Source organism: Mandrillus leucophaeus, unplaced genomic scaffold (assembly GCF_000951045.1).
Source record: "Mandrillus leucophaeus isolate KB7577 unplaced genomic scaffold, Mleu.le_1.0 Scaffold19, whole genome shotgun sequence".
NCBI classification, from domain to species: domain Eukaryota; kingdom Metazoa; phylum Chordata; class Mammalia; order Primates; family Cercopithecidae; genus Mandrillus; species Mandrillus leucophaeus.
In genome coordinates, this window is record NW_012101920.1 from 6929202 (window position 1) to 6982124 (window position 52923).

The 52923-nt window shown below is 45.1% G+C and overlaps 3 protein-coding genes across 5 annotated transcripts in view; 2 read left to right on the forward strand and 1 right to left on the reverse strand.

Annotated features, from left to right (window-relative positions):
* The window catches only part of SPO11 (SPO11 meiotic protein covalently bound to DSB), a 14612-nt gene extending 10134 nt beyond the window's left edge, over positions 1-4478 (forward strand). For both annotated transcript variants that reach the window (XM_011978148.1, XM_011978149.1), the window contains 3 exons: positions 557-633; positions 3220-3331; positions 3831-4478. In XM_011978148.1, coding sequence (XP_011833538.1) covers positions 557-633; positions 3220-3331; positions 3831-3950 — 309 coding nt within the window. In that variant the 3' untranslated portion in view covers positions 3951-4478. The remainder of the gene's footprint in view (positions 1-556; positions 634-3219; positions 3332-3830) is intronic.
* A 5445-nt stretch (positions 4479-9923) lies between these two features.
* RAE1 (ribonucleic acid export 1) lies at positions 9924-37000 on the forward strand. Of its 2 annotated transcripts, none has more exons than XM_011978153.1 (12): positions 9924-10375; positions 13004-13100; positions 13681-13785; positions 15602-15694; positions 23796-23882; positions 25254-25340; positions 25455-25526; positions 27234-27341; positions 32024-32130; positions 32216-32291; positions 33177-33371; positions 36554-37000. In XM_011978153.1, exons 2-12 carry the CDS (start codon positions 13011-13013, stop codon positions 36638-36640), a joined length of 1107 nt encoding a protein of 368 aa, XP_011833543.1. In that variant the 5' UTR covers positions 9924-10375; positions 13004-13010; the 3' UTR covers positions 36641-37000. The 2 variants fall into 2 exon arrangements, with proteins under 2 accessions (XP_011833543.1, XP_011833542.1); XM_011978152.1 differs by lacking the exon at positions 9924-10375 and adding an exon at positions 10410-10523.
* On the reverse strand, positions 17573-18948 carry MTRNR2L3 (MT-RNR2-like 3). Its single transcript, XM_011978151.1, has one exon. It carries the CDS (start codon positions 18169-18171, stop codon positions 18097-18099), a length of 75 nt encoding a protein of 24 aa, XP_011833541.1. The 5' UTR covers positions 18172-18948; the 3' UTR covers positions 17573-18096.
* Positions 37001-52923: the final 15923 nt, after the last annotated feature.

The window sequence follows — 52923 nt, forward strand, 5'->3', positions numbered from 1 at the left end:
CTCTAGGGGTGGGATCCTCCAAGGGATTCTGATGCATGGCAAAATTTATAGCAGATGAAAAGGATGGTGGAGCAGGGTGTAAGATGGGGAATTATGAACAAAAAGAAATGTAGGTCAGAGAGCTTCATTTATAGTTTGCTTTAGAAAATTAATTCAGAAACACTACATAGAAGTTGTTGTTGTTGTTGTTGTTATTCTTTTGTTGCTGTTTTGAGACAAGGTCTCACTTTGTCACCGAGGCTGGAGTGTGGTGGTACAGTGACAGCTCACTGCAAACTTGGACTTTTGAACTCAAGCCATCCTCCTGCCTTGGTCTCCCAAAGTGCTGGGATTACAGGCATGAGCCACCGCACTTAACCCAGAAAGTTTTAACACCTTCACTAAAAGCCCAGCTTAGCATAGCTCCTGATGGTTTTCTTACTTCTGTGGGCTCTGGGCATGTGAAGCCAGCTTTAGTACTTGTCCTTCTTAATAAGTGAAAAATTTGACTGAAAAACAAGAATGCTAATTTTCTGCAATTTAGCCTCACCTAATATACTTTTGTTCTTTATTTTAGTCTATGTCTTTTGAAGCTCATCATCTCACAGTTCCAGCTATTAGATGGCTTGGCCTTCTCCCTTCTGATCTGAAAAGGTTAGATAGTATAGCAGAGCTAGGATATTTAAAATGACAATTCATTGTCATATGTAACAATAAGCCTAAAAAGTCACTACAAGGAAAAGCTCTTAATGTTTTTCCTTTATATTGTCCACAATGACTTATGATTATATAATTATGAATTAAATTCATTAATGTTTCTGTTTCAACTAAAATACTTAACGCATGAATTTGCTTAATGTGTTACACTTTCAGCTAGCTAAAAACTGTTTTTGTTTTACTCTTATGGTGAAGACATTTTATACACTGTTTGTACTTAAAAGTACAATACATTGTAGGCCGGGCACATGGTGGCTAATGCCTGTAATCCCAGCACTTTGAGAGGCCAAGGTGGGTGGATTGCTTGAGGCCAGGAGTTTGAGACCAGCCAGGGCAACATGACAAACCCTGTCTCTACTAAAAATACAAACATTAGCCAGGTGTGGTGGTGCATGCCTGTAATCCCAGCTACCGGGAAGGCTGAGGCACAAGAATTGCTTGAACCTGGGAGACAGCAGTTGCAGTGAGCCACAATCGCACCACTGCACTCCAGCCTGGGTGATAGAGTGAGACTCTGTCTCCAAAAAAAAAAAAAAAAAAAAAAGGAACAACCAAAAAAAGGTACAATACAGTAAATCCAATTAAATTGTAACCATTGACAACATCATTTGCCATATGAGTCAATTTTGTCGTAGATTTAAATTTTTAACTTCAAAAGAAAAATATCATTTTAAGATTGTTAAAATTTGGGAACCTCAAGTTTGGCAAGTTTACTATATATGTTCATTATAGAAAAAAATATTAAGTAACAAGTTAAATATCACCTACATATCAGCAGCCTTACCTTTGTAAATTTTTTTTCTGTGCATATCCGTAACTTTTTCACAAAACTGAGATCATACTCTGTTATTTTGTAATCTGCTTTTTTTAAAAAACACAATGTGATCACTTTTCCATGTCAATAAAGTACATTTCTTATTTTAGCGTCTTTTGTTGCTAAGTTTTAATTCTAGATGTGCTAGTGTTTATTCAGCCATCCCCTCATAGCCATTTAGGTGGTTTCCAAATCTCTGTTCTGATAGGTAGTGCTTTGATGGAATCTCTTGTAACTAAATCTCTACGCACATCCTTAATTAGTCCCTCAGGCTGAATTCCCAGAAGAACTGGTGGGTCAAAGAGGATCCCCGTAATCAGGGTTTGACTGCTGTCTGGATAGATTAAGTATCTTGCTTTCTCTGAAGAGTAAGAGTCCACCTGTCCCTCAGCTTACTGCATTAACCTTTTTTTTCACCTCTGCTAATGTGATATTTTAAAATGTTTTCTTATTGTTGTAATTGGTCAGTAAGAATGAATTTAAATATGTTTATTGGATTTCTTTAAGTGGTGAGCAATCCTTGATAACAGGTGCTTGTTTCCTAAATATGGAATGTGAACAGGTTTTGGGTGATCAGCCACTTTCTACAAAATGAGGGTCCAAGAGGAAACATTTCATTTTTTATTTTTGAATATTTACACTCCAGTGAATTAACGTGTTCAATTTAGTGCATGTGTGTCATGGTCAAAATCCCTTGGGGGTGATCTGTTTGTATAAAAACAATTTTAACACAAATTCAAGACATATGATCTGATAATTATTAAGGTGAATGGCTTCAAGAAACTCTAGCTGCATCTCATAAATTCTATCAGTGCACTAAAAAGTCATTCCAAATGAATATACGATCAAAGGAAAAACACTATGGTAGCTACAGAAGCGGGCTGCAAGGGAAATCCTCTAGGCCTCCCTTTCAATCAAATTGTCACCCCTATCCAAGAGCTGCCCCTGGCAAATGGTCATAATTATGGACACATTGAAAAAGACTCTCCTGGGAAATTTAGGATTTGTGACTTCAAAAGGTAGACCACACCATAAATCCAGGACCTCTCATGTTCTATTTTTAAAACACATACCATAATAAAGTTATATTCCATGTTTTTCAAATTTAAAACTAGATAGGTAAGAATGTGTTTGTGTGTGTGTGTGTAAAAAGAGAAAAAAGAGAGAGTGTGTGTGTGTGTGTGTGTGTAAAGTGATAAAAGTGAGAGACTAATTTCCATGGCCCAGAATCTTCAATGAATTATGAAGAATTAAATACTCAATGGAACCTAAAGTCCCTCAGTGAATCTCAGCCATTGGCCATGCATATTGGAGCTCACTGCCAGAAGAGTGTGAGGCTCTGAGAGGCCTAACTGTACATTATTAAGCTGCCCTGGTATCTATATACATGATGGTAGTGCTATTGGCATTTGTTTAATAACCAATATCAGTCTTCCTGTCATCCTGTCATCATCCCACGAGTGTGACATGAAGGAAAACAAAAACTTTAGAATCTTACTGTGGAAACACAAACTTCCACTATGAACTTGAAAACTTGCTGGTCTTGAGACATGACAGATCCCCTCAATCCTGGATGTAAGAGGTAGATCTGTACTAATTTTCTTATTTCTGAGTTTCTTGAAGTAGTACAATAAATACAGGCAAAAATACATGATAATCAAGTTACAGAAACACTTTTTTACTGATTTTTTTCACCTACTTTTTTCCAGGTTAAATGTACCTAAAGATAGTTTGATTCCACTGACAAACAGGGACCAAATGAAACTTGACAGTATCCTGAGGAGACCTTATGTTACCTGCCAACCATTTTGGAGAAAAGAAGTATGTTTCTTTTTACAATTCAAGTGTTGCATGTTTAATTGTTTTTACTTTAGTAGTGGCTATTCACATCGTATTTTGAAAATAATCCCTCTTGAAATTTTATATGACACGACTAACATAAGTGTTGCTTGGCGGTAAATAGTTGTTGAAATTGAGTCATATGAATGCTAATAGATGAGATCAGTGAATGCAGCTGGCCTGTTTTTATCCTTATCATGGTTATATACACATTCTTGATGGCTGTATCATAGTTTGTGGGATTAAAAAAAGGAAGAAGAAATCATAAAGATTCAGACTATCCCTAATTACTGAAGACAGCATACAGAGTATTCTCACTCCAGATATTTTTAACTGTAGCAGCTCTAGAATATTCTGGCTGACCCTTAAAGCTATTGTCCCTGGTTTTGGAGAATAACGCAATTCTAGATTACTAGTTTGTTGAATTGACAGAAATGCAGCTAAGAACTCTGGTATGAGTATATTTTACTTTTATTGACAGATGGAAATAATGGCAGACTCTAAAATGAAGGCAGAAATTCAAGCTTTGACTTTCCTATCATCAGATTATCTTTCCAGAGTGTACTTACCCAACAAATTAAAATTTGGAGGATGGATATAAAAATAAATCAGAAGAACTTCTGATTGCCAGAGGCTTTTCATTAGTTTTGTTTTGATTGGCAAATACTATTGTGGAAAGAACATATATTATATTCTTAATTCTTGAAGGTGAAATAAAATAACTTTCCTTTAATTATTTATTTTTGTCAAAACAAATGCTGTACTCCAATTTTCTTTAGAAGGCCTTATTCTATCCTCTGCAGAGACAGATTTCTATCCTATCTTCTAAAGTAAATTATAAAAGAATATGTTATTTTGACCTTTATGTTTGAAAAAATAATATTTTATACATGTCATCAAAGTCTACAAAATACTTTATTTACCTTCTACGATATAACTAATGTTAAGGCATAAAGTATCTTACTGGTAACAGAAATCATAATGATCTGAATTTGAGATGTTGCAAATGAACTGTGGTGTCCAGTAGTTTCTTCTTTCATTTTCCTTTGCCTTTATACTTAGGGGTCTTACTCCATTAATTCATTTGTTAAGTTAGTAAAATTCGGCATGAATAAATATTTGGATTGATATAGTCTTCAGTGTTTTGCTTTATTTTGTATTGAGCCTACTTTTTATTGATAATATTATTTATTTGAAAAGTTAGTCCAAGGTCTTGAATGCTTCTCTAGTCTAGGTCTGTAGAACAAAAAACTTCTTCAGTTTTAAGATCTACAGAAGTCTCAGATTTTAATAAGGTACTTCTCCAACAGTAAATATGTGACCTTTTCCCTCCATAAACCTATCTTAATTTTGCCAGAGATGAGTTTTATGATTTTATTCTGTGCTTTCAGTAAACCTTTAATTGCACTGAAAGTTTCTTGTGCTTGCAAGCAAGAACAAGAATTTATAGAAGCACAGAAATATTAAGTTAGTTATTTTGTAAAGAGAAATGGTAACAATAGTAATAATATATACCATTTCTGAGAACTTATATGTGCCAATCACTGCTGATTCAGTGTCTCATTCAATTCTCCCAAGGACTTCGTAATTACTCTGTCACTACACCATGGTTTACAGATGAGAACACTGAGGATGCTATTTGTCCAAAGCCACAATAATACCAGGGGACAATACTACTACTTATCTCAAGAAAATGTGGGTCTCAATGCCAAATGTAAATGTGGGATCCCTTTTTATTAAGAATTTCAAGATGATAGCAGCAGAGAATTAAACCAAGCACAGGCCCTTCTTAGCCTGAGGTCCTGGGTGACTTCACAGGTTGTACACCTGTGAGGCTGGGCCTGCCCAAGAGGTTGTATGTAGTAAGGACTAAATAAGGTAATATAATGATAAAGGAAAATACATACGTAGCACTTGCTATGCGCTAGGTATTTTTGTAGGTGCTTTGCAAACAATAATTCACTGCATCTTCACAGAAACCTTATAAGCTAGGTACTTTAAAAAAAAATCCACATTTTACAGGTGAGAAAACAAAGGTACAGAAAGGTTAAATAACTTTCCCAAGGTCACAAAACTAATAAGCAGTGGAGCTGGGACTTAAACCCAGAAAGTCTGGGTACCATGGTGCTAGTACAGGTAAAGTACTTCATGTGTGGTCTGTGTGCACATTGCGGGAAAAGGTCTGCAAGTCTTATTGTTGGCTAGGGTCAAATCAAGATCCCCCAATACCATATGTACAATTAACAAATATGTTATATTCCCTGGTCACATAGGAACCAAATATTTCATTTTGAGAACATTCTGGTATGCTGTTAATTTTACTTACTCGTGAGACTGTCAAAAATTGTAAAAACATTTTTATAAATAAGAAAAAATTTCCTCTGAATTTATACCATACTTACTCCTTTAACATGTAACAGTGTCACTGAACTTTGGTATGCGTTGTAAAGGGAGAAATTACTAATTTAAAAATATGTTTAACCCACAACACATCTGGCTTAGGATATACTATCAAAATGGGAAGGAGTCACAAATCTACGATAGTCATTCAAATTTAAAAATAAATTTGAAAAAGACAGATCCCTCCAGTTTGGATAATTAAGTCATCTTAAGTTTATTATTGCAAATTTACTTAAAATAATTTTCAATTATTTGGGAAACAAAAATGGAAGGAGAGCACTATATATAGTTTGACGTTACTACCTATCTTTATTAGATGAAAATGAAAAATTAATGCTAGTAGATATTTGGGAACCATCTAGAATTGTAATTCTAGAGATTTCTTTCTAAAAAGGATTACCATAATACTTAGCATTTAAAATGGTAACTGATAACAGTCATCCCATCTACCATCATCTACTGTATCTAATTTGGATATTTCCATAATTTTAATCAAGAAAGAACATTAGATTGGAATCTTTGTAATTAAAGTTTTGAAAAACAAATGCAACAAGGTCAAGCACGGTGGCTCACACCTGTAATCCCAAAGCTTTGGGAGGCCCAGGCAGGAGGAGGATTGCTTGAACCCAGGAGTTCAAGACCAGCCTGGGCAAAATAATGGGACTCCCATCTCAATTTTTAAAAACTACTTGGGCATGGTGGCACACATCCATAGTCTCATCTACTTGGGAGGTTGAGGTGGAAGGATCACTTGAGACCAAGAGTTCAAAGCTGCAGCGAGCTATGATCGCACCACTGCACTCTGGCCTGGGTGACAGAGTGAGACCTTGTTTCAAACAACAATAACAACAAAAACCAGTACAATAAAAAGGTGCCCAGAAACTCTTAGTTTTCTCTGAAGGGCTCATAATGACCCTAACAAAGTAAAAGCTGCTTGTAATACCCCCCGTTTTCTGAGAAATTAGATTATAATCATTGGTGATACTAAGTGATTTCAGAAGTTATGAGTTCATAGGGAAGAAAAACCATAGTGCACTTTACAAAAATAAGGAAAATCCTCCAGGGTTTCCATCTACAAATTCCTTACTGAGTGTCTCAGTTGAGCCGCTAGTTTGATGTAGATAATCTGTTCAGTGCTGCTGAAAAGAACAGACTTTCTAAGCTGTATATACATGTACATTAAAAGATTTTCAATGGAATGTTTTTGTAGTGAAATACTGAGAAACGTGTACTTCTGTTTGCTAAATGAACTTCTGTTCACTGTTACACAGATAGGTATCCCAAGTAAACAATCCTGTAGAAACAAGCCAAGGTCGCCCTCTGCTGGCAAATGCTCGCTGTGCTCTCAACTCCTTCCACTATTTTGGGTGGAAATTTCTTTGAAATGTTTTCAAGTCATTGTCTTAAGGAATGGGGTGAAAGAGTCTTGAGTCACAACAAAAGAGTTTGGGGAAAACCAAGAGGGTTTCTGTGTGACACACTCAACAGGAATCTGCTTTGTTAATCCACTTTGGATGCCCCAGTTCCCGGTTAAGCCACACTTAATGTGTGCTTCTTTGCAACCAAGCTGTTCACAAAACTGTAAGCCAACATAGTACATCTCTTATTAAAAATTCAAAATGAAAAGTAACTCATGCTAAGAATATAGGCATGTTCAGTTTCCATTCACCTAGCAATTAAATAGAAACTGTACTTATTCATAAATATTCCCTGTGTAAAAATGACAGAAAAGTTTACCAGTTTGAACGATAGTCACTACCAAAATTTAATTATTTTTCTATTGTTTAATTATTTTCACCTATATTGTATGGATCAATAATCATACAATCATACCCATGGACAAAATTTTATTGATCTCACAGGGCATGGTGGCTCACGCCTGTAATCCCAGCACTTTGGGAGGCCAAGGTGGGCAGATCACAAGGTCAGGAGTTCAAGACCAGCCTGACCAACATAGTGAAACCCCATCTCTACTAAAGATACAAAAATTAGCCAGGCGTGGTGGTGTGCACCTGTAATCCCAGCTACTGGGGAGGCTGAGTCAGGAGAATTGCTTAAGTCCTGGGGGCGGAGGTTGCAGTGAGCCGAGATTGTGCCACTGCACTCCAGCCTGGGCGACAGGGCGAGATTCCATCTAAAAAAAAAAAAATAAATTACTGCTCGCCCTTTTTGTTTCCAGGAGGGAAAACATAAATCAGCATAATCTGCCACCTGTGGAAGTGTAGAGTTCGGTTTTGGGGCAGGCTGCTTGCATTCCAATTCTGCCTCTACTCATTGCCTCTATGGCTGGGACAATTTACAACCTGATCTCAGTTTCATCAGCCATAAAATGGGAGTAACAACAATAATAATGACTTGGTAGGGTCATGGCGAGGATTAAATGAGATTATTCATGTAACAAGAGTCTTGGAATATTAGCTATAATATTTGGGCGAGCATACTGCTCCTTAGTGGTTCCACTGATGGTATATGCAAAAGCAGTTTGTCAACTATATAACCCTAGACAGCGGGAAGAGTTTATAGAGTATGCTGAATAACCAGGATTACAGAGGAGTCTGTATCATAATAGAGACTTCTGGAAGATACCTTGGGCATTGAACTATAAAATGCAACTAGTATTAATAATGAACACGTGTAAGATACTCTGCTTGGTGCTGCAAAGCATATACCATGCAAATACCATGGAAGTAGATACAAGTTTTAAATCTGGGAATCTAGACAAGACAAATACACTATTTAATGAGGCAGAATATGCCTTGAAATCCTGACAGAACTTTGAGAGGGCTTTTGAGAGTTTAAAGGAAAGATAGTAAGAGGAGTTCCATTGAAAAAAGGATAAGAAAAGGTAGTTGAAGAAGAAGCATTTCTCAGAGATGAGTCCAAAGCTTTGCTGGTAGGAGGGTCAGGCACAGGACAGATCTCATTGGACCTACTGTGTATCAGCTGTGTGAGCTCTGGTAAGTCACATCACCTCTGTCAACTTCACTTTCCATATCTATAAAATGCAGGTAATTGCAATACCTATCTTTTAGGGCTGTTCTGGAAACTACAGAAGATGGAGCATCTAAAGCACTTAGCATAGGCTGATGCTCAAAAGAGCTATTATTACCATCATCGTCTAGACTAGAGGTTCTCAATCTTGACTGCATCTTAGAATCACCAGGGGAGCTTTTAAAAAATATTAATTTCCTCTGTTCTAGCCCAGACCTACTAAATCAGAATCTCTAAGGGTGCAGTCTAAGCATCACAGTTTTTAAAAAGCTGCCCAGGATTCTAAATGATCTACAGCCTTGGTACAGAACTGTGGTTTGTGGCCCAGCAACCTCAGCTGGGGACTTGGTAGAAATGTGGATTCTCAGGCCCATCCTAGACCTACTGAATCTGCATTTTATAAGAAGATACCCCAGATCCTAAAGCTTCCTAAGGAGGCCAAGGCACGCAGACCACACTAAGTAGTGAAGGAGAGGATCCATGGTACCTACGTAACCTCACGAAATCCCTTCCTTGTGGTCTTTTCTTTCACTTTCTTCTTCAGACATTCCTAAAAGTGGGCGTTGGGAGGAACCAACCAGCTCAAACATTTGGAGTGGGCATGTGCGTGAGTAGTAAGAATCCCTTAACATTTCTACGGAATGTTCTATTAGTAAGAGTAGTTCACTTGTGATTTCACTTGACCCTAATTAGGAACAGCCCTGGCATCATTTTCCCCACCATGCAGCAGGAAACTGAGGCCCAAAGAGCCCCGAGGTGGGCTCAGGGTACCCCAGTGGGCAAACAGAGAGGCCAGGGCAGGAAACTCCCAGCCAATCTTGCCTCGTTCGGAGGCAGCATTAGAGCAGCTTCTCAGAGGATGGCCTTGGACTTGAATTGGCAGCAATCAGAATATTTTAGATGTTTATACATGATAAATGCAATAATTAATTCACAAGAGAAAACAGCTGGCTCCCTTGCGCTAGCCCTAGTTACAGACTGATTGACTGATTTGAGACGGAGTTTCACTCTTGTTGCCCAGGCTGGAGTGCAATGGCATGGTCTTGGCTCACTGCAACCTCCGCCTCCTGGGTTCAAGCGATTCTCCTGCCTCAGCCTCCCAAGTAGCTGGGATTACAGGCACCCGCCACCATGCCCGGCTAATTTTTGTATTTTTAGTACTGACGGGGGCGAGGGGCGGTTCACGATATTGGCCAGGCTGGTCTCGAACTCCTGACCCCAGGTGATCAGTCCGCCTCGGCCTCTCAAAGTGCTGGGATTACAGGCGTGAGCCACCGCGCCCGACCAGTTGCGGATTTATAAAAGCAGTCGCTTAGCAACTTGCAGCGGCTACACCAACCTTGGACCAATTCGCAAACTGCTGGTGCAAAGCGTTTTTGCGCATGTGCTGTAGCCTTGCGGAAAGGAGCCTTTTTCATCGACGATTTCCGGGCGACGCAGGAAGTGGCTCCAGGGCGCACGCGCGTTGTTTCCGCGGTAGTCAGGGCAGTTTCTACCGCCGGCTTAAGGAGGTTTCGGGCTCCTGGGATTTCTGTCCACGCTCCTCGCCCTCGTCCTCCGCGCCGGAGCAGGTTCGCAAACTCCTCAGACCCTCCTGCTCCCGGCCGCCGCTTTCCGCCGCGGCGAGATCCCCAGGTAGGCCCCGTGCCGCGCGCATCCCGTTGTGACCCGCCACCATGGCGCCCGCAGAGGCCGAGTTGCCTCCGGGGAGCGCGCTTCTGCGGGATGCTGGGGCGCGAGCGGGACTGTTGACTAAGCTTCGTTGCTGGATCCTGGAAGCGAAGTCAGAGCTGAAAGTGGCCTTAGGGGTCACCTAGGGTCTAATCCATCGTTTTTCTTGTAGGGGAGCTGAGGCCCTGGGAAGGGTCACATTGCGTTAATGCAGTGTCTGTCGCCTCCGCCCCTCCCCCTTACACGTCTGGCCTCTCGTCGGATACAAGTCAGCTCCTCGGAGAAGCTTTCCCTGGCCGATTTGCCGAAGGGCATCCCCTTTTAGCCTCTTCCACGTCAACCTGCTTCATTTCTTTTGTAGCAGTTACCACTCTGAAACTAAGTCTGTTTCTGTCTTACCCCTCCAACTGTTTATTGTATACGTATATAGGTGCAACTACACAGGCAGTACGTCTCCCCGCAAGTATTATTAAACACCAGCCGCCCTGGGCCAGGCACTTACTGTGGGACCGAGCATGCATTAAGGGAAGAATCCAGGCAAGTGGCTGCCCCCTTGGAGCCTGCATTCTGGTGGGGAAGAGATTGAGTATAAACAAGAAATTCCAGGTTATGACTGGTGCTGTGAAGAAAGCAAGGGGATGTGATGGAAGTTTAGATATGTTAAAGTTAGCAGAGAAGCCTCTGAGGAGGTAATTAAAGAATACGTGTGACAGCTTTTTTGAAGTATAACTTACATACCTTTCAGCCATTTAAAGTGTACATTGTGAGTTTGGAAATTTTATGCAGTTGCATAAACATCACAACTTCAAATTTGGGACATTTTCATGACCCCAAAAAGTTCGGAGGAGGCAACTTTTGCACTGGGATGTGAAGATTAAAACGAAGGTAGCTGTGGGGAAGGGGAAACAAACCATCCCAGGCTGAAGAAACAGGACTAGGTTTGCTCCAAGGCAGGGATGAACTTGCTGTGTTCAGGAGAGAAAGGAAGCCAGCAGAGCTAGGAGGGCTGGGGTGCAGCAAGGCAGTAGAGAGCGGGAAGAAATGATTAGGTGGGTCCCACAGACGCCTGTGCCTTCTGAACTTTGGAAGTTTCCCAGTGCTCAGCATAAGGTGTGGTCCACACTGACCAACACGAACGACTCTCACCTACCATGTTCTTTTCCCTAAGTTCATCCCTAATGGCAGAGATGTTCTCTCCCAGCTTGAAGGTTGAGGTAGAGGAATAGAGTGAAAGTAACATTTATTAAGAACCTATTGCGTTTTAGGCACTGTGTGTGTGGCTTCAGTTAGTTCTCATAACTCTGAAGTAGGTATCAGTGTCTCTGTTTTACAGATGAGAAAATCAAGGTTAAGCGACCTGTCCAAAGCCATGTAGCCAGCACCTGGACTGATTGCAGAAGCCTTGTTTTCCCTTTGTCCGTTCATACAGTTAACTGGTGTTTCAAGTACCTCTACGTTTGAATGCAGAAATGTGGTCGGCAAGCACCACATCCCCTCACGTTCACTAAAACATACATGTGCTTGTAGCTGTTGCTCTCACCTTTTGTTCTGCACTTATTTTTCATGAAGCTGAGGAAACTCAAATGCCTTCCCCAAATTCCTTGCAGTTTCTCCAGTCTGTGTTGTCTTGTTAGCAAGGATGTCACTCAGCCATTTGTCTCCCTTTGGAGAAGTGACTTGTATGGAGGACGTCTCAGTGTAACGGGTAGCAGGATTGAAATGTGGCTTCAGTGTATGTAACTCCTCAGGGAGTTGGAAGAAAGAAAGGAAAAGTCGTTTATTGTACCCACTATGAACTAGACACTGCATTTTCTACATAATCTGATTTGATCCCCAGACCAGCCCTGGAGAAGGTGTTAATGTTCTCTACGTTTGCAGGGCAGGAAGATGAAGACTGGTGAGATCAGAGTCCCAACTCCTGAGTGGCAGAGGCCCTGGCCAAACCCTGGTGGGCCTGTTAGATTATGATACCCAGGAAAAAACCCAGGGTGGGAGAGGTTCTTGCTGGGTAAATGTCCAAAACACGATGCCAGACCTTTTTAAAACTTTTACCAAGAAATTGCTGATTTGCTGCCGGGACTGGTTGTTCTAGGTAGTTTCATGCAGATACTGACGTAAACCAGAATTCAAAAATTAGTAAGAAAGTGAATGCCCACTAGGTGGAAACCTGAAAGCACGAGGACCTGCCATCTTGTTTACTGTTGTATTCCTGATGCGCAGCTCAGTGTCTCTATGTAAAAAATGAGTGAATGTATTTTCTAGCTGGTGACTACAAAATAATCTGCAATGTATCCATATTGGTTTATTAATGGTAACAAATGAACCGTACTAATATGAGGTAATAGGGGAAACTGGATATGGAGTGTATGGGAATTCTATCTTTACTATTTCTGGAGACCTAAAACTACTCTAAAATAGAAGGTTTATTTTTTGAAAGCGCTCTGCTCATTGCATGTATAAATCTTGTCTGAAAAGTGAACCCTGGCCTCAAGCCACTTTGAGTATTTCTCTTCTACCAGTTAATTATCTTACCATTGCCTCTCAGTGATATTAAGAGAAAACTCACCCTTAACATTTTTCATTATTTTTTAGGGTCAAAATGAGCCTGTTTGGAACAACCTCAGGTTTTGGAACCAGTGGGACCAGCATGTTTGGCAGCGCAACCACAGATAATCACAACCCTATGAAGGTACCACGAAAAGCTTCCTGGGGCTTGTAGGAAGAGTTTGGCCAGAGTTTCTCCCATCAAGGACAGAACCTGAGATGACTTGGGAGCCTCCTTTGGGCCAAAAGCTTTGAAACTTTGTCTAACTCATCTTTCTCAAACACTGGAGCACAGAAAATGTGTCCCCTCTACTAGTGTCCTGTTCTTCCTGGCCTGCCAGGTCTCCAGAATCACCGAAGGTGCAGATTCCAGTGCAGATTCCCAGGGCCTGGCCCAGGACTGTTGACTCAGAATTCCCATGGTTGGGGAGAAGGGAGGGCAGGTGAAAACTATGATCTAGCACTGTGGGGCCAGAGTGAACTGGTCATTTAGAAAACGAGGCCATGGGCATTTCATCAGCAGCTGCTGCTGCTAGTCCTGGTGGTGCTGGTGCTTTCTCCAGCTTATTTTTTACTCCTCTTTTTGATCATAGTAAGGAAAGGTCTAATTCAGTTAGTTCTTGAGCACAAGGGAAGGCCACCGTGAGGTAATTAGTGAGAAAGAAAACCATTTTGAATTAAGTTGTGAGTATGCGTACATTTTAACATTGACTTTTTTCCCCTAGGATATTGAAGTAACATCATCTCCTGATGATAGCATTGGTTGTCTGTCTTTTAGCCCACCAACGTTGCCGGGGAACTTTCTTATTGCAGGATCATGGGCTAATGATGTAAGTGCTCCTTAAATACGTGTTCTAGAAATCATCTCTCTTTGTATGGGCAAGGTTAGCTTTAGCTCCGTTGTTTCCCAAGTAAATGAATCAGTTAGACTTATTTATGGCGTTTTTTTAAGAAATCAATTTGGGGGTGTGAACCCTTCTGAATGGCAGACATTATTTGTTCTTACACTGGTTTTTATTAGGAAAGCACAAAAATGTATTGCTCGAAATTTTCTACTGTAGTTCAATCTCTTAAAGTTTATTCCTAAATAAAATGTCATATTTATCCAGAGTGAACTTTATACCCAGTGGCACACACCAACAAATTCCCCTTCTTGGCATCCTGACAGTGTTCCTCAGGCATATGTTAAACTTTTTCAACATTAAATAATAGCACAGATCTGCCTAAATACATACTTATCGTGTACAAAAAGAAAGACAAAAAAATTACAATTTACTAAAAGAAAGAAAACTCTGGTAGAAAAATAAGCAAAGGGCGTAAAGAGGGGCTTCACAAAAGTAAGAATAAACCTGAACCATTCATCCATACTTGTAGTCAGAAAAATGCAAATTTAAGACTCTTTTTTTCTATTAAGTTAACAAAATTAAAAGTTTAAAAGAATAATAGTGCCAGCAAGGACAAGCTGAAACCCTACATGTACGACTGGTAGGTATGTAAGTTGGCAGAGCTTTTCCACAGGATAATTGGCAATAGTTACCAAAAATCCTTAAGCTTATACCCTTTATCTCATTGATACCCTTCTGGGACTTGAGTAGGAAACCTGATAATGTGCTTCATTTGCGTTGTCTAAATTAACCTTTGTAACAGCCAAAGCACTGTGAACTTGGTCTCTATTTTATGGATCAGGATGCTGAGCTTAGGGAAGTAGAATAACTGGCCTCGGGTTGCGTATCTGAGTAAGTGGCAAAGCCAGAGGTTGCAGACGCACAGTAAGGCTCAGGGCCACGCTTCTAGTTAGCCAGTGCCTGGTACTGCCTCTCAAAAAACCATGATGCTAGTGAAAATTTTGAAAATGTTAATATCCAATAGTAATGGCACTTTATGGTGTGTTTGTATGATGGAATACCATTGTAAGTTTTTGGGAAAGTTTTCAAACTGTAGCCTACAGCACGGGCAGCAGGGATTAGGAGAACAGGAGGAAAGATGGTAGTCAAGGTTGAGCAAGCTTGCGTTCTACATGTAATTTCTAGAAAGATTTCAGATGATTTGCTGCTTCAAAAAAAGGATGTTTAAAGTTGAACAGGCTGGTGATGCAGGAGAAAAGCTGTAGCTGCAAAAGCAAAGATGCTGTGTGATCTAGTGTCTTCCAGAAAATACGTGTACATGGGAAGAAGACTAAGAGCACACAGAACCATTAGCTGTGGTTGTGTGTGGTGTGATTAGGGTGATTTTTATTTTTTTGCCATATTTACAAAATCTCTAAAATGTATTACTTTTTTTAACGGAGGGGAGATTATATAAAAAAGTATTCAGAAAAGAGGTAAGTTTCTACTTTGGTCTTACCATTCAGAGAATGGTAATGGGTAAGTGATATTCTACTTTAGAAGACATGTCTCATAGATGCAGTGAGAAAATTATCTGCAATTTTATGTGTAAGCAATAGAATTTGTTTATTTTAATAGCTTAGGCATAAGAAAACAGTTGTTTTCACAGATATTTTAATTCCTTTGTTCTTGAAGTTAGATAATTAGGTTGCTATGAGAAGTCTATGTATGGTTAAGGTGTACCCCATTAGTTTTTAGGTGTTAAATGCAAGCAATATGTTGTAAATTGCTTTGTTTGCGTTGAATTTTTTTGTTACTACAGGTTCGCTGCTGGGAAGTTCAAGACAGTGGACAGACCATTCCAAAAGCCCAGCAGATGCACACTGGGCCTGTGCTGGATGTCTGCTGGAGTGATGTACGTTCCTTTCCGTTTCTCATGTACCCTTTTACTTAAAGTACAGAATAACTGAGAATATTTCATAATCCAAACACAAATAGCACATACGTGTTCATATTGTAAGAATTCTAAGTTTCTGAACATAAATATAGTCGTTTGTTAATGTTCTTAATGTTGGCTTTAGTTAGCCACTTTCTTTGAAAGCTTTTCTTGTGTTAACTTTTGTGTGTGTGATTTAGGCGAGTTGAATGATTAAGTGGCATTTACAAAGAAGCCAGCAGGGAAGGTGAAACACCTGTGGCGAGCTGCAGTGGGTGGGGCTCCTGGAGCACAGCATGCACTGCAGCTGTAGAGGGTCTTCCACCTGGCAGAGGGGAGCCAAGGGATGAACAGCTGTAGATGGGCCTTGGCCTGGCGAGGGGAGCCAGGGGTTGAACACCCCAGCCTCTCTCCTCTTCTCCTGCCATTGCTCCTGGTGGCTGAACCCAAAAGTAGTGCGAATGTTAAGGGGCCTGGTGACAGGCAGACACACTGCAGTGCTGAAGAAGCTAAGCCTTGAGGACCCTTTCGAGGCCTTGTACCTGTTCGTTTAGTCAGGTTTATTGAGTCTGATTTGCCTGCTGTAAAATTGAACCTTTTTGGTGTACAGCTCTGTGAGTGTTAAGAAATGCATAGAGTTGTGTTCAAAATATAGAACAGATCCATCGGCCTCCAGATTCTCATCAAATTCTTCCCAACTCCCAGCCCCTGGAAACCACTGATCTGTTTTGTTTTGTTTTGTTTTGTCCCTATACTTTTGCCTTTACAGGAATGTCATCTCAGTGAAATCCTGTAGGGGGCAACCTTTGCACTCAGCGTGTTGCATTAACGTATGGTGATTGTTTTGTCAGATATATTTCCTATGTTTGGGGTGAGATGCTGGAAATTAGGACAGTCATTGAGATATATCATCTGCAAAATGCTAATGTAAGTGGTAGGAGTTTCTCATAAAAGATGTACAAGTTGGTCGTAGTGGTATTGGGGGTATGCCGTTCAAATTCGTAAGAAGAGAGTGGTTAGAAGGGTCTTGATAATGAAATTTGTGATACAGAGTTCTGGTGGATATACAGTGTGTAGTGCTCCTAGGAAAATAGTAGAGCATTTATTATGATAATATTCATATATTCTATAAAGAAGATGGCAAATGAGCCTGCGGCATATTCGATGTTGAAGCCTGAGGCTAGACTCTACTTTTGTTAGATCAAAAGGGGCTCGGTTAGTTTCTGCTAGTGTGGAGATATATCATATTATGGCTGGGGGCCATGATGGTAGGAGCAGTCAGAGGAATTCTTGTGATGAGTATGTATAAGTTAAATGAGCTGCTTATCAGTAGAACTGATAGCAGGATAATAGCTAGGGTGACTTCATATGAAATCGTCTGGGCCACAGCTCATAGTGCGCTGATTAGTGCATATCTTGAATTAGATGCTCATCTGATCGTAGAATAAACGGCTAGGCTTGATGTGGCTAGTATAAATAGGAGGCCTACATTAAAATTAGAGGATCTGGTATAGGGAGGGGGTTTCATAAGAGGAGAGTGATGGAGAGGGCTAGGGTTGGAGCAGTAATATAAAGGGTATTGATAGTAGATGGTAAGGGCCGCCAGGGTTCTTTGGTGAAAAGTTTTATTGCATCAGCGAATGGTTGAAGCAGTCTGTAGGGTCCTACAATGTTGAGTCCTTCACGTAGTGGATATAGCCTAAGATTTTTCATTCGATGAGTGTAAGGAACGCTATCGCAATAAGAGTGGAGATGTCAGGAGCAGGAGAAGGTTAATTATAGGCATGTTGTTAAGAAGAGGAATTGAACCTCTGATTATAAAGTGTTTTATGCAGTTGCCAGGCTCTGCCATCTTAACAAACCCTACTCTTGGGTATAGTGTGTGATGATTTATTAGATTGAGATAGCATCATCTGTGGAGTGAGGGCACGTTATGAAGTGGGCCCTATTTCTCTTGTCCTTTCTTACTAGGAGGAATGTTAAATAGGTAGAAACAGACCTGGATTACTCCAGTCTGAACTCAGATCACACAGGACTTTAATCATTGAACAAACGAACCCTTAATAGCGGCTACACCATTAGGATGTCCCGATCCAACATCGAGGTCGTAAACCCTATTGTCGATATGGACTCTAGAATAGGATTGCACTGTTATCCCTAGGATAACTTATTCTGTTGATCAAATTATTGGCTCAGTGTGTAATAACTCACTTAGACTAGTGTGGTCTTAGTTTAGGTTGTTAGGAGATTGAATTATGTTCCGAGGTCACCCCAACCAAAATTTTTAATGCAGAGATAGGAGGCTAGGGCCTGTAGGCTTGCTGGAGTTTTTATTTGCATTGATGAGTTAAAGCTCCGTAAGGTCTTCTCGTCTTACTTGTTTATATCCGCCTCTTCACGGATAGGTCAAGTTCACTGGTTGAAAGTAAGAGACAGCTGAACTCTCCTGTGGCCATTCATACAAGTCCCTATTTAGGGAACAAGTGATGATGCTACCTTTGCATGGTCAGGATACCACGGCCGTTGAACATATGTCACTGGGCAGACCGTGCCTCTGATACTGGTAATGGTAATGCTAGAGGTGATGTTTTTGGTAAACAGGCAGGGTAGGATTTGCCAAGTTCCTTTTACTTTTTGTAATGTTTCCTTAGAGCATGCCTGTGTTGGGTTAACAGTGCAAATAATAGGTGTTTATTATATCATTTATTAGTATTGGGCTGTTAACTGTCAGTGGGTTACTCCGGTCTGATGTAAGCTTATGCAATGGAGAATGCCTTCACGTTACTTATATTAACGTTGTTGCTTCTATTAAGTAATAGTTTAGTCCGATGTGATGTTAAGAGTTCAGTAGACTGGTTAGAATTTAAGATAGTTAGATACTGAGCTTAAATTCTTTCTTAATTAGTGGCTGCTTTTGGGCCAACTGTGGTGGTAATGTTTTTTACTCTCTGTAGGAAGAGTCTAAAGAGCTGTCTCTCTCTAGACTGACAAACTTGCAGGGAGATTAAGTAATTCCATGGGTAAGTTTAAAGTTGAACTGAGACAGCCAGCTATCACCAGGCTCAGCAGGCTTGTCACTGCTACTCATGAATCTTCCCGCTATTTGGCCACATAGGTGAGTGTGCTCTTTCAGGTATTCTTGGGTAGCTCATCTGGTTTCAGGGGACTTGGCCATTGTTCTCTATGTAAAGTTATTTCTAGTTAATGCATTATGCAGAAGGTATAAGGGCTTGTCTTTGCTTTTTATTCCTTGATATAGTTCTTTCTTCTTTCCCTTACGGTACTGTCTATTGCACCAGGATAGAAATTTCACCTATACTTTTGTTTAAGGTAAATGGTTTGATTAAGAGAGTTTGATAATATTTTTCGCGAGGTTTGGGGCTAGAGTTGGCTCAGAGTGGTCAGGTCATGATGAAATCTTCTGGGTGTAAGCCGGATGCTTTGGGTTAAGCTACACTTTGGCTTGTCCAAGCGCACTTTCCAGTATGCTTACCATGTTACAACTTATCTCCTCTATACCTGTGTAGAAAATTAACAGTAATAGTGATTTCTAGAGTAGTATTTGAGGAGGATAATGGGTTTTGTGTGCGTGCTTCATGGCCTTATTCGATCAAACACTGCTCTTGGTTTACTGCTCAATCCTCTTTAAGCCCTTAGATTTCATAAAGGCTGTCGTGAGATTTTCTGGACATAGAAAATGTTGCCTGTTTCTTGCCACCTTATGGGCTACACCTTGACCCAACGTTTTTATGTGTGTACTTGTGCTTACTCTATAACCTTTTTTAGGGTGTGCTGCAGATGGCGGCATATAGGCCGGGGGCAAGCGACGGTGAGGTGTATCGGGGTTTATCGATTATAGAACAGGCTCCTCTGGAGGGATATAAAGCACTGCCAAATCCTTTGAGTTTTAAGCTGTTGCTTGTACTACTCTGGCGAATGGTTTTGTTAATGTAACTATTAGGGTTTAGAGCTAAGCATAGTGGGGTGTCTAATCCCAGTTCTTGTCTTAGCTGCTGTGTGTTCAGGGTATTAAAGCTACTTTTGTAGTATATTTTATTTCAACTGGAGTGTTTTACAACTTAGATGGAGTTTAGCTTTATTGAGGGCAGACCTTAAACACTCTTTACGCCAAGTTCTATTAGCTTGGGTTAACTCTATGGCCACAGTGGCTGGCACGAAATTAACCAACCCTAAATATTAGTATAGCCTAGTTAAACTTCTGTTTATTACTAGATTTAACACTACTGTTTCCTGTGGGGGTATGGTTGAGCCAAGTGTTCTGAGCTGCATTTGTGTGTGCGTGCTTGATACCTGCTCCTTTTGATCCGGGTGATCTAGAGGGCGTTTTCAATGGGGTAGGGATGCTTGCATGTGTAATCTTACAAATAACTAATAAAAAGGCCAGGACCAAACCTATCTGTTTATGGGGTTGTGTGGACCCATCTAGACATTTTCAGTGTCTGGCTTTGAGTGGTTAAGCTACATTAACTGCATAGAATACTTAAGTGGAAAATTAAAGTATGAGAAAGAAAGAAAGAAATAGTTGTTTACAGTTCTGGAAGTTCAGGGTCTTTAAAGGTGAATTGGCAGAGGTTTGGCTAAGAAGGTTATTCATAATTAGAGCATGGTTGACTTAGGGTTATGGTATATTGGGGCAGCACTTTCAGAGGGCTATGCTCAAGGTATTATATTGGTATTAGGGCAGAAGTTTAGTTAATATATTATACATAATGGAGGATTTATTTGGTATGGGGGTCTTAAGATTTTTTAGAAAATTACATCAATCGGGTAGCTGTTGGGGTGTTTGTGGTTAAAATATGTCTGGGTTCTGACTGGGTTGCATTTTAGTCTCTTGTGTTTGGGGTTTGGCAAAGGTGTGTTTACCCAGGCTGATAGTAAAGTCAGATTAGGGGAGGGCTGCAGATTTAATCGGAAATAGTTCTTGAAATTGAGCGTATGTGCAAGCGTGAGCATCTGTTGATTAATTGTTGTATCCTTCAACCAGAATTAACACCTTATGGTTGTTACGTCAGTCTGGAATATTCAGTATAAGTTCAACTACAATGGGTTTGGCAGGAATCAGGCTCTTGCCATGCTGAGTCACAGCACCCCCAAAGTTAAATACCAAATACATGATAGTGCTCCCGTGACTGGCTAATAGGGTGGTCTTTAGTCCATCAGGATGCCTTATTTAAAGGGAACGTGTGGGCCATCTTAATTTTATGGCCATACGTTAATGCAGGGGTCCCCAACCCCCAGGCTGTGGACCAGAACAGGTCCATGGCCTGTTAGGAACTAAGCTGCGCAGCAGGAGGTGAATGGTGGGCCAGTGAGCCTTAACTCCCTGAGCTCCGCCACCTGTCAGATCAGCGGCGGCATTAGATTGTCATAGGAGCTCGAGCCCTGTTGTGAACTGCGCATGTGAGGGATCTAGGTTGTGTCTTCCTTATGAGAATCTAATGCCTGATGATCTGAGTTGGAACAGTTTTATCCTGAAACCACACCCTCACCCCACCCCAGTCTGGAAAAATTGTCTTCCATGAAACCGGTCCCTGGTGCCACAAAGGTTGAAGACTGCTGCTTTAATGTGATCTTATTTATCTCGTATATAAGAAATAATTCTGTGTATAAACATTTTGACATAGTTTAGGGGCCACAGTTGCTCCCATTTCATTCATTAGCAAGGATAGGCTTCTCTAAGGCATTTTTATCATCTGTAAAATGTCTTCCTGACATAACTGATCAAAGATATGACACTACATTAATAGATACATGAAAATTTTGAAAAGTGAAGCATTCATTTCATATGCAACTTATTTTTAGTTTACGCATGGAAAAGTAGCAGCATGAGTAGATTTGAAACTTTTCTAATGTATTTTGCCTGTCTTTACTGATTGGGCAACGGGTCAGAATTAGAAAGTTTCTCATAAAGTATGGCAAGAAATAGAACTAACTGATGCAGGAATCCTTTTGCTCAAATGTTATCTAATGGCTATTGGAATTCATAAAACTGAATCTAAGTTTCATACCATCTAGTGGGAGGATCAGACATGGGAATGAGAGTTGTACGTTCTGAGGGAGGTAAGATGAACTGGTGCCAGGTGGGAAAAAGAATACAGAAGGCAACTGTAAAGTTTGGAAAGGCTTCTGTGAATGCTTTATAGAAAACAAGAATAGAGCTTTTTTTTTTTTTTCCTTTTTTTTTACTGTTGCTCTGTCACCCAGGAATGCAATGGTGCGATCTCAGCTCACTGCAGCTTTCACCTCCTGGGTTCAAGTGATTATCCTGCCTCAGCCTCCCAAGTAGCTGGGATTACAGGTGCCCACCTCCACACCCAGCTAATCTTTGTATTTTTAGTAGAGACGGGGTTTTGCCATGTTGCCGAGGCTGGTCTCGAACTGCTGAGCTCAAAGTGATCCACCTGCCTCAGCCTTCCCCAAGTTCTGGGATTACAGACATGAGCCACCACGCCTTGCCAGTAGAGCTGATTCTTGAAAAGTAAACTACATGCCTATAGCTTTTTAAGCATTGTCTCATCCAGTTGAGGCCTGGGTTCAAATTTAAGCTCTGTCTCTTCCAGGCTTTTGACTTTGCCAAGTTGTTTAATCTTTCTAAATTTGTTCTCTTGTTTAGAAAGACAGGGTTGTTGCCAGGCTGGAATGCGGTGGTGTCATCATGGATCACTGCAGCCTTGATCTCCTGGGATCAAGTGATCCTCCTGCCTCAGTCTCTGAAATAGCTGGGACTACAGGTGTGCACCACCATACCCGGCTTATTTTTCTATTTTTTGTAGAGATGGGGTCTCCTTATGTTGCCCAAACTGGTCTCAGACTCCTGGCCTCAAGCTATCCTTCCTCCCAAGCCAAACTTGGTAAAGTTGAATCTTCGGTACTTTAAGGACATGGTTCAAACTCTGTGGCTGAAGCAGGTAGACTTAGAACAGCTGGTGGAGCATATATACATACTCTTTCCCTCCCCAGTGCTTTGCTGGATTCTCCTTTATGTCTGCACGTGTCCACTGAGATTGGCATGCTCTGCTCCACAATGCTGATGACATGTGGTGGGGCTGGTGTTATGAGATTGAGAGGTCAGTGTTCACTTGGATTCAGGGCAGCCCTCTCCATACACTCATACCTTTCCTTTGCCGTGTTTTCAAGGATTTGTAGAATTACAACCTCATTAAAAGCATGAGGAGCAAGTTTTATCTCTTCTTTCAAATGAAGTCACTTCAGTGGAACAAGTTTTTGCTAGAGGAGAATGGTGGTCAATTTTTGAGCTCTGAAACCAAAAATGAAATAAATAGACTAGACCAAGGTTCAGCAAACTATGGCCCATGAGTCAAACCTGACCCACTGACTATTTTTGTAAATAAAGTTTTATTAGAATGCAGCCACACTCGTTGATTGACATAATATGTCTGGCTGCTTTCAAGCTGCAGTGACAGAGAAAACCTACTTTGAGTTCTTTGTGTGGATATTGTGAAACCATCAGACAGTGACCACTAATTTTTAAATCTATTTGACAGGTTATATAGGACCAGTGACTGTTGTAAATTGGCATAGCTTTATTGCATGTACTTCGAAGTGTTATTAGACAGGGACTGAACAAAAGTAATAGTGATTATAGAGTTGTGTGTGTTATAGAGAGAGAGAAAGACAAATGTAACAAAATGTTTACAATTGGTGAATCTGTGTGAAGTGCTTATGGGTATTTTTTGTATTTTTGCAACTTTTCTGAAGGCTTAAGATTTATCAAAATAAGAAAAAATTTTTAAAGTGGCCCATGGTTGCTGCTGACAGGAGACCTGGGATCAGGGACAAGAGAGTTTGTTTTCACTAGTTTGTGATTTCTGATTTTTAAAATCCTGTTTGTATGTTCTCGCTTAGAAAAGTAAGTCAATAATGAAATAGATTAAAATGAGTTTTTTGTATGACACTGTAGTTTGCAGTACACTGGTCCCCAAACAATTGAAAAAATAAAGATTGCCAAAGTTTGCCTCAATATATTCAACTTAGTATCTAAATGTATATAGAGATTTAATTTTCCTTAAAATGCAAAATTTTCTTCATTTTATTTTAGGATGGTAGCAAAGTGTTTACAGCATCGTGTGATAAAACTGCCAAAATGTGGGACCTCAGCAGTAACCAAGCGATACAGATCGCACAGGTAACAGAAGCCTCTGCAGAAAGGCTGGGCACAGCTGGTACCCAGGACTCTCATGGCTCTTTAAGTGAAATATTATAATTATAATAAAAGGTGCAGTTAGACTCTGTCAAATCAATTAGACAATATAGCAGAAACATCTTGAGCACCGAAGTAACAATTTTATAACCATTCTCATTCTTAACTAGTGTTCACAGATTGTCTTGTCATGGGTCTTCATATATGTATGGATGGAGTCATAAGGAGTTAGCGACATTAAAATCTATGAAAGATAGGTCATAGGTGATCCGTGACATTCACAGGTTGGACGTTTTGACCTCATGCATGGCTGGTCTTCTGCCAACTGCATTTGGTCGCTTACTCGTTCAGCAAGTGTTCTCTGTCTAGGGGCCAGTAATAGAGCAGCGAGTAAGAGGGGCGTTTCCCCACACATGTGGAACTTTTACCATTACTCAGGGGCCACTGGCAGGTACTGTGTGAAGAATGCCAAGGGCAGAAGTAATGAAGATAAGAACCTAGAACCAGAGGGTCCAGCCTGCTAAGGGGGCTTCAGGAAGAGCACAATGCTGAAACATTTTCAGGAAGGCGCTGCGTACTCGGGTCACAGTGCTGCGTACTAGAAACATCTCCTTGATCTCTTAATTCATGTCACCTTAGTGAGTAAAACTGGTGGAATCCCCAACTTGTTATTTCTGAATATCTCCCTAAGGAGGAGCTTACTTTCACTCGCACATATGTCTTATGAGTAAAAAAATTAAAGTTTGCTGGAATGGAAGGTAGATGTATGTTCTTGTGTTAAATTGACTGTTTTGATCAGGAGTATATTAGTCCCTTCCTGCATTGCTGTAAAGAAATTCCTGAGACTGGATAATTTATAGAGAGAAGAGATTTAGTTTGCTCATGTTCTGCAGGTTGTATGAGCATGGCGCCGGCATCTGCTCGGCTTCTGGGGAGTCCCAAGGGAGCTTTTATTCATGGCGGAAGGTGAAGCAGGAGCAGGCATATCACATGGCAAAAGTAGGAGAGACAGCTGTGGGCGAGAGGAGGTGCTACACCTTACAACAGCCAGATGTTGTGAGAACTCACTATCGTGAGGACTGCACTAAGACAGGAGGGATCCGCCCCCATGACCCAGACATCTCCCACCAGGCCCCACCTTCAACACTGGGGATTACATCTCAACATGGGATTTAGTGGGGATGTGCAAACTACGTCAGTGAGGAAAGATTGGTAAAATGCTAAATATCTTTTGATTTTTATTTGCTGTGACCTCAGTATTTAAATTAGTTTCTTCCCTTTGAATTGCCACAACTAAAGCCATTCAGCACATTCTTACATTTACCTTGGCCTGTTTTGTTTTTGTCTTGTTGAAAGCATGATGCTCCTGTTAAAACCATCCATTGGATCAAAGCTCCAAACTACAGCTGTGTGATGACTGGGAGCTGGGATAAGACTTTAAAGGTATAATGTGCAATTGAGGCATTGTTTGGCCCCGTCAGGATTGTCGTTTATTCTTGCACCATTTTGACTTCTACTCTGAATGGTCACATACTGGCTTCTCTTTTTTGCTTTTAGTTTTGGGATACTCGATCCTCAAATCCTATGATGGTTTTGCAACTCCCTGAAAGGTGTTACTGTGCTGATGTGGTAAGAGATTTTAACTTAACATGTATTTACTTTTAAAAAAACAAAATAAGTATTTCTCACCTTGTGGTATCTTGCAGTTAGCGGGTAATGTAAAAATCCTGCCGACTTTAGTAATAGATATAAAGCATAGAGTTCAGATTGCCTCAGTCGTCTTCAATTGGGAGATTTTTGTACTGCGTTTCTTTTAGAAGTACTTAATACTGGATGTCAGATTTTCCTGCCACTTGTTTGAACATATGCAGCTAGCTACGTGCCTTCTCTAGTGTGACATCTATCTTGTCGTTTCCATGGCAGTAGGAAAACTTGCAGTAACTTTGTGAGGTGGTACCAGGTCTTTGGGGACTGTCTCTGAGTGGGATAGAATTGAACTTTCTCGGCCAGGCACCGTAGCTCATGCCTATAATCCCAGCACTTTGGGAGGCCAAGGTGGGTGGATTGCTTGAGGTCAGGAGTTTGAGGCCACCCTGGCCAACATGGTGAAACCCCATCTAAAATACAAAAATTACCAAAAAAAACCACAAAAATACAAACCCCTCTAAAAATACAAAAATTAGCCGGGCATGGTGGCACATGTGTGTAATCCCAGCTATTTGGAAGGCTGAGGCATGAGAATTGCTTGAACCCAGCAGGTAGAGGTTGAAGTGAGCTGAGATCACACCATTGCACTTCAGCCTTGGTGCCAGAGTGAGATTCCGTCTCAAAAAAAAAAAAAAAGAAAAAGAAAAGAAATAAAGAGATGGAATTTTCTCCATCTGTTTAGTCACGTCTTAAAAGTTTTGTACCAACAGTCCCATAATTCCACTTTTAGGAATTTATTATAAGAAAATAATCAAAGATAGAAATGGTCTTTGTTTTTGTGTGTTTTTTGTTTGTTTGTCTGTTTGTTTTTTGAGACGGAGTCTCGCTCTGTTGCCAGGCTGGAGTGCAGTGGCACGATCTCAGCTCACTGCAGCCTGTTGCCTTCTGGGTTCAAGCGATTCTCCTGCCTCAGCCTCCCATGTAACTGGGACTGCAGGTGTGTGCCACCAGGCCCGGCTAATTTTTGTATTTTTAGTAGAGACAGGGTTTCACATGTTGGCCAGGATGGTCTCAATCTCTTGACCTCATGATCCACCTGCCTTGGCCTCCCAAAGTGCTGTGATTACAGGCGTGAGCCACCACGCCTGGCTGGTCTTTGTTTTATGTTATATAGTGGAACATTGGAAGTGGTCTAAGGGGCCACCAAGACACAGATAAATAAACCCTTTGGTAGGTTCATTTGAGGGGACGTTAGACAGCCGCTGCTAGTACTTGAAAAAATATGTGACATGGACCTTATGAAACATGTTTTGAGTAAAGGATATGAATTGTACAGAAATATCCAAGTATCATGCTGAGGACAAAGACTGAAATAAAATATACTATACCGTTAGCCAATTATTGAGAGCAACTGAAGGGATGGTGTAGGGGATTTTTATTTATTCTTAGTTCCTGAGTATATTTTCTAAATATCCATATATTTTATAGTTAATTTTAAAGCACAAGACTTTTTAAAATATATGAATGTTCTACTTTCAAATACTGTTTCTCTAGGTTTTAGTGAAACATAATCACAGGATTATTAAAATCCAGACTTAATTTTGTGACCAAAACTTAATCAAACACATTAGTATAGAAACAGCATACTGCTTCACCTGAATCGCGTCTCTGTTTTCCTCTATTCCCTAGATATACCCCATGGCTGTGGTGGCAACTGCAGAGAGAGGTCTGATTGTCTATCAACTAGAGAATCAACCTTCTGAATTCAGGAGGATAGAATCTCCGCTGAAACATCAGGTGCGTCATTAGTCAAATCAAGAAGCATGTATTTAGCACCTGCTGTATGCAAGATTGTGCTCACATCTGGAATACAGGTTGTATTTTGAAAAACCTATAAGTATGTTCAAAGGAGGGTGAATTGAAGGATATAAACACAAATACTTAGTGAGTGAATACTAAGTAATACTAAGGTATCCCTGGATGAACTGAACTTACGTCTTCTCCAAACATGCCCCGGATGGCTGAGTGCAACTGAATTGTAGGGACCGAGGGAAAACTTCTCCTTTGCTTTCTGAAGGAGTTTACTGAAAACCAGCTGGCAAAAGACAGATTAATAGGAGAAATGGCATACAAATTTATTGATGTGCACAGCATCTTACAAAGATCTTAAAGGCAGTGTGGTTGATGCTTTCATACCATCTCGAAGTCACAGCAAGAAGGGGGCTCAGGGCATGGCCCAAAACAGGTTCTCATGGTAAATCGGGTTCTCGTGACAAGACAGGTTATGGGAAGAAGAGAAGAGAAGTTCTGTGGGGCAAAGGTGGTCTTGTTAATGTGGAGGAAGCCCCTCAGGCAGCACCCTCGGAGAGGACTGAGATAACGGCATCAGACGGCAGTTAATCTTCCCTGAATCAGTACAAGGGAAGGGCCTCCGAGAAAGCCTGGCTGCACCAATGCCCATTTTTCTCTGCAGATGCAAATCTCCCCACAAAAGATAGCTTTTCAGCTATTATTTCCAGTCCTTCTGAATAGCCATCTTGAAATATGTCAGAGAAGTCTATTTTGGGGCGAAATATTTTGGTTTCCTTGAGAATAAAATTACACATCTGGATGAGTTGGTTCCATTGTAAATTCCTAGCTTCCGACTTCAACTCAGCTTGCATCACACCTAGACAGTTGCTAGCTTTTTCTCCTTCGCTCAGGCCTCCACTTGCCACAGGGCTGCTGGGCCTGGATTCTTGTCAGCTTCTCCATCCTTTAGTCTTTGTCTCAGCCAATCAGATCAGCTCTTGCTCAGAGAAAAAAGAAGCTAATGGGAACTTCCTCCTCTTTCTCCTGCCGGATCTAGAAATTTGTCTGTGCTTACCTCCTCCCCTGCCTTTTCCCCCATGAGGTGGAAACCGTCCTGCTAAGGCCAGTTTTGTGGTGGGACCCCATGCCCTCCAGACTTCTCGGGAACCGTATGCAGAGTATCACCTCTTTCCCATTCCCCCATCTCTCCTGCCACGTAGTACTTCTCCATTAGCACTGACACTTGCTCAAATCTAGTTGATCCTAGAAAACACACCTCCCTTGACCCCCACATCCTCCTCCAGTACTGCCTGTGTCCCTTTTCCTTCCACAGTTGGGCATCTTGCCTGAAATGTCCTTTGTTCCCTTACCTCCCACTCATTTCTCACTCGTGAGACCTTTGCCCCTGTTGCTCCGTCAGAACGGTTTTTGGCATGACCACTGGTGGCATCCTCATTGGTAATTCCAGGGGACACTGGACAGCCATCCTCTTACTGGAACAGAGCACCACTCACTGTTCTTACGAGACACATTTCCCCAGCTGCTGTCTTGCCAGCCTCTTACCCGCTACCTCTGTGGCTGCTACTCCGTCTTTGCTGGCTCTTGGCTGAATGTGGAGGTTCCACAGATGTCTCCCTAAGCTACTGCCTCCTCCACCCAAGCACAACTGATCTCCCATCCACTGTCGCTCGGCCACGCCCTGTGGACTGGAAACTCAGACCTCATTTCTGTGCTCCTGACAGGGACACCCAGTCGGACAGCTCCTTGGTGTGTCTCCCAGGCGTCTGAGCCTGCAGTATCCCACGCCAAACCCACGACTACATTCTGTGGCTCTTTATTCAAATGTTACCCTTGCCTCAGGATTCTCCCTTGCCACTGCCAGCAGTACCATCTATTTTATACGTATGTATGGATATCATATACATACTAAATATTTCACTTCTTTTGCCTACTAGAATGTAAACTCCATGAGAGCAGAGATTTTTGTTTGTATTTGTTGCCACCTCCTAGCACTTGGAGCAGGGCCTCAAGTGTAAAAGATGCTCTGTAAATATTTGCAGAGTGAACATTGGATCTGAACCTGCCCCTCTCGGCCACCACCAGCCTGTTGCTCCTGATGTGCTTCACGGCCCATTCAATGGGACCTCCATCTCCTTTGGTAGAGCCAGAAATCTTGAGGTCACCCCTGATTGAACTCTCCCCCTCCTGTCTCACTAATCCTCAGTCTCCTCCCCTCCACCCTGAAATTATTTGGGAATCTGTTCATTTTTCTCCCTCCCTCCTGCCACATCTAATTCAAATATGGGAAAGCACTTAGATCAGAACTCTATGACATTGGTCTTGGCAGTGATTTATTGGCTATGACACCAAAAAGCACAGGCAACAAAAGCAAAAATGGCCAAGTGGAACTGTGTTAAACTAACAGCTCCTGCACAGCAGAGGGAACCATGAAGAGAGTGAAAAGGCAGCCTGTGGAATGGGAGAAAATATTTGGAGACTATTTCTGACAAGGGATTGATTTCCAGAATGCATAAGGAACCCCTGCAACTCAATAGCAAGAAAACTGGCGACATGAAAAATGGACCAAAGACTTGGATAGACATGTCTCCAAAGAAGACCTACAAATATCCAGCAGGTGTATGGAAATGTGCTTAACATACTAACCATCAGGGAAAGGCAAACGAAAACCACAATGAGATACCGTCTCCTACCTGACAGGACCACTGTTACCAGAAAGCCCAAAGATAGCAAGTGCTGGGGAGGGTGTGGGGAACCTGGAACCCTTGCGCACTATTGGGGGGATGCAAAATGCCACAACCGTTACAGAAAACTGGAGGCCTCAAAACATGAAAAACAGAATCCCCATATGATCTAGCAGTTCCAGTTACGGGTCTTGATTCAAAAGAATCAAAATGGGTATTTTGAATAGACCTGAATAGACCTGTACTCCTAGCGTTCCTTGCGGCGCTGTTCTCAATAGCCAAGTGAACAGATAAAGAAAATGAGGTGTATACCTGCAGTAGGATGCTGTACAGCCTGAAGGAGGAAATCCTGCCACTCGTGACAGTGTGGGTGACCATGAAGGAGATTATGCAAAGTGAAATAGCCAGACACAGAAAGAAACTGCATGATTCCACTGAAATGTGACATCCAACATAGACTCACGGAAGTAAAGGGTGGAATGGTGGTCATCAGGGGATTGGGGGAGAGGGAAATGGGGAGCTGCTTAATCAATGGGATGAAATTTCATTAAGCAAGATGAGAATGCTCTGGAGATACGCCGTACAACATGGTACCTGTAGTCAACAGTAACGTAGACTTAGAAATGTATTAAGTGGTGGCTCTCGTGTTAACTGTTTTTACCACAATAAAATAAGCACATAGACCTTGGCTCTCGTTCAAGGCATCCTCCCGAGGTGAGGCAGCGGCTCTTGTAAGTGGCACCACTGGCCTTGCCGTACTGCGGCTTAAGCCCTTCCCTGCCTCCCCATTTCTTTTTGGGTGAATCCCCAAAAAACCGGGTCCCATCTGGCTTCACTTCCTGCCACCTGGTGGTAGCGTCCTGGCCTCTCCGTTGTCGAGGACTGGTTGTCGTCGGCCTTTGCACAGGGCCAGTGCGTGTGGCTCCTGGTGCAAGTGGCACCCCTGGCGTTGCGCAGTTCCTGGTGTGTGCCAGGAGCGGGCAGCAGCTCGAAGGAAATGTACAGTAGACGCTGTGCTGAGGACCAGCCATGGCCTTTTCTGTCGTCTAAGAACTTGCAGATGTTTGTCACTTTGCTTTACTTTTTTTCTTTGTACTCACAAAAGTAATGGTTTGGCAATTTTTAAAAAGGTGGGGGAGCAAACAGTACAGCAATGAAAGAGCAGGCCATTTTCCTTCGTACTTAGGAAACCTGCATCCCCAGCAGCTGTCACAATGCCAGAGGCTGCTTCTCCCTTCGTCTTGCCTAGCCCCTGCCTGGGTCCTGCCGGGCTTCCCTTGAACTCACACAGAAGCTCAGATGGCCAGCTCGGGCAGGGCGGGTGGCCCTCCGGGCTTTGGGCAGGTTGCCACGACTGGAAGGAAGAAGTGGTATCTCTGAAGTTAGCTTCTCCTCAGGGTGGTCGGCTTCTCTGCCCAGAAGGCTGGGTAGTGGAACCTCTGGGTTCTTCTGTAGAGTGGAGACCCGCCCTTGGGCCCTCAAACTCAACACTGGGCGAAGTGCAGCAGCGTGTTGCTTGTGTGTAGCATGGCCACTGCACCCACTGTCCCCTTCACCCTGTTTCCCTGTGAGTCTGGTGCAGCAGAGCCTGCATCCCTCCTCCAGCTGGGGAGGCAGAGGTGCAGAAGCATCAGGTGACCTCCTGAGGGGTGTCTGCCTAGCCAGGGACATCTCCATTCCCCACGGGCATTCCGCCTCGCAGCCCATGGGGCTCTGCTGGTGTGAACGCGGCCTTGTAGGGTGGCAGAGGGAGAGCGAGCAGCGGAGGCAGGGAGGGGCACGGGGTGTGCAATTTGGTCCTAAGCTCACAGCTTAGACGGAGTTATTAAGGAGTTAGAAAGCAATGCTTACTGCTGTATCATATTTGAGTGATGTTCTTCTGGTTCTTCTCAAACCTAAACATGGGGTAAAAATGACTTACCTTCTTGTTAGTCATGAAATCTTATATTACCCTGTGATTATGTCTCTGTTTTGTTTTAACTGTAGCATCGGTGTGTGGCTATTTTTAAAGACAAACAGAACAAGCCTACTGGTTTTGCCCTGGGAAGTATCGAGGGGAGAGTTGCTATTCACTATATCAACCCCCCAAACCCGTAAGTGTGACTCTGTCAGCTTGCAGATTTCACCTGACTTTTTTTTTTTAACAAAGGAAGACTTACATGAACCTTTGTTTTTCAGTGCCAAAGATAACTTCACCTTTAAATGTCATCGATCTAATGGAACCAACACTTCAGCTCCTCAAGACATCTATGCGGTACGTTTTTAGACGCTTTAACCGTGGTGATACATCTGGAAACCAGACTTGGAGGTGGCTGAGGAGTTGTGGGATCAGAAAAGACTCATCATTGAAGAGCTTGTGTGTGTTCATATCTGGAGATAAGTGGCTTATGCTGTAGGCTTCAGGTTTCTGTGGGTTTTTGTTGTTGTTGTTGTTGTTGTTGTTGCTGTTTTTGAGACAGAGTCTCACTCTGTCGCCCAGGCTGGAGTGCAGTGGCATGATATCAACTCACTGCAACCTCCACCTCCTGGGTTCAAGCGATTCTCCTGCCTCAGCCTCCCAAGTAGCTGGGACTACAGGCGCCCAGCTAATTTTTGTACTTTTAGTAGAGACGGGGTTTCACCATATTGGCCAGGCTGGTGTCGAACTCCTGACCTTGTGATTCGCCCGCCTCGGCCTCCCTAAGTGCTGGAATTACAGGCGTGAGCCACCGCGCCCGGCCTTGTTTTCTGTGTTAATGTGCCCCCAACTAGCAGCGTTGTGTATTTGTTTCTGAACGCAAGCTTAGGATGTTTTGCCGGAGTCTTCTCCCTCCCTTAGGAGTGCTGGTAGACAGCTCACACACAGAGCTCACACTGAGAAATCTTTTGCTCAAAAGAAACGTTTTCCTGAGGTCTGCTCCTTGTTTCTTGCTGTCCACATGCTCACTTTCTCTGGTGTGCAGGCCTTACAGGAGGCAAGATTGGGTTCTGGGCTGGCATTTGATGGAGGAAGTCGATAGTTTCTTTTGCGATCAGCGGGCAGCAGCTCGAAGGAAATGTACCTGTGCGCTTTGTTTCCTAACTCAAGCAGGAAGTGTGCGTGGGTGGAACCTTCTCCACGCCCCTCTGCCTGGCTTCTCATTGTGCATTTACCTTGCAGGTAAATGGAATCGCGTTCCATCCAGTTCATGGCACCCTTGCCACTGTGGGATCTGATGGTAGATTCAGCTTCTGGGACAAAGATGCCAGAACAAAACTAAAAACTTCAGAACAGTTAGATCAGCCCATTTCAGCCTGCTGTTTCAATCACAATGGAAACATATTTGCGTACGCTTCCAGCTACGACTGGTCAAAGGTGAGAACTCCCGGGCGCTCCAAGGTAGTAGAGCCAGGTTCTGGGTTCAGAAGGCCTAGGCCTGAGTTGTGACTCTTCTCAGGACTCACATGTGTCCTTGGGCAGGTCACCGTCCCCTCCCTGTAAGGGGAAATTGCAGGACTTCCTCAAATGGTTGTGGGAATTCAGTACAGCCTTTGGCCAGAACCCAGCACACAGGAAGCACTCAGCCAGTGTGAGCCATTATGGGCTGCTTTGTTCCTGGGCACAGAAGCACAGGCAAGCCGGGGGCTGCACTTCATGAAGGGGGTGGCAGGGCGGGTCATGGAGCTTTCGCCTGGGTGGTGTTGGTTGGTTGGTTAGCTGGGTAGTTTGCGCAGGGGGAGTTAGGAGCTGGCAGGAGCGGGGCTGCAATTTTGAGGGCTTTGGGAGTGATGGTGAAATGTGTAGACTCGGGTACTCAATGCCCAGCCCCGTGGGAAGTGTGTTGGCTTTCAGCCAGCCTGCGTGTTTCTCCACTGCTCAGCTCTTCTGGAGAGGTTGTCATCATTGTATTTGTGGTTTTCATCATTCTCCTCCCACCCTACTCTGCCCTTTGCTCCACAGCAGCCTTCTAGACTTTTCCCTACCTACCCTGCCCTGGCTTCCGATGGGGAGGTCACCTGCTTCACATAGGAGGGGCTTCTAGTGGCCTGCAGTGTCTTTCCCGCTCACCTCCTGTCCACCTGTGCTGACCCCACCTCCTTCCACCCTCACGGCTCTTTTCTGGGCCTTCTCCCACTGTCTTGTGTCCCCGTTCACCAGCTCCTCCCCCTGTCTAAGCACGGAAGCCTCGAGGAGCCGTTTCCCTGTATATTAAGGCTATCAAGAGAGAGTGGTGTCAGCGCCTACCCTCTTGGTTCCCTGTGCTCGGTCTCCTCCTCAGTCCACTGCCAGGTACTTTCTGGCCGCTTAGAGCTGTACTCAGAGTCCCCGTGGCCATGTCCTCCTTATCCAGTCCAGAAGCTTCCTTTCTGTCTGTGCCGGGCACTCACCTGTCCCTTCCTCTTCCACACAGCTTTCCTCGCTACTGCTTGGCCATGTCCTGGTTTATTCTGCTTCGGGCTGTGGTTTCCATCCTCCTGCCAGCTCCTGTCTCTTGGCCCCTCTTGCCTTGCTGACCTCTCGCCGTCTCAGCCTGGGGGGCCACCACAGGGCTCTGACCAGTGCTTTGCATTCCCAAGACACCTGCTGCCACACAAGCCAGTGACTGGAGACGTCCCTTGGTTCCGGCCCTGGCCACTCCACCTTTAGTATTTCCCAGTCTCAGGAGTATGGCTGCACCTTACCTGAGGCCCTGAACATAGACACAGAAGTCCAGCTGATTGCCTTCCATCCCTCTGACCCTCCAGGCCTGCTGCTGCTTCTGTGTTTCCCCGTTTGAGGGTTTGCTGTGTGAGCCATGCAGCTGCATTTTTTTTAAAGCAACTTTATTGAGGTACAGTTGAAATGCAGTCATTGTTTAAAGTGTACAGTTTGATCAGTTTCAACATCTGTAAATACCCATGAAACTATCACCACAGTTATCTCCCCAAAAGGTTTTTGTGTGTGTTCCTGTAATCTTCCCATACGCACACACAAAACCATGGATCTGTTTTCTGGCATTATGGACTAGTCTGAATATTCTAGAATTTTCTGTAAGTGGAGCCCTACACTACATTTTCCCCTTGCCCCAGCTCCTTTCCCTCAGCATAAGGATTTTGAAATTCACCCGTGCTGTTGAGTGAATCACTCGTCTGTTACTTTTCAGTGCTGCATAGTATTCCCAGGTAGGGTGTGCCATTTGTTTATCCATTCACCTGTGTAAGCCATGCACTCAGTTTTGTGACGAGTGTACTTTTTTGGTTCTGCCTGGCTGAGGTTGGACAGGCTGTGGCATGCGTGGAGCCCGAGGCCTCAACTCCCACATTGGGCTCTTTACTGAATCTTCTCTTTGCGTCCTTGTCCCAGCAGCTGCATCAAAATTCTGTATTTTAACTTAAATGACACGCGGGACTCTATACATTATAAGCATTAAAAAACGTAGTAATAAATTGAAAGCAGTGAGAAAGGTAATTGCTTTGAGTGCTGTTTAAAAATTGAAATAATCTAATTCATTTAAGCAATTAATGTCAGCTTATTGTGGAGGTTACATAAATTAGAATCTCTTTAGTTTAAAAGAGAAATTTGCTTCAGGGGTTTTTCATTGCTCTTAGTTCAAGGACAGTTATCTCTAGTGCAAAGTCATGATCACATATGATTGATGTTATTAGCTTGCTGCTTGAGTAACTGTTCAGAAAAACTACACTTTGTATATTATGAGAATTAGTGGTCACTGTTGAGCAAAACTTCTAGAGCTTTCTTGGCGTGCCTGTTGGGAAGAGAATAAAAACGTGTCATCACAGTACAGGTGGCAGAGTGCACCCGGCACCATGCCCCACCTCCGTCTTCCAGGTCTTTGGCCCACCTGTGGCTCCTGCCTGCTGTCTCTCTTCCAGATCATCTGCCTGGCCCACCCCACTCGCCTCTCTTCCTAAAACTGAAATGTGATCACATCACTGACCTGCCTACGGCCTCCTTCTTCCTGGGGAATAACATTCAAAGGCCTCCCTCTGCCGTTCACAGCCCTGTAGTATGGCCTCATCCTGATTTCAGGGGTCTTTCGATGCTATGTAGCCCTGCATCCCCTCCAGTGTGGGCCTGGGCAGACGTGCACACCTCCGCACACGCCTCTGGATCACTCGCCACCATGCATGCCTCTGCTGCGCTCTGTGTCTGTCGCTCCTTCTGTGTGGGGCGGGATGTCCTTCATCCCCATGATACTCGCAGGTCAGATGTCCTCCTTTCCGTGAAACATTCTCAGGTCAGAGCTAATGCTGAGCAAGGGGCCCAAGGCAGTTATCTTGGTGTTAAAGTCCTGGGGTGTTAAAAGGGGGCTCAGTGTCGAAAACACGAACCTGTGAAGACTCTCTCAGCAGGACATGGATGACACACTGGTACCAACACGTCCTTAGGCCTTTCTCTGAGGACTGAAGTTTTGCTTCACATTTAACTTTATCTTTGTTGTTTTATTTCTCTGAGAGATTATGCTTCCAGTATTGTAGCACAGGACTTCACCCAGAAAAAGCACCTACAAACGCTTTCTGTTGAATAGTAAGATCATTGGTGTTTTTTGTTCTCTTTAGGGACATGAATTTTATAATCCCCAGAAAAAAAATTACATTTTCCTGCGTAATGCAGCCGAAGAGCTAAAGCCCCGGAATAAGAAGTAGTGGCTGGAGACTCTGGCCCGGCCAGAGTTGTTCTCTCCACTCTGCCTCATCTCTATACGAATTTGGGTCCCAGCCTTGTTGGGTTGTCAGCCATGGACATGGATTTCAACCCCTGGAGAAAACGATGTCATTGTTGAGCAGCCGAGAGCCCAGGCGTCCGTGGCGACTTGCCGTCTCTCCATTCCACTGCCTGTTGCAGAGTTTTTCTATAACTCTAAGGGGGTTGAGGTTACTATAGACGTTAGATTGCGGGCACCGCCAGGGATTTTGCAGTGCTTCAGTGTACGTGTTAGAGAATATTGGCCAAGCGTCTGTGAGCCCCGTGCTGTATTTTGTAATAAAGTCTTTTGCAGATTGCTTTCCGAGCTTCCTTTGTCCTTTTCTCCCCTTTCCCACCCTGTAACCTCAGGAACGTGCGTCCTGCCCAGCATCAGCGTGGGGTTTTGAGTTGAGATTTCAGACAACCTCTGGGAAACGCAGCAACCTTAGGGGAAAGGGGTTCCCCAGCTGCGCTCACTTCTGCCACGCGGAGCGGCAGCCTCTGTGAGTCCTGGTGGGAAGAGTTTGAATGTGTTTTTCCTAGCTTCCCTCATTCCCATCTTCAACATCCCCAGTGCTTTCTGGCCCTGCTGCTCAGATTTCCGAGTGACTCAAATGGGGACCGTTACCTGTGCTGGGTGACAGGCCATTTGTGGGTGACACTTGTGTGACTTTTCAGTTAGAACCCAGGTCCCCTGCATGGGAATTGCCCTGAACTCATACCCTCGGTAGTGGTTGGTTGGCTGTTGCTTTTGTATATTGTGTAATTTAAAATTCCTGGTTCGTAAGTATTCAAAGTGAAATTCAGGTTACCGTGTGACTTTTGGGTCTATCACTGTATTTTTCACCTGTGATTTCAAATGCTTCTTAGGCCTTCCTGTTTGGACTAATGTGTGAAGTCTGACTTGCTGAGTGTGAAATTCTAGTATTGATAATGTTGTAAGATGTGTTTGCCTACTCATAAAAAACAATGAAAATAAAATTTTCTACTGGAAGAGACCGTCTGCACTCTGGTTTAAATTCTTTGGTAGGTCACAAATGAATTCAGACCCACTCACTCTCCAGCCCTATTTTTTAGCCTAAAAACTTATTTTTTAGAGATAAAAAGGCAGGTGCACTAGAAAAATATCTGAATTTTCAGGTTAACCGTTTCCAGCTCATTTTTCTCTTCGCTTTATGAATCAGACCTGTGGTCTTATCAACGTGGGGAAGATGTAGCTAGCAAGTAGAAGACTGCTGTGAGGGGAGATTGAAGCTTGATTATCTCAGCAGCCAACTTTCATATGAGGGGGAATAGACTTGTCAGCTTTAGCTTAGCCAGAGTTTCATTGTTTTTGCCAGCCCTAGTGACAGGCTAGGGTGGAAAATGAGTCTAAATTGCAGGCCTTTTAGAGTATGCTTTCCCAGGATGGGACCTTGCCACCTCCCTAAGGGGACAGTTTTTGTAATTGGCAAATACAAAATATTTGCGTAAGTCCAAGATTGGACTTGGGCTGTCAGAAGGTTGGGTCAGGGGGCTATTCGCTGCCACCAGGATGTGAGCCCTAGATGAGGCCAAGACTCATTTCTGCGCTGCCCAGGACCCAAAGCTTTAGCACACTGCATATTTGCTAATGAGGATCTAGGAAATATTCACTGAGATCATTAAGCTTCTTAAAATATTTGTTTTCATGTTTCCTAAAATGCATATGAAGACTTAGAGGAACTCTTCATCCTAAACTTCAGCATCTCTACAGTCACCTGTAAGTTGCATGCAGTAGGTGCTCATTAAGTATTCATAAGTTTGATGGCATCTTCTAGTTCAAAGATATACTAGTGTAATCGTGGCTCTTTGTTTTAATAAATGTCAAGTCATCCTGCCATTAAATATTTACTGCACACCCTGTTAGAAACAGAGCTGCTTTCGCTGAAAGTAAAGTATATAAACCTCATGGAGAAGACAAATTGTGTTCTTTCACTTAGTTTTTTCCAACATATGAAAATTTTAAAACATACAAGAAAGTGGAAAGGGTTTTGGCAATGAACATACACCTGCCATCTGCCGGCCACCAGGATGCCACCGTGAACACTGACCTTTCCCTTGATTTTCTGCTTGGTTTTGCCCGGCTTTCCTCCCACTCTTTGGTGTAACATCACTTCCCTGGTTCCTCACTGTGGGCACAGGGCCTGATGGGAAGAACTTTGTATAAAGATGCTGCTGAAACAAGGTGGCAGGGATTTAGGGTGGGTACAGGAAGGTGCACTTGGTTCCTGTCATGTTTGGTTGGAAGCAGGATGGAGCTGTGATGGATGTATGTGAGACACCGGTCTGGTCTGTAAGCCTGTGCTCACGTGTGTGCACGTGTGCATGTATGCCTGCCTGTGAAAACCCTCTCAGTCAAAGGCACCAACTGAACCCACCTGCCTCACCCCATTTTCGGGTGAGCTTCATGCCAGAGGATCCTCTGGTAGAGGGAGAACAAAGGATGCAGCAAGTGCCTGGCCTGCTGGCAGTGAGCTCTCTGGCTTTCACCAGAAAATAACTACCAAGAGAAAGTAAACAGCAAGGGCCAGATGCGGTGGCTCACGCCTGGAATCTCAACACTTGGGGAGGCCAAGGCGGGAGGATCACTTCGAGGCCAGGAGTTCTAGACCAGCCTGGGCAACAAAGCAAGACCCTGTCTCAAAAAAATTTGAGTCATGTAGGAAATTTTTGTTTTTCTCATTCAACCAAAATTTTAGTCTCTTTTGAAGGAGAGACTCTAAAACATGAACTAAACACGTTCTTGAACACGCAGGAGCACCTAAGCCAGCCTTTTCCAGATTCACTCGTGACCCCTTCGTAGGTTGTGAAATGAATGTAGTTGTCGCAATGAGCATTTCTTTTAGTGAAGCCACAAAAAATTACAGAATATACGTATGTATTACCTATTTTAATATCCTGGGGTGTGATTTTTTTCTGTTCCTGTCACTTTTTATATGGTTTAGGATGAGTTCTTAGCTTTGGTGACCTCAAGTACTAGCCGTAACTGCACTTGAGGTCTCTTGAAATAACCATATAACATTGCAATTGACATGGGGCTGGGTGCGGTGGCTCATGCCTGTAATCCCAGCGCTTTGGGAGGCCGAGGCAGGCGGGCCACTTGAGGCCAGGAGTTCCAGACCAGCCTGGCCAACAAGTCAAAACCCAGCTCTACCAAAAATAGAAAAACTCGCTGGGCATGGTGGCACATGCCTGTAATCCCGGCTGCTGGGGAGACTGAGGCATGAGAATTGCCTGAGTGCTTGAGCCTGAGAGGCGGAGGTTGCAGTGAGCCTAGATCTCGACAGAGCCTGTCTGAAAATACAAACGTGCTTAGCATTGGACTGCCCACCTTCAGTTCCAACTCTGTCACCAGCTTTGCTAACATGTGATTTACTCTTTGTTTAAGCATGTGATTTAAACCTCTGAGCCTCAGTGACCTCATCTGTAAAATGGGAGACATTAAAAGCTATCAGAATGGTTGTGTGAGTAGTCAGAGTTAAAGTGTAAAAGTGCCCCCGTGGCTGGCCTGTGATGTAGAGTTTAAATGTAGCTGCTACTATAAGTGCCAATGAAGATGACGTCCATGAGAAGTCTCCTGCTCAGTGGGGCTGTGCTGTCGGTATACAGGCGGGACAAAAAGGTCCAGAGACCAAGCTGACTGGAGATCCTGCTTGTCTCTTAAGGTTCTTTCCCTGGGAGCCGGGTGTTGTGCTTAGGTCTGGCCAGCAGATGGCGCGAATGGCCTCAGTGCCAACATTGGAGCATTTGCTCTGTGTTCAATTTCACAGACTTTAGTTCATTAAAAGAAACGAAGTGTTGGCCACCCCCTTCATTTGCTGTTGCTAAACTTTTTTTTTTTTTTTTTAATTTGAGACAGAGTCTCGCTCTGTCACCCAGGCTGGAGTGCAGTGGCGCGATCTCAGCTCACTGCAAGCTCTGCCTCCCAGGTTCACGCCATTCTCCTGCCTCAGGCTCTCCCAGTAGCTGGGACTACAGGCGCCCGCCACCTCGCCCGGCTAATTTTTTGTATTTTTAGTAGAGACGAGGTTTCACCGTGTTAACCAGGATGGTCTCGATCTCCTGACCTCGTGATCCGCTCTCCTCAGCTTCCCAAAGTGCTGGGATTACAGGCATGAGCCACCGTGCCCTGCCTGTTGCTGCTAAGCTTTTAAGATATTTGGGAAGTAGAATCAAAACATTGCTCTTGCTGTTAGAAGAATCGTCTTAAAAATAACACACTTTATAGGAAGATTGAAGGCCTCCTTGGAAAATGCTAAAGGAGATAATTTGTCAGAGGTGAGACCCTGATTTTTCTGTTTCAAACTTAACGTGCGCGATGGTTTCCTCGTGGAACACTAAAGCCTTGGCGCCCGCAATGCGGGGGCCTCTGAGCACTGCTGAGCTCCAAAGCATCATCCCTGCCCTGATTTGGGAAACACAAATCCCTGGTGGTGGCAAACAGGTCACTTTAAGATGCGTGTTAGTAACTTTGAAGGCTCTGTGGCCCGTTGGAATTGAGATGTAAACCTAAAACAGCAGATTTCAAAGGCTTAGTGCCAAAAAAAAAAAAATGAACTAAACACATGCTCTTGAAATTAATGTAAATGCCATTAATTTTCATACCAATTACACATTCAAATGATACTATTTTGGATAATAAATTTAACTTTCCCCTGCTTGTAATGTTAAAATGTGGCTACTGGAAAATTGTAGATTACATTCGTGGCTCATGTTATATTCATCTTTCTCTGGGACATCACTTCACTAGGTCCTCTGAGGTGTCACCCACCACTCCACACCAAATATTAAAATGCACCCACATCCTGCTTTAAATCACATTGTTTTAAAGGCAAATTCTTTGAAAAAAATTTCATATTTTACTTCTGAAATGATTTGGCAGTAAGTTAGCATGTACTTCATGTTGATTTTTTAATCATCACCTCAAATACTAGGGAATTTCTCACAAAGCGCAGCATTTCCTACAAAGCTATAAATTGTTTTCAAATCGATTGGGTATTGGAACACTAAACAGTTCGTGAGGTCTCCAGTGTTACATTTGTAGGCCTTTACTTAAACGGATTCATTTGGGGATTTTTCTTGTTTGTTTTTAGGTGTTTTGGCGGGGAGGATAGCATCTTGCTGCACTGCCCAGGCTGGAGTGCAGTGGTGCGATCTCGGCTCACTGCAGCCTCTGCCTCTCGGGCTCAAGAGTTCCTCCCACCTCAGTCTCCTGAGTAGCTGAGATTACAAGTGCATGCGTGCCACCACACCAGGCTCAATTTTTTTTTTTTTTTTTTTTTTTGTATTTTTGGTAGAGACAGGGTTTTGCTATGTGTGCCCAGGCTGGTCTCAAACTCCTGGGCTCAAGCAGTCCTCCCGCCTCGGCCTCCCAAAGTGCTGGTATTACAGGCATAAGCCACCACACCCAGCCTGGGGTGGTTGTTTTTAAATATCTTAAAGCCAGTTCTCTTTTTCTTTCTCCCTTTCTACCTCGCTCCCCTTCAACATTTTCGTAGGCTCTTAAGAAGCTGTATAAGCCCCAACATAAGGCCTGGCTATAGTGTTTAGGAAAGGCAGTTTCAACACAAGCATTGTATTTCCTTGCAAGGTACTGTCCTGTTAATCAGAGACTGGCACTGTTTCACAGCTCTGCGAGGTCTTCCTGCTAACTGCGGTTCCCCTGTTTCACGGCCCACATTTATCCTATGGAGATGGGAGATGTCGGGAGAGGTTGTGGCTGCAACTTTGAGGGTTTTATTATGACAGGTGTCAGGTCACTGTAAGGCAAATATGGGCAGTGTAGATAGTTTCGTAGCCGACTGTGTGAGTTTTTACACCACTTTATTGAAGTGTGACTGACACATAAAAGGCTGTACGTATTTAATGTATACAACTTGATGCATTTGGCGATAAACATACACCCATGGAACCATCACCACAGTCTAAGAGCCTATTGTGAATTTTGCATCAATCTATTGAGAAATATTCTTTAAGGTGAGGGCTATTTCCAAAGCAGATAAGAAACACCTGTTGCATACTTGCTTAAAATGTAAATCAGCTCCCAAAAACTAACTGACCTGCATTCTTCATCTTTTATTCTTTTTCCCTCTTGATTGTGGGCCGGGGGAGTCGGTATGGGAGAAGACGAAGCTCAAAAAAGGAACTGACAATCCCCAGCGTCCTGCGGGCCCACATCCACACTGGATTCTGTCGGCTCACTGGCGGCAGCACCTGTCTCTTATACACATCTAGATGTGTATAAGAGACAGGTGCAGTGGCGTGATCTCAGTTCACTGTGCCGTCTGCCTCCCGGGTTCAAGCGATTCTCCTGTCTCAACCTCCCGGGTAGCTGGGATTACAGGAGTGAGCCACTGCACGTGGCCTTCTCTTGTGTCTTTCATTTCTCTTCTTCACTACCCATCAGCATGATGGGTTTCTTCCACCTGTTGTGAGTCCCAGTATCAAGATACAGCCTGATCGCCCCTTAATACAGTGCCACCATTACTCCAGACCCATGTGTAAGCATTGGTCATTCATCAGCTTTCACGAGGTGAACTGGGGACAAGGCAGGGGCTTGGACCGGCTTCCTGGCCAGGACTCGCTGCCTTCCTCAGCTGAAGAGACTGCATTTCCAGGTTGAACCCTGACCCCCACTGACTTTGGGCATCTCCTTGTGTCCTGTGTTTGCCAGTCTTTCCACTCCCTTGTAAATCTTTCTGCCTCCAGGGCTGGCCTCTAAAACAGGTGCACTGGAGGCCGCTCCTCGCATTACTTGAAGCATGGCACTCGCCACTGTCTTCGGCGAGGGGGTGTCTCCCTCTGGTGCTGGGGAGCCCAGGGCATCCATGTGGGGCTTCAAGTCATCTCTTGGGACTTCATGTACCTCGAGTCCACCCTGTGGGCCCCTTCGGTGGGGCTTTGCTGTGAGGGCATCTTGACTGGTGTGGAAGGCCCAAGCACAGTTCTGCTTAGCCTACAAAAGCAAAATCGGTATTAGTATTTGTTATGGGCTGAGCTGTCATCCCCCAGATTCCTATGTTGAAGTCCTAACTCCCAGTAACTCAGATTAGGACCGTATTTTGGAGACATGGTCTTTAAATAATTCAGATAAAATGAGGCCCTAATCCAATAGGTCTGGTATCCTAGAGCAGGAAATCTGGATGCAGACAAGGACAGAGGAAGGGCCACATGAAGACACAGGAAGAGGGCGAGGTCCGCATGCCACGGAGAAAGGCCTTGCCAGGAGCCAGCCCTGCAGATATCCGGATCTCAGATTTGTGCCCTCAGAACTCTAAGAGAATAAACCTCTTTCGCTCGGTCACCCGGTCTGTGGTAGTCTGTCACAGCAGCTCAAGGTGACCACTACAGTCTTCTCCAGTGGCCACCTGCATTTGGGCTGCATGACCTGGTGTCTGCAGGATCCACAGCACGGGCCACCGTGCACCGGGCTCCCAGGCAGGCAGTGCTGAGCGTTCTGTAGCGGCGCTGGCAGGGGCAGGATCTCCGGCCTGCGTGACCCTCGCAGCCACCGTAGAAACAAACTCAGCCTTCCCCAGCACCACGTGCAGCTCACAGCTCGGGGATTCGCTGCAGGCTTCCCTTCACCTGCTAACCTGCAAGGTGCCAGAAAGCCAGAAGCAGGTAGCATCCCTCAGAGACTTGTGGCATTTGTGCCCCACGTTTCCTGCCAGCAGTGACTGCTTTCCTTGGTTTGATCAAGGTGCTGCCTGCGGCTGTCCAGCTTCTTACCTGATGTCTCGGCAACCCAGCTCAGTCAAGAGAATCCTTGTTCTTTGTGGCACTTCCTTTTCCTAGAGCTTTCATCACCATCTTTTTTTTCTTTTTTTTGAGATGGAGTCTCCGTCTGTCACCCAAGCTGGAGTGCAGTGGTATGATTTTGTGATCTCAGTGGCGTGACCTTAGCTCACTGCAACCTCCACCTCCCGGGTTCAAGCGATTCTTCTGCCTCAGCCTCCTGAGTAGCTGGGATTACAGGCACCTGCCACCATGCTCAGCTAATTTTTGTAGAGATGGGGGCCAGGTTGGTCTTGAACACCTGACCTCAAGGGATCCAGCTGCCTTGGCTTCCCAAAGTGTTGGGATTACCCACCAGCACCCAGCCTCTCATCACCATCTTGAAGCCAAAGGATGAGGGGACACTGAGCCCAGGGGCAAGTGCCACTATACAGGCTGGCGCCAGCACCTCCTGGGCCCCTGTGCAGCTCCTGCCCTCATAGACACACCTGTCCACGCTGCATAGCAAGGCCACCTCCCTCTTCATGAGAAAGATCCTGGGGCAACAAACAACTTTTGGCACAGGAGATCAATCAGGTCATTTGGTTATTGACAGGCAGCAGGCTCTCCCCGACTTTCTCATTCTGCTGCACCCCCAATTTGCCACTTGGATTGCACTCCTTTCCCTAGGGGATGAGGGCACAGCTTTCGATGTGAGCTGTGTTGGTTTCCCAAGTCTGCAGTAACAAATGGCCACACACTTAGTGACTCAGAACCACAGAAATGAATCCTCTTATAGTTCTGGAAGCCTCATGTCCAAAATGACTCTTGGGGGACTAAAATCAAGGTGGCGGCAAGGCTGGTTCCTTCTGGAGGCCTGAAGGGAGGACCCATTTCTTGCTTCTCCTGGCCTCTGGTGGCTGCCAGCAACCCTTGGCTTGTGACTGCATCACTCCAGCCTCCTGCTTCTGGGCTCACATCTATTCCCGTTCCTTAGTCAAATCACCTGGAGCCGTCCTCAGATGGAGACTCATGATTTCGATGGGTTCATCTAGATGACCCTGGATACTCTCCTCATCTCCAGATCCTTAGCTTAGTCACATCTGCAGAGTCCCTGTCACCAGGCAGGGTGCCATGTTACAGGTTCCAGGGATTAGGATGCAGAGGCCAGGATTCAGCCATGCACACAGGCCAGTGTCTTTCTGTCTTTGCAGCTGAAACTGAGGCGTGTGCACTCTGCTGCTCCAGGAACTGTCCACCAACGCTGCTGGGAGCCTGTAACAGCATCGACTGAGCCTGTGAGTGCGCCCTGGAGAGGGGCTGAGCCTTTCCTCTCCCCAGTACCAGTGCCTGCTGGTGCATTTTGGCCTCTGTGCCCAGTAGTATTGGGAACCTTTTTTCTTTTTTTCTTTTTTTTGAGACAGAGCCTTGCTCTGTCACCCAGGCTGGAGTGCAGTGGCATGATCTTGGCTCACTGCAACAACCTCCGCCTCCCAGGTTCAAGTGATTCTCCTGCCTTAGCCTCCCAAGTAACTGGGATTGCAGGCACGCACCACCACACCAGGCTAATTTTGTATTTTTAGTAGAGATGGGGTTTCACCATGTTGGCCAGGCTGGTCTCGAACTCCTGACCTTAGGTGATCCACCTGCCTCGGCCTCCCAAAGTGCTTGGATTACAGGCATGAGCCACCGTGCCCGGCCAATATGGGGAACCTTAAAGGCAGTGCACAGAAGGTGTGTAGGCATCACCGACAATCTGCTGGAGCCCTGAATGGAGAGGCACTCTGGATCAAGGCTCCCTGCCTTTCTGCTGTTCTCTGTGCAGGTGCATGCCAGGACAGGTCTTGGCCAGCAGAGCAGTAGAAGGACTGCCTGGTCTCATCTGGAAACCTTTCTCTGGGACCCCCTATTTTCCTGTGTCACCAGCTCTTGCCCCCAGTGTCCAAGGCTGCCAAGGTGGGCTGGGAGGCTGCCAGAGCCCCAGATTCAGGTATGCCAGCAGCTCTTGGGAGGTTTTACCCTTTTCCCCAAAGTTTAGAAGTGCGCAATGGTGGAAACTGCCACCAACCTCCATGGAAGCGTCTCCTGTTGAAATCAGGGCGGGCCTAGAATCCCTGGGAAAAGGCGGACAGAACCACAGATGCTGTGACACCCCAGAGAGAAGGCCCATCCCTGGGGATTTGGAGATGGGGTGACAGTCTTTGCCAAGGAGGATTATCAGGTAGTTGTTAGGGGCAGGGGTTGGCAGTGGTGAGGGGTGGGAACTGGACCCCCATGAAGAGACAGGCGCTCAGAGGACAGCAATGGGCAAAGGCAGGTGGGCTCTGCAAGGCAGGTGGGCGCAGCCAGACCACCATGGCCCTGCCTGGCCGGAGGAGCTGGAGAGAGGCATGCTTTACCTTCAGCTTGGATTGCATTAGCGGCCAGAGGACCCAACCTCAGCCACTTTAACTCTCTTATAAAAAGAGCTCTTTTAATCGGTTGGGAAATAGAAAATAATTTCAGCTCACATGTGACCCTAGCACACTGTCAAGCCCGGGGGGTGAAAGACACCCCAAAAGTGCAGGAAAGAGGCGAAGAAAGGAGTGAAGTGAGCTGAAGAACCCCACCCCCCAGCGATGGCCACCCACGACCTTCCACGGCCAGAGGGGCTGTGCAGATGTGGTTGAGGCTGGGGACCCCGAGACAGGGCAATGGCCCTGGCTTTCTCTGGTGGGCCCGCTGGAATCACAGGGTTGTTGAAGGTGGAAGATCAGGGCAGATGGAGTGAGACTGGCGGGACGCAGAGTGAGGAGGACTCCACCCATCACCGTCACCATCACCACTGACTTTGGAGACAGTAAATGAGGCCGCCAGCCAAGGAATGTGAGTGGTGTCTACACTGGAAAAGCCAGGAAATAAGGGATTCTCTGTAGAACCACCAGAAGGGACTCAGCCCTGCCAACACCTTGATGTTAGCCCACTGAGACCCATTTCAGCCTTCCGACCTCTGGAACTAGATGAGGAGAAATTTGTGTAGTGTTTGAAGCCACGAAACGTGCGGTAATTTGTCATAGTAAACTCAGGAAACCAATATACAGGGGTGCTGACCTGAGGTCCACAGACCCCACAGCGCCCAGGGATAGAATTCAGGGTCTGTGAGCCTAATGGAGAACAAAGATCTTTATCTTTAACAAGCAGAGCTCAACTGAAGTGAGGCCCACTGTGAGCACAGATGCAGCCGGCCTTTGCCTCTATCAGCAGCACCTGCTGCTCTGAAGCCACAAGAAGCCACAGAGGGGCTGGACAAGGTGCCTTACGCCTGTAATCCCAGCACTTCGGGAGGCCGAGGCGGGCAGATCACCTGAGGTCAGGAGTTCGAGACTAGCCTGGCCAACATGGCGAAACCCTGTCTCTACTAAAAACAAAAATTAGCAGGGCGTGGTGGCGCATGCCTGTAATTCCAGCTACTCGGAAGGCTGAGGCATAAGAATCACTTGAACCCAAGAGGTGGAGGTTGCAGTGAGCCGAGATCCCACCACTGCACTCCAGCCTAGGCAACAGAGTGAGGCTCTGTCTCAAAAAAAAGAAGTCACAGAGGTCATGCACCCTCACATACACAGCTGTCGCTGACGTCTTGACATAGCGGTTTTGCTCATCAATCCTTCAAAACTACGGTCTCATCAGCACCACTACTTGACCTTGTTGTTGAACACATTGATGAGGAAGACATTACTTGTCTACATTGCTACATCACACATTTTTTTAAAAATATTTTCATAGCCATTTTTATTTGTTTGTTTTAATTAGAGATGGGGGTCTCTCTATGTCGTCCAGGCTGATACAGAACTCCTGGGCTCAACTGATCCCCTTGCCTCAGCCTCCTGAGTAGCTGGGACTTCAGGCACACGCCAAAACGCACCCAGCCTGTATTTTAAGGTGATTGTTTTCCTTTGGTAATCTAAGTATTTTATTGTATTTGTTATTACTCTTTTTTATAAAGACAGGATCTTGCTCTGTTGTCCAGGCTGGAGTGCAGTGGTGTGATCATAGCTCCCTGTAGTCTTAGTCTCCTGGGCTCAAGTGATCCTCCAGCCTCAGCCTCCCAAGTAGCTGGAACCACTGGCATGTGCCTAGCTAAATGTTTAAACTTCTTTGTAGAGTCAAGGTCTCCCTTTATTGCCCAGACTGGTCTCAAACTCCTAGCCTCAAGCAATCCTCCCACCTCCGCCTCCCAAAGTACTGGGATTACAAATGTGAGCTACCGCGCCTGGCTGGTAAGCATTTTATTTTTAAGTGTTTAATACTATTACCTTAGGTATCAGCTGACTGCCAAGGGTTCCATGGCCCACAAAGGGCCCCTGGAAAGGGAACACAGTTTTGTGAGACTGGGCTGGGAGCCAGGCTGGGCAGAGGTGACTTGGGTCCCTCAGGCCTCACTGGGGAGCGGGAGGGAGGATTGGCAACTGTGTGTGTGCTGGGTGAGGAAATAGAAATTGCAGGAGCTTGGAAGGCAGAATTCCTGCTCAATGTGAGGATGAGCCCAGCATTTTCTGTGTGTTATCTTAGTTCATCTCACAAAAGCCCTAGGAAGAGATGACTACGATGATGCCCATTATATAGCTGAGGAAACTGACGCTCAGAGAGGTCCTCTCCTGCCTCCCTCACAAATGTGTGATGTGTGCAGGGCACAAATGCAGAACCGCCTGGCCTGGGCCTGCTCTCTGCTCCCGGCCGTGGCTCCAGCTGCCCTGCAGAGGAGGGAGAGTGAGTTTACCCTGATGAGGGTGGGCAGAGAGGAGCCGGTGAGGCTGGCCACTGCGACCTGAAACAGCGCGGCCCCGTCCAGGCGAGGCTCTGGGTTGAGGCTTCAGGCCCAGCGTTCTCGGGCTTCCTCTTTTTGTTTGTCGTGTTGGTGTTTATATCAAGGCTCTTCGGGGACTCAGCTTTGGGCTGAGCTTGGTGCAGGTGGCCTGTACACCCCTACCCTGCAGGCCGGCTCCTTTGCAACTGCGGGAGCCCTGGGTTGCCGTATTTGTCTTCCACATGCAGAGCAGTGAGCCTAGGAATCTGTCCTCAGGGGACGCAAGGCAGGCAGTAGGGCTCGAGTGGGCAGCAGGGCTTGAGTGGGCAGCGGGGCTTGAGTGGGCAGCGGGGCTTGAGTGGGCAGTGGGGCTCGAGTGGGCAGCAGGGGTGGATGGAGCACACCCTGCAGGCCCAGCCACACCACCACCCCTGTATGCCTTCACTGCTGCCTCCCAACCCCCCAGCGCCGAAGGCTTGCTGTTGTCTCCTGTTGATGAAGGGGCTGAAGCTTTAGAGGGAGCTACACCAGCTCACGTTCACAAACCCATGGGGCCAAGGTCAAACTCCAGGCTGGCCCCCAACCCACTGAGCCACAGGGACTGAGGGCAGTGGGGGAGAAGACCTATTTCCAGGCCACGCTGGCCCTGTCAGTGGCAGTCACCAAATGGCATCTCCATCATTTGGGAATGCTCTTGGTTGTCACCAAGGAAAACCCAACTAACAATAGCTTAAACACTTCAGGATTGATTTTTTGTATTAACAAAGAGTCTGTTTGTTGGTGCTGGTTTAGCACAGGAGTTGTCTATCTTAATGTGGGTATTTTGGGCTAGATTAATCTTTGTTGTGGGGGGCTGTCCAGTGCATTATAGAACGTTTAGCAGCATCCGTGGTCTCTACCACCTAGAAGCCAGTAGCATTCTCTCCCCCAGGTCATGACTATCAAAAATGTCTGCAGACATTGCCAAATGTCCTCTGGATTCAGCAGTATGAGGAACAGTGTCTATTGAGTCTCCTGGACTTTGCCTCATGGTCACAATATGACTGCCACAGCTCCAGACATCCCACCCACATTTAGGCCAGAAAGAACAATAAGGGTACCAACTGCCTCTGTGTCTTTTAGCAGAAAAGTGGAAGTTTTCACAGAGGCCGCAACAGGCTTCCACTTAGGTCTCATTGGCCCCAACTGGGTGACATGACATGGCCACCCTCTGCTGCAAGGGAAGCTGGAAGAGCAATGATATATTTTTCCAACCCTTTAGTGGTCATGGGTAAGGAAGAAGAGGGTGGGAGTGGCTGCCCACAGTGCCCGCCACTATCCTGGGACTTTTATACAAGGGCACCTGACTTCACCACTCTTAAACATCAAGACTATGTCACTTTACTGGGGTTGAGCTGAAGGTTTTAAAAAGCGGTGAGATCTCGGACCTGGGAATGTCTTTTGCAATCTGACTTGTCTGGAAATTCCGTATCTACACCTCAGGCCTGCCTCCCGTGGTTCGATAACCTCTTCACTCCTTCCCCTCGCTCATGCACTCACACTTTCCCAGCCTTTCCTGGGTTCCTGGCACAGGATTTCCCTCAGACTGAGAAGTTACGGAAGCCTTGGCTAGCCACGGATGGAAAGAAGATCCCAAGTCAGTGTCCCAGTGACAGCACTGCAGGGGTGACCGAGATCCGGTGACCAGTGCCAGGCCCTGTGCTCTGCCCATAGAATCACAGGATCCTCCCACTGACCATGTGGCAAGCGCTATAATTATCCCCATGTATAGAAGGTTTGTTAAGGATGATGGCCAGGGCCACACGGCTAGTGAGGGTAGGGCTGGGAGCCTAGGCCCCCTGGCTCCAGCCCTGCTCCTTGTCCCTTCTCTGTCCAGCCTTGGGGCAGCCTGTTCATGGCCACACCATCCAGGACCACATCAGTGTGGGTTGTGGCTCTGAGAGCTGGCTGATAAATGGCCTTTGCCATTTATCCCTTGGTCAAGGCTGCAAGCAGCATAGGCTCAGAGAGCCCAGGGCTGGTCAAGCCTGGAGCCTGCTCTGTCCTGAGCTTGCCCATCAGGACAGGGGTTTGGACTAACTGCCCTTATTGATTCATGAATCAGGCGAGCAGGGCTAGAACTGCCAACACCCCCACTGCAGCTCAGGTGACAGCTGGGGTGAATGGAGTCATTTCCTCCCAGAAGTTCTAATCCTGACTTTCCCTTGCCCCACTTGGCTGTGTGGTCTTGGGCACTTCACTTAGCCTCTCTGAGGGTGCACCTGCCCCACCTTAAAGCAGGGAGACAATGTCTTCTAAATGCTGTTGGGGAACAAAATGAGATCAGGGACCCAGCTTGCCGTGAACTGCCCCTGGTGGCATTAGAGAAGCCACGCTGAGCCTCGGTCCTTTCCCTTTTTTTTTTTTTTTTGAGGAGTGTTGCTCTGTTGCCAGGCTGGAGTGCAGTGGCGCCGTCTCAGCTCACTGCAACCTCCATCTCCTGGGTTCAAGTGATTCTCCTGCCTCAGCCTCCTGAGTAGCTGGGACTACTGGCACACACTACCATGCCCAGCTGATTTTTATATTTTTAGTAGAGACAGGGTTTCCCCATGTTGGCCAGGATGGTCTCAGTCTCTTGACCTCGTGATCCGCCCACCCCGGCCTCCCAAAGTGCTGAGATTACAGGCGTGAGCCACCGCGCCCAGCCCTCTCCCTCTTAAAACTGGGCCAAGAGCACCTACGTATGACAAAGGCGGTTTCCAGATTATCACTTAATGTATGTAAGACACCCAGTCCAGGACTAGCCTAAAACAGGCATTCCAAGGCAACTGACCTCGATTGTTATTAGTGATTTGTAAAGAATTAACCACATGAATGGACCCAGCACTTAGAAAGTCCTCATTAAATGGCAGGAGCTGTATTTCTCACTTCTGAGCCTTTGCATGCTCTTCCCTCCACTGCTCCCTCTGTGCAAACGGCTGTCTCTCTCATAGCTCCCAGAGGCCTTCCCTGTGGACACCAGCCCTCTTGGCCTTCCCTGGGCCCCTCCTCTTGTGCTCTACTCAGCACTTGCCTAGGAAATTTTCTCTACATAGAACTCTAATACTAAACATTTTCATTCACGCATGGTCTCTTGTCCCCTCTTAAAATGTAAGCTCCAGAGGGATGTTTGTTTCCTACTTGTTGTGTCCCTGGGACCAAGAACATGGGCCTAGCATGTGACGGGCCATTCGTAAGTGTGTGTTTGGAGTCATTCATAAATGTGTGTTTGAGGCTGGGTGCGGTGGCTCAGCCTGTAATCCCAGCAATTTGGAAGGCCAAGGCAGGAGGATTGCCTAAGCACAAGAGTTCGAGACCAGTCTCTACACAAAATATAAAATTATCCTAGCATCGTAATACACACCGGTAATCCCAGTTACTTGGGAGGCTGAGGCAGGAGGATGGCTTGGAGCCGGAGAGGTCGAGGCTGCAATGAGCTATGATCGCTACACTCCAGCCTGGGCAACAGGGCGAGACCTTGTCTCAAAAAAAATTTTTTTTAAAAAGTGTGTGTTTGGGTGAATGACTGATTGTTAGGCAGAAGTTGGTGACCCGTGGCGACATGGGGCCGCCGGAGGGGCGGAGAGATTGGTGATCCAGAAACCCAAGGAGGCCGGGGACGAAGGAGTGCGACTGGACCCGCAGCTGGGCAACCGCGTCTCCAGCCTCCACGGTCCGGTCCCGCCCCCTTCCGGGCAGGCAGAG

Coding starts and splice junctions, on each gene's coding strand:
- RAE1 (XM_011978152.1), top strand. CDS start 10,417: ATGGCGCCCGCAGAGGCCGAGTTGCCTCCGGGGAGCGCGCTTCTGCGG. Junction 25,341..25,454: donor GCTGGGATAAGACTTTAAAG/GTATAATGTGCA, acceptor TTTTGCTTTTAG/TTTTGGGATACTCGATCCTC. Junction 27,342..32,023: donor AATCTCCGCTGAAACATCAG/GTGCGTCATTAG, acceptor TTTTAACTGTAG/CATCGGTGTGTGGCTATTTT.